The sequence below is a fragment of the Solanum pennellii genome, chromosome 1 (genome assembly GCF_001406875.1).
Source record: "Solanum pennellii chromosome 1, SPENNV200".
In the NCBI taxonomy this organism is placed as follows: domain Eukaryota; kingdom Viridiplantae; phylum Streptophyta; class Magnoliopsida; order Solanales; family Solanaceae; genus Solanum; species Solanum pennellii.
This window is the reverse complement of record NC_028637.1, coordinates 103,650,741-103,720,157: the sequence shown is the minus strand read 5'-3', so window position 1 is coordinate 103,720,157 and position 69,417 is coordinate 103,650,741. Positions and strand designations below refer to the sequence as shown.

At 33.1% G+C, this 69,417-nt stretch overlaps 11 protein-coding genes across 25 annotated transcripts in view; 7 read left to right on the top strand and 4 right to left on the bottom strand.

Moving 5' to 3' along the window:
• Window positions 1-413, top strand: part of LOC107003753 (GTP-binding nuclear protein Ran2) — a 3,491-nt gene extending 3,078 nt beyond the window's left edge. Inside the window, exon 8 of the mRNA XM_015202043.2 lies at window positions 80-413. Coding sequence (XP_015057529.1) covers window positions 80-149 — 70 coding nt within the window. The 3' untranslated portion in view covers window positions 150-413. The remainder of the gene's footprint in view (window positions 1-79) is intronic.
• Window positions 414-5,838: 5,425 nt separating this feature from the next.
• LOC107007974 (tubby-like F-box protein 8) lies at window positions 5,839-10,367 on the top strand. Its single transcript, XM_015206839.2, has 6 exons — window positions 5,839-6,308; window positions 6,721-6,769; window positions 7,584-8,051; window positions 8,246-8,333; window positions 8,786-8,918; window positions 9,383-10,367. The coding sequence occupies exons 3-6, from the start codon at window positions 7,704-7,706 to the stop codon at window positions 10,095-10,097; spliced, it is 1,284 nt and encodes a 427-aa protein (XP_015062325.1). The 5' UTR covers window positions 5,839-6,308; window positions 6,721-6,769; window positions 7,584-7,703; the 3' UTR covers window positions 10,098-10,367.
• A 1,812-nt stretch (window positions 10,368-12,179) lies between these two features.
• LOC107009161 lies at window positions 12,180-14,805 on the top strand. Of its 2 annotated transcripts, XR_003579295.1 has the most exons (3): window positions 12,180-12,349; window positions 12,726-14,081; window positions 14,421-14,805. XR_003579295.1 is itself a non-coding variant. In XM_015208475.2 (2 exons), exon 2 carries the CDS (start codon window positions 12,786-12,788, stop codon window positions 13,959-13,961), a length of 1,176 nt encoding a protein of 391 aa, XP_015063961.1. In that variant the 5' UTR covers window positions 12,180-12,349; window positions 12,726-12,785; the 3' UTR covers window positions 13,962-14,329. The 2 variants fall into 2 exon arrangements, 1 of the variants encoding a protein (XP_015063961.1); XM_015208475.2 differs by lacking the exon at window positions 14,421-14,805 and having other exon boundaries at window positions 12,726-14,329.
• Window positions 14,806-16,005: 1,200 nt separating this feature from the next.
• LOC107009566 (bZIP transcription factor 12-like) lies at window positions 16,006-19,646 on the bottom strand. The gene is made up of 4 exons (XM_015208911.2): window positions 18,751-19,646; window positions 18,567-18,638; window positions 18,156-18,185; window positions 16,006-16,480 (listed from the first exon to the last, which is right to left on the bottom strand). Exons 1-4 carry the CDS (start codon window positions 19,465-19,467, stop codon window positions 16,400-16,402), a joined length of 900 nt encoding a protein of 299 aa, XP_015064397.1. The 5' UTR covers window positions 19,468-19,646; the 3' UTR covers window positions 16,006-16,399.
• Window positions 19,647-22,810: 3,164 nt separating this feature from the next.
• LOC107008189 (probable helicase MAGATAMA 3) lies at window positions 22,811-34,779 on the bottom strand. 3 transcript variants are annotated; one of them, XM_027918305.1, is made up of 21 exons: window positions 34,622-34,779; window positions 34,388-34,544; window positions 33,542-33,693; window positions 33,119-33,316; window positions 32,366-32,557; window positions 32,118-32,153; window positions 31,700-31,788; window positions 31,459-31,509; window positions 30,723-30,834; window positions 30,541-30,646; window positions 29,131-29,228; window positions 28,931-29,044; window positions 28,725-28,817; window positions 26,511-26,564; window positions 25,768-25,826; window positions 25,112-25,196; window positions 24,161-24,529; window positions 23,874-23,996; window positions 23,684-23,770; window positions 23,195-23,386; window positions 22,811-23,057 (listed from the first exon to the last, which is right to left on the bottom strand). In XM_027918305.1, exons 1-20 carry the CDS (start codon window positions 34,721-34,723, stop codon window positions 23,195-23,197), a joined length of 2,469 nt encoding a protein of 822 aa, XP_027774106.1. In that variant the 5' UTR covers window positions 34,724-34,779; the 3' UTR covers window positions 22,811-23,057. The 3 variants fall into 3 exon arrangements, with proteins under 3 accessions (XP_027774106.1, XP_027774105.1, XP_027774107.1); XM_027918304.1 differs by having other exon boundaries at window positions 22,811-23,052; XM_027918306.1 differs by having other exon boundaries at window positions 22,811-23,386; window positions 33,542-33,669.
• Window positions 34,780-36,008: 1,229 nt separating this feature from the next.
• LOC107008237 (pentatricopeptide repeat-containing protein At2g06000-like) lies at window positions 36,009-41,305 on the top strand. Of its 12 annotated transcripts, none has more exons than XM_027918301.1 (5): window positions 36,009-37,782; window positions 38,013-38,081; window positions 39,030-39,102; window positions 39,976-40,052; window positions 40,779-41,305. In XM_027918301.1, exons 1-2 carry the CDS (start codon window positions 36,280-36,282, stop codon window positions 38,040-38,042), a joined length of 1,533 nt encoding a protein of 510 aa, XP_027774102.1. In that variant the 5' UTR covers window positions 36,009-36,279; the 3' UTR covers window positions 38,043-38,081; window positions 39,030-39,102; window positions 39,976-40,052; window positions 40,779-41,305. The 12 variants fall into 12 exon arrangements, with proteins under 12 accessions (XP_027774102.1, XP_027774103.1, XP_015062709.1 ...); XM_015207223.2 differs by having other exon boundaries at window positions 36,010-37,782; window positions 39,012-39,102; XM_015207215.2 differs by having other exon boundaries at window positions 36,010-37,839.
• Window positions 41,306-42,443: 1,138 nt separating this feature from the next.
• On the top strand, window positions 42,444-44,483 carry LOC107029888. The gene is made up of 2 exons (XM_015231333.2): window positions 42,444-42,873; window positions 44,240-44,483. The coding sequence occupies exons 1-2, from the start codon at window positions 42,568-42,570 to the stop codon at window positions 44,285-44,287; spliced, it is 354 nt and encodes a 117-aa protein (XP_015086819.1). The 5' UTR covers window positions 42,444-42,567; the 3' UTR covers window positions 44,288-44,483.
• Window positions 44,484-49,379: 4,896 nt separating this feature from the next.
• Window positions 49,380-54,023, bottom strand: LOC107009544 (COP9 signalosome complex subunit 8). The gene is made up of 5 exons (XM_015208890.2): window positions 53,841-54,023; window positions 53,652-53,731; window positions 53,367-53,548; window positions 50,762-50,869; window positions 49,380-49,828 (listed from the first exon to the last, which is right to left on the bottom strand). Exons 1-5 carry the CDS (start codon window positions 53,922-53,924, stop codon window positions 49,689-49,691), a joined length of 594 nt encoding a protein of 197 aa, XP_015064376.1. The 5' UTR covers window positions 53,925-54,023; the 3' UTR covers window positions 49,380-49,688.
• A 4,083-nt stretch (window positions 54,024-58,106) lies between these two features.
• On the top strand, window positions 58,107-61,176 carry LOC107004056 (60S ribosomal protein L3). Its single transcript, XM_015202276.2, has 6 exons — window positions 58,107-58,195; window positions 58,445-58,546; window positions 59,313-59,423; window positions 59,563-59,867; window positions 60,217-60,626; window positions 60,726-61,176. Exons 2-6 carry the CDS (start codon window positions 58,462-58,464, stop codon window positions 60,982-60,984), a joined length of 1,170 nt encoding a protein of 389 aa, XP_015057762.1. The 5' UTR covers window positions 58,107-58,195; window positions 58,445-58,461; the 3' UTR covers window positions 60,985-61,176.
• A 1,235-nt stretch (window positions 61,177-62,411) lies between these two features.
• On the bottom strand, window positions 62,412-65,571 carry LOC107011293. The gene is made up of 2 exons (XM_015211108.2): window positions 64,705-65,571; window positions 62,412-62,785 (listed from the first exon to the last, which is right to left on the bottom strand). The coding sequence occupies exons 1-2, from the start codon at window positions 65,299-65,301 to the stop codon at window positions 62,699-62,701; spliced, it is 684 nt and encodes a 227-aa protein (XP_015066594.1). The 5' UTR covers window positions 65,302-65,571; the 3' UTR covers window positions 62,412-62,698.
• Window positions 65,572-67,828: 2,257 nt separating this feature from the next.
• The window catches only part of LOC107006072 (kinetochore protein NDC80 homolog), a 3,988-nt gene continuing 2,399 nt past the window's right edge, over window positions 67,829-69,417 (top strand). The window contains exon 1 of the mRNA XM_015204723.2: window positions 67,829-68,979. Coding sequence (XP_015060209.1) covers window positions 67,856-68,979 — 1,124 coding nt within the window. The 5' untranslated portion in view covers window positions 67,829-67,855. The remainder of the gene's footprint in view (window positions 68,980-69,417) is intronic.

Below are 69,417 nucleotides of genomic sequence, written 5' to 3'. Positions count from 1 at the left end.
ACAAGTATTAGGTTCCTTGTGCTTAACATTTTGTTTTCTTGTTGTACGGTTTTTAATTTTAACCACACTGTTTATTCAGGCACGAACAGGAGCTTCAAGCAGCCCTTAATCAGCCACTTCCAGATGATGATGATGAAGCATTTGAATAGATGGCATAGCTCAGAGCAGATCAGTTTCACTGTTGCACCTTTCCATATTCCTAGTCCTTAAATTTTCTCTATTTGGGCTTTTGTCTTTGTTGTTTGAGGATGTATTTGCTGCTTCCTTGTATTATTGATTGGTTATTAGATGTATTCGTCTGGGGCCATGAGGTTTTGTTTTGTTAGGTTAGATATTACCATCGCACATTGTCGAGGCTCTGTTTTGAGCTTGTTATAATATTACTTGGTCTCATATTCGACAGTATTTTCTCATGTTAGCACCTTCTGAAAGGAAAGGTGTGTGTGTGTGCGCGCGCGCACACAAGTAAGTATATACTCATTTTAAGCAGGTGAAATAGTGGCCACCGCAGTTTTAGCGTTATGTGCACAAGAGTTATAAAATAACTAGTTGTAGTTGATGTAGGTTGTTAATATGCTCTCAAAAAGATGACACTTCGTTGAGGTAGATCTTGGAGGGCATATGATGAGATTGTCAGTGCACCAGTTTTTTGATCGGGAATTCTTTTGTAGTTGGACATTGAAAAACTTATGTGGAAACTGACGACGATTGTAGGGAAAACAGGCAATGATGAAAAAGTGAACATTTTAGTCAAATTATCATTCTAATCTGTTAATTTTAAAAAGTATACTGTGCCAATCAAACATAAAGGGGAAGTGAAAATGGACTAGAGATCAACAAGTAGTTGAAAGAGAAGTAAAAGTATGGAATTTTTAATCTTGTAGACAAGTTTGTTGAAGGCAAAATTGCTAAATAGGAAAAGACAGAGAATAGATACAAGGTAAAACTCAAAAGAAGACCATATAAAATCTCCGTAAATTTTTCTAAATATATTAATTGTATTCTTTTGGTGGTTGACCCAAAAATGTCTCCACTTAATTTTGGAAATTTAACTTTAGACTTGTTTCTGTGGTATTGTTGCGCAGATGACAAAATTGACAGAAACCTGGAAAGTGCTAGCCAGCTACCAAGGACAACTATATCTATTTTCATATAATAAATCTTCATAATTTGGTAAATAAACTTTATAGTTAAGTGTATGTCTAATTTATTTCATTAATTGTCATAAATCATATGTACTGTACATCATGATGGTGAAAGAAACTATATATTGAAGTTATAATAGCAAGTGGAATTTATCATATTGATATGAACTCTAATCATTCTCTGTTACAGTTAATTTACCGACATATAAAATAACTACTGCATATATATATTTAGTGTAGTTTCACAAATAAGGAGAACAAGCTAGTTGTGCTCTATATTTTATTTTGATCTCCGTAACTAAAAATGATTAGGTTGGTCACGAGTTTGTCTCAAAATGCTGAAATGTCAGGTTTATCAGCCAATTTAATACTAATAATAGTACTTAGGTTGGAGTAATCATCTTTGTCTACTGTAAGAATATTGCAGGAGGCAAATTGCATGTGGTAAAACATGATTAATTATAAACAAGTACAATTACATATATCGATAGTTCAACACTTCAACTTAATCAAATTTACCATTACGATAAAAATCACAACTTACATTATCTTCTTACAGTAAATTCTGATTCGCACCGCACCACAGACATTAGTATCCAACTTTGTGTATGGTATTTAAGAATAATCCACTTTGAATTATTCGCTTTTCTATGCTATAAAATAAAATATAGTTATCATTTTACTAAGGAATCATTAGTAATTTCCTTATGATAGCCAAATATGTATAACATAGTTTCATCAGGGAAAAAACAAACATATCCAAAACAAATTTTTAAAAAGACATTATTTTATTTATGATGATGAAAGGCAAAGCATGCCTCTTCTTTTAAGTTTAGATAAAAGGCATTTTTCTTGTTACCTCTTATATTTTGTTCTCTTCTGTTCACTGTCACGCCCACCACCTTCTTACTATATTTTTCACCTTTTCTTTCTCCTCAATTATTGTTTGCAAAGTCAAAAGCCTAATGGCAACCTTCAATTCACCTCTTTAACCACGTTATTGTCAGTGACGGTGGAGTCAGAATTTTCACTAAAAAAATTTAAAATTTAAATAAGTAAATATATAAAATAATTTAAAAAAGTTCAACATCTTTTATATATACATAAAAATATAAATAATAGCACATATTAACAACGTGTTATGATATTCTTATATGTATATATTTAGTTAGAAAAATTGAATGAACAGCGTCATGTAACCCTTAGCCTAAGCCCCAATATGATTTATATATATATATATATATATATATCGCACATATTAGTAATTCACTATGTTTATACGTATGTATATGAAATACGGCGATTATAAGTTTTGTGTATATAAATAATTCACTGTGTATAAACATGCATATGAAACATGACGAATTAAAAAAAATAATATAGTGTATAATTATATAATCGGTGCAGATGAATCAATGACTTTTCAATTCTACCCCTATATGTGTGAGTGATCTATAAATTACACTTGCACAAGGTAAAAATGATGTTTGAAAAGGTGGGGCGTAATATGATGCATTCTATGTAGCACAGGTGAGATATAAGTCTTGAATTACGTTGCTTAAGTTTCATGAATCTGTCGAGAGACATTATATGTATATTCAATTTATAATTTCACTATTAGCTAAAAGTAAAATTTACAATGATTTTATAAACAAAATTGAACAAATAATCAATAATATAGAAGAAAAAAAATCTTAATATCTTTTAAATTTTCACAAGTCGATTTCATACCTTCTAATCTCCTTTTCATTTTTCTGATTTAAAAAAATAATAATTAATTTATACCAAACATGAGTAGGCAATAGTTGGTCAGTTTTAGGTGTCTATAGTTCCACGAAGTTTCTATAGATTGAAATATGACACTTATATTTCCTAAATTTCTTCTTGGATATTATCAAAAAGTCAAATTGAATTATTTTATATATATATATATATATATTGTTATGTTAAATCTAAAGTGTATTCATTAAAAAATAGAAAAAAGAGCCTCCACCGTTTAATTTTGAACTTGAACATGCATGTCAAAAAGAATAATGTAAATAAATAAAGTTAAATTCCAATTACAATCAAAATGTTTTGCTTCCCATTTTGTATGCTTCTCTATGAAAAAATCAACCACTTATTTCAATGTCTCATAATAAATATTTACATTAAAATCAACTTGGTAAAAAGTGCTATTGCCATTGACTTTTGATTCTTCTTTTCTTTTTTTTTCTCTTTTTGCCTTTTTAGCTTTGTCTATTCATTGCTGAGTAAAACTTTTTAAAAGAGGTTACTTTTATTGATGAAGATTATATTGGAAGAGCATTCAAATTTAGTTAACAGTAGCCAGGTAAAAGTAAACGAGAAAATGGTAAAAGTTAGTTAACACAATGAAAAAAAATATACTCCATGGATTGTTTGATTTGAAGAATAGTTATGAAATTAAGTATATTGAAATTTGTTACTATATCCTATTTAGTTATTTTAATATGATCTTTTATTAATTATTTGTTTTATTTATTAAAATAATTAAAAATTACATAAATTTCATAGTCTTAAGAGGTAATATAGCATCTTATTTTTATTCTTTTTCAAATTACAATCCCTTGAAATTTAAGAATTTTGAATATATCACTAAACGTCCCGATAGATCACGTCTCAATACATACCTTTGTTGATATAAGATATACCTGTCCTGATACAGTGTTTTTATTGATATGAGATACACTTGTCTCGATACATCATGTAAAAGTAATATATGTGAAAAATATGAGAGAAATTTTAGAAAAAAGAAAGATTTTTATAATTTTTTTAAATAATAGGAAAATTTAATGAATATGGTAGAAGATTTTTACAATTTTTTTAAATAATAGGAAAATTTAATGAATATGGTAGTGGCATACATTTCAAAAATAAACTATTTGTTTAGGAAAATAGTTTTTCCACTTTATTTTTTGTAATGTTAATGTTGTATAAAAGGATTTTGAGGGGCGTATTTTTATTATTTTATCTTTAGATTATTCTTCCACCCAAAGACATGAATAACCTATCACAATCTAATTATAAATTTTGTCAAAAGTTATTCTTTAACTTATTAACAAATAAAAAAGATCAAAGGTATTAAAAATTTATTTTTCCTAGTCCTATATTATTACAAAAAAGTATTTGGCCTACATTTTGATCTACTTAGACAAACATCACGTATTTTATTATTACTATTTATGGAGCATGTATATTATTTTTTTCATCCTTTTTATTTACTGGAGTAGTTAAAATGAGTCCGGAGCTTAAAGGGTGAAAAATATTGACAAATTTTAAAACGGTATATAAATTTTTTTAAAAACCAAAACGATAAAATCATTGACGAAGTAGCAATTTTGTCCGCAGAAAAAAGCAAAATCGCTGCTATCGCAACGATTTGTTAAATTTGATTCTTTTTTTATAAAAAAAAAAATTTAAACAAAATCGCTCCCAAAGGAGCGATTTTCAAAATTTTTTTTTTTTATAATTTTTTAAATATGTCGCTGCCTCAGCAGCGACTTCAGTTTAATTATTTTTTGCTTCTTTTTTTTTGAAAAAGAATTCAATTAAATCGCTATATCTTTTTTTTTATTTTCTTGATATTTTTTAAAAAAATTTAATTAAAAAAGATTTTAAAAAATTGATTTAAACCAATTTTTTTTTAAAAAAAGAAGCAAAAAATAATTTAAAAAAAAATCACTTTAAGTCGCTGCTGAGGCAGCGACATATGAAAAAAATTATTAAAAAATGTTTTTATTTTGATAAATCGCTCCTTTGGGAGCGATTTTATTTTAAAAAATCAAATTTAACAAATTAGCAGCGATTTTTATTTTTTCGCGAATAAAATCGCAACTTCGTGAGCGATTTTGCTAAAAAGAAATTTCATATACCGTTTCGGAATTTTTGTTAACATTTTTCACCCTTTAGCTCCGGACTCTAGTTAAAATGTTGAGTATCCTATTAAACCTTTTATTTTAACGAGCTATCTTTTTATTTATTTTTTAAATTTATTCAATCTGAGTAACGAGTAATTTAGTTATTTATTTAATGCTATATGCGTAACGTTTAGTATATGGCTAACACATTCAGTAATTTTTTAGCAATGCTACTATAAATGTAAAGTATTAATTCCGTACATACTAATGCAATTTCTACAATAAGAGATTTCATTTTTTTTTTCACATGAGAAATTGCTTCAGTATATAAAAAGAAGCATTTTTATATTATATATATACAAATAAAAAGAAAAGGTAAACAAACATCTACAAAAGAAAAGCAAAAAAAATTTCAAACGTAAAAATCGTTGCTTAGTAATATTTTACTATAACAAAATTAAGTTCTCTTTAAAATTGATTCTTTTGTGTTATATGACTTAGTTTTTTTTAAAAAAATGACCCATTTTGACTTATCATCATTTAAAAAAGATTTATTTTTCATCATGTGATTCAAAATTAAATTAATCTCAAATATATCAAAATATCTTTTAATTTTATAATCTTAGACATGCAAAAAAAAAATCTAAAATTAAATTATTATCAAAAAGAAAATGAGTTATTATTTTTAAAATAAATTTAAAATAGAAAATACTCATTCATTTTTTAGACGAAAAAAACTCAATTTTTTAAAAATCAAATATAATATAAAAACGTAGGAGTTTGAACACGAGTTTGTTGGAGCATAAAAGTGTAGTTTTCTTTTTTCCTTGTTAAAATAAGAGCAGAAGAATAAGTCAAAAACTCCATGTTCCCATGTCTCATATGTTGGTAGCTTCGTAGAGGCAGCCTCAGTTGGATACTGCTCACGTAGTGCCCAATTTACTATTTTTGTGTGTGTACCATTAAACTATTTTTCTTAGTGCTAATAAAAGTATATGCAACACCCCCTTTTTCAATTTTGTTTATCCCCTTTTCTTCTCTTACCTCTTTCTTCTTCACCAGTTCTTTTTCTCTCTCTCTGGTTTGTTGAACTGCATTTAATGTTGGGGTTTGAGTCCGGATGAGAAAGATAGAGACTTGTAGTAAATACTCATTCATAAAGATGATGATATTTCTGAAAAAAAATGTTTCTTGACTCTGACCCACTTTACCTTTCTTGATCTACTTATCTATGAAATTCTTGGTTACTTGATCAGGCTGTTCTTGTTCTAGTTCTTGTTTTAAGGTACAGATCTCTGATCTTTGAGCTCTGTTTGTTTATCTTTAGATCTTATGATGTTTGGTGTCTGTAGATTTGTTTCTTGGTTTTCTTTTTCCTTGTTAAATCATACTATGTATGTTTACTGTTTTGAAAATATGGAGATATTCTTGGGTTATCTAGTTTTTGGCTTTTATTTATTTTCCCGTGTTTTCTGGTGTGAAGATAAGTTACCCCTTTTGGTAAAAATCGTATCTTTTAAGGTTGTCATGTTCAGATTGAAGTTTTTTACCTTCCTTTTTTTTTCTGTTGGGTGGAGAGGGGTGGTTTGTTTTTTGATTTTATTTGATTTTAAGTGAGACAAAGTTTGTCTTTTGGGAATTTGGAGCTTTAATTTTTGGTTTGCTGAGAATTTTATCTTGTTGTCTTGGGTTTTCAGGATTCTAAAAGAAGTTATGGAGCTTTAATTGTCCTAGAGCACTATGCAGGTTTGTTATCTTCTGGACTCTTCATCTCTACCTCAACATGTATGTATAGTTTAAGTTGTAGGTTTTCATGTGAAATGAAGCATCTATGTTGGTTTGTAATTAGAAAAAGTTACAGGAAAAACACCTTTTCTTATTGGTCATAAGTAGATAAAGGGCAAAAAAAAGAGTAGATAAACGGCAGCCCGGTGCAGTAAAGCTTCTGCAAGAATGAAATTGTACTTGAAAGGCTATGAACATTTTTTCATAGACTCTGGTTGTTTCCATAGCTGGTTATGGAATTCGCATGATATGTTTAGTATAAAGCTTTGAGACAGAAATGAATTTGTAACTTCCTGACTTGAATCTAGTCATTGAGTTATAAACTAACAAAGAGTTGAATCTTCCTTTCTTGAACTGGAATCTGGTTTTGAACTGCTTGAGTGCTTTGTATACCTGTTGGTGACAATTTTGCGGCGTTAACTTTAATGAGTTTGCATCTTTTATGTGAGTAGCTTATTTCATTATTAATGATGTGATTCGACTGAAAGATTGATGAGATTGAAAGCAATTATATCTTTTATACTCATTTTCTTGCAACTAAGCTAGGACAACTGGCATGATGCAGCACCTTAAGAATCTAAAGAAGTTGCATATGTTAAAAGTCATGTGATTTACTTTACTTAGGTGCCCATGTGATGATGTCTCTTTATACTCTTTTCTTTTCCCTTTCCCTCTTTTTTTTCTTTTAATGCCTTTCTTGCTTTTTCGTCTTCGTTTCTCTTCAGAAATCTATTCTTGTTACTGAAATACGGCTTGTTTTCTTGTTCGTTTGCAGCTGTAACTATTTGTCAAGCTTTCTTTAGGATACTGGGAGCTTGTATGATATGAAAGAGTAAATAGGCCAGTAACATTTAATAGTGGTGCTTGGCCTTTGACCTTTCAGTTTCAAGTTCAGATGTCGTTCCGCAGTATAGTTCGTGATGTAAGAGATAGTATTGGTAGCTTATCAAGGCGAAGCTTTGATTTAAGGCTGTCTGGTCATTCTAGGGACAAATCACATGGTTCATTTTATGACTTAAGTGACCAGCCTCCCGTTATCCAAGATAGTTGTTGGGCCAATCTTCCTCCAGAGCTACTTTTTGATGTAGTTAGAAGGTTAGAGGAGAGTGAGAGCACATGGCCCGGTCGTAAGCATGTCGTAGCATGTGCTGCAGTCTGTAGGTCATGGAGGAGTATGTGCAAAGACATCGTTAGAAATCCGGAATTTTGTGGGAAGCTAACTTTTCCTGTTTCCCTAAAGCAGGTACTCACTTTAGCTTGAAGGAATATTTCTTGTGCTAACTTCTTTAAATTTTGAAGTTCAGAAGTATTTGGTTGCTGTGTGGTCTGTGGAATCAACCCAAGTGGCAGTTCTCTTGACCGTTAGAGTTGGATAGTTGTAGTAGAAGTTACGTGCTAGAGAAGTCTATTAACTAATCTTTTACATTCTCTTTACAGCCTGGGCCTCGTGATGGAACTATTCAGTGCTTCATCAAGCGGGATAAATCTAATTTGACTTACCATCTTTTCTTGTGTCTTAGTCCTGGTAAGCATTACATTGTAGGCTGATACTGGCTTGATGCTTAAATAATTTACATATATTTTATGCATCCCTTCATTGAAAAAATTCATTGATACTATTCTTGCACCCGATGCATAGAGAAGGTACTTGCTATTTAGAACAGGATGCAAACATTATCTTTGCTGTCTTTCCAATCTCCTGTCAGATCAAAACCACTGATCTGTTCCTTCCCCGTCTCTTCCCACTCAAACCCAAAGGCGAAAAGTGGAAACAAATCAAAATAATTTTGAAGTTTTCTCTAGTATGCAAATTGAGTTTATGATATCATAGAGACTTATATTTCCAGTTGTAATCTATGTCTAGAGATATTGGTTGAGATGCGTTACTGCTTTAGTTACTCTTGCTTCATTGCCTATGTGATTTCTATGTAGTAGCAGTTGTTCAGAGGTTATTGAGTATTTCAACTTTCTTTGTAGCATTGTTGGTTGAGAATGGGAAGTTCCTTCTCTCTGCAAAAAGAACCAGACGTACTACTTGCACAGAGTATGTTATCTCAATGGATGCAGAAAACATCTCTAGATCAAGCAACACATATATTGGAAAATTAAGGTAATTGCTCAAGCTATTCATTTTGTTTTCCAATATTTTTCTTGTTTTTACCTGGTCTTATTGAGACGTATCAGGAAATCTTAATTTAATGAAGAACAGAAACATGCATTTGATATATTCGTCATCCCTTCTCCTCTAAAATGGTTTCTCCATTGTTAGCTAATACCAATACTATAGCATGAGCAATTCCGTAGACTTGAGATTCGTCAGTAATTAGCAATGGTTTTCTATGAAAAATAAGTAGACATATAGTCTATTACGCATGGATAGATTACGCGACACTAGTTGTCCTAATATACGATGAAATGAAGTTCTCTGTGGTGGCATCATCTTATTATATGGCCTGGGCTATCAAAATCCCTTTGAAATTCTGTTGTTGAGGAATGTATCTTAAATAGTACTAGTACAGATGTAACTGATTCTCCTTTCATTATGGGATGATAAAATTTCACTGTCCATTGCAGATCAAATTTTCTAGGTACAAAATTCATTATATATGACACACAGCCTCCTCACACCGGTGCACATGTACCTCCCCCGGGGCGCACAAGCCGTAGATTCACTTCCAAGAAAGTCTCTCCTAAAGTCCCAACTGGAAGCTATATCATATCCCAGATCACATACGAGCTGAATGTGCTTGGAACACGGGGTCCACGGAGAATGCACTGCGTCATGCACTCAATTCCTGACTCAGCCCTTGAAGCCGGTGGCTCTGTGCCTGGCCAACCAGAGCTTCTCTCAAGGCCCCTTGAGGATTCGTTCCGCAGCATCTCTTTCTCAAAGTCTCTTGATCATTCCACTGAGTTCAGTAGTGCACGATTTTCTGATATTGCTGGAGGATCAACTAATGAGGAGGATGATAACAAGGGGAAACCACTGGTCCTAAAGAACAAGGCGCCACGATGGCATGAACAACTGCAATGCTGGTGTCTGAATTTCCGAGGACGAGTGACAGTTGCATCTGTCAAGAACTTCCAGTTGATTGCTGCCACTCAACAACCTGCCGCTGCACCAACAACATCTCAGCCAACAAGTCAATCAGATCATGACAAAATCATCTTGCAATTTGGGAAAGTAGGCAAAGATATGTTTACCATGGACTACCGGTATCCCCTATCTGCATTTCAGGCATTTGCCATCTGCTTGAGCAGCTTTGACACAAAATTGGCTTGTGAATAGAAGAGCTAAAACATTTTTACATTTAGGGTGCTATTAACTGTAATGCTTCTATTCTGGATTTGTTGTACTTCTTTCTTCTTTTCACCATTGAAAATGGAGATTGTCCCTAATATTACGCCATGGCGTAAAACCCTGCTTCCTGTGAAAAGTTGTAAGAGAAATCTATTTCTGATCACTGCCATTTACAAGAATTTCCACCAGAAAATGAGAGGACGCTAGATATTTATGCGAATGTAATAAGAGCATCTATCGATAAAACGATTTGATTCGTGACTTGAAAGTTGTTCAAGAGCAAGGATATTTGTATACATTAAACTCGTATAAAATTGATCAAATAAATATACAAATTTTCCCTGGCATAATGCAACATTAATTCAAGTTTATCTCCTTTTTGAAATTTAATTTCACTTAATATAACTGGTTGAAATGATATGGTTATCTGAGTCTAAATCAATTACTTTGACCAGTCAACTATAAATATTTTACTTCTAAGTCATTTACTAAAAAATATAACATTTCACTTCAAGTCAAATTAAGTTGAAAGTATTTTAAAAGTTGTACATATAAAATCCAAAATAAATCACTTTCAACTACTTTTCATAAATTTATTGCAACACGCTAAAGAAATTATTGTTCATTATTACACTTAAAAACTTTATCATCTCACAGAAAACTTATGTATATTATTGTTGAAGAATTGGTTTAATTTGTCAAAGTTATCAAACATAAACAATGATTATGGCTTTGCGAGTGTACTAAAGTCCAATCTTGGCACGTTATATAATTTTTTTGGGCACAAATAGCATGTCTAAAATAAAGAATTCGATTCAAACCAGTCTGAGTATTATCTGGAAAGAAAAATCCAATAAAATAGATATGTCTAGGAAGATGTGGAATATATTGTTATTTTAAAGTTCATTAATTTGATAAATTGCATTTAGATTTTTAAAATCACTCAAAAGAAAAACAACATAAGAAAATAAAACTGGTCACAATTGTGTGTTTGAGCATATGATAATGGTAATGTGATTAGTATCTAGACAAACTTATGACACATCTAATATTTCAATAAATATTTGTCACCTTTTGTGAATTTAGATTTTCGTAATTTCATCTGTTATTAATAATTTTTCCACGTGTAATCAAATACAAAAGATGCCAAATGAATGTATGGAGGAAGCAAACAATTGTCAACGAGATAGATTAGTTATGGCTACTATCGGTAGATGCCTCGGATTTTGAAGTTTATTGGTTCATTTTATCAATTACGAATTTATAAATAGGTTAAATTATTATTGAATTATTAAGATATTAATTTACTAATTATTAATGAAGATTTAATTAATAAGATTTGACATAAAACAAAATCGTTGAAAGACAGTAAAAAATAAGGTGACAAATCAAGTGAACCATACATTCAAACACATGAGTTAACAAATTATATTTTGCTCAAAAAGCAAAAAACTAGCACATTGCAGCATAACGTATTAAAGTCAATTTGATTAATTTTCAAAGTTAAATTAGATCACATCAATTCGATATTTTAAACAAAAAGAATTACATATTCTAAAACTATATAAAAGTACTATAAATTGCAATTTTTTCCATATTAATATGATGAAAAAAATACATCTGAAAATATTAGGCAAACTTTTTATAGTTTGACTATAAAAATAAAGACTATGACATATCAGTCGGAGGAAATAATTTATAGTAATTTACTATCAAATTGTCGATTAACTTTAAAGAAACACATTTCAAACTTTTAATAAAAAATTTAAAGTCATCAATAATCTACAACAAATAAATCGACATTATTTTTTCAATTTTGAACCGCTCTAATTATAACTTGGGAGAACCATATAAAATAGCATATAAGAACAAAGAGTATAGTATATAAAAGAGAATAAAGTATAAATACCTTTAGCACCATAAGAAAAAGTACAAATAGAAAAGTTTGAGGGGAATAAATAGAATAAGTTCAAATATGGAGGACCATTAATGCAAAAACCTGAAAAACATTCTGGTTCGTAAATCAAGAAATGGTGCTTTACCTCTTAAAAAGAAAAAGGAAAAAAACTTGTCTTACCATATTTATTACTGTAATATATTTTCAGTTGCTTCTTAAATACGTCTCGATTTGCAACCCAATATTTTGTGTCACCAGCAAAGGCAGGGGGCCTTCATGTCCTTCTCTAGGGTTCAATATATGTTCCATTCTTCCTCTTTCTTCCTCAACTAGCTCTTTTCAGGTATTCTTCTTGCTTTTTATTAACTCAAAGTTACAATCTTTTTATTTGTTTCATAAAGATCTAGTTTTTGGGAATTGAATTTTGATTTGGGGTTCGTTTTTTGAGTTTGAAATACCATGTTTTTGAGGTTTATGTTGATTTTGTCTCAATGAATTTGAAGTGGGTTTTGGTTTTTGTTTGGAATTGTAACCGTTAAAACCCTTAAAAGGGTCTGTTATGATATAAGCTTTAAGCTGAATTATGGTATGTAGTGTTGTTTTTGTTTGTGTTTCCTTTTGGAATTATGTAGGATTTCTATATTGGGTTTTAAAAATGATGGGTTTCTTTTTTTTCTCCATTGTCACCTGATTTTACTTTTTCTTGTTTGGTGTTGCAGTCTGTCTTAATCTTATAAAAAAAGGAGAGAGATTGAGGAGGTTTTGTTTAGCGGGTGAAAATGCCTTCTTCAGATAGTCGTGGTTCTTCGATGCCATTTGCCTCATTCCGTCGTTCAATTATGAGTATAAGAAGTGAACAGGTTCATTCCGTGGAATTGAATCATGATTCTACTGTTCAGGAGATTGAGCAGGGAGTATTTCAGAATCTAGTGGCTACTCGATTTCAGGAACTGTCCGTTGCTTCTGGTGATGAATTCCTTTCCATTGCATGGGTTCGAAAGTTATTAGATGTGTTTAACAGTTGTCAGGAAGAGTTCAGAATCGTGTTGAGCAACAATAAGGAACTCCTCATGAAATCGCCTCAATATAAGCTTTTGTCTGACTACTTTGATAGAACTATAAAAGCACTTGATATTTGCAATGCTGCCCGTGATGGAACTGGGAAGATTCGACTCTGGCAGAAGCATTTGGAAATTGTGGTTTCTTCATTGGATTCTCGACAAAAGACGATTGGCGATGGTCAGCTCCGTCGGACTAGAAAAAGTCTGATGGATTTGGCTCTTGTGATGCTAGAAGAGAAAGAAACTGGAACAGTTCTTTCCCAGAGGAACCGTTCTTTTGGACGCCATAATAAAACCAAGGATCACCAGCGTCGTCCTTCTGGGCACTCAAGGTCTCTATCTTGGAGTGTATCTCAATCTTGGTCAGCATCTAAACAGCTCCAATCAATTGCAAGCCACTTGGTTCCTCCCCGTGGACATGAAATAGCTGCAACAAATGGAATAGCAAACCTTGTCTTCACAATGAACTTTGTTCTCCTGTTTGTACTGTGGGCTCTTGTTGCTGCAGTCCCTTGTCAAGATCGAAGCCTCCAAATTCATTTTTCTATCCCAAGGCAGTTCTCATGGAGCAATGCCCTTTGGTTGCTTCATGGTAGGATAATGGATGAAGCTAAGAAGCCAGAGCGCCGTAATTCAAATGGATTGTTGAAAGAAATATATAAGTTAGAAAAATGTGTCCATCACTTGACTGACTTGATAGACTCTGCTCAATTACCATTGACCAAGGATCTGATGGAAGAAATAGAAAAGGGTGGAGAAGATTTATCAGCTGTCTCTGAAGTTCTCAAGACTGGCCTTACTCCACTAGAACGCAATTTAAAGGAAGTATTCAGAAAAATTATGAGTTGCCGGGCAGAGGGTCTTGAACTCCTGGGAAGTGCAAATCAGCCGTAGAATATATGTCGTCTTCAAGTTCTAACAAAATGAAAAAAACATATATACATTCCTATTTTGGTTTTGCTGGTATTAAAGAAGTAAAAAAGGAAACAAATGTAGCAACTGTGGTTTTAGCAGGTAACTGTTTGTATGCATTACTATACCTTATGTAAAACTAGTTTTCCATTTTCATGTTCTGGATTGTGATGGTTTCGAAATTTTTTTCATTTTTTTCCTTTTTATGGGAGGGGGGTTGGAGAAGGTGTTCGTCTTGATTATACTTTTACTTGAATGCAGCTATTGATTTGTTGTATCTCCTTGGTGATATGCATATTAACTGATGAATACATGACCATTGTTGTATTGTCAATGATGTTGAAATTTGAGGAGCTTCTGATAAGAGTTGACAGTTCTAAGTTCATATACTTTGTATTTACCATATGCAGAGATTATCTAACAGTAATTTTGACCTTGCAGAGACTTCAGCATCTTTTAGATGCATAAGCCATAATGTTAGGAAAAATTAGCTCATTCACAGGTGCACTGAATTCCCAAAATGGAAGGACAACCTTCTTTGAATTGCATGGACAAGTGCAAGATTTTATCTTATTCAACCACATGATTCTTCGCATCTTAGTTTTTTTCTACACCATTTCTTAACAGCTGCAATCAAGTGATAGATATACTCCTCCTGAAGCTTATATTAAGCATGCATCATTCAATGTGATTGTGGTTGATTTCCTTTGTCGCTCTGGCTATAGTCGACCCGCAATTGTAACAACAGCATTCAGTCATACTGATATAGTATGTTTTTGATAGTCACTTGGTTTACTGGATTTATGCATTTTTGCAATTCCCATTCTATGTTTTGGCTTAGAATAAATTAAGCAACTGCCTCTGCAACTTGAAATTCTTGTCCCATGTTACATTATCTGCAGGTTGAGCTACCCTTATCTAGGACATTTAAGACAGCAGCTCCTGAGTGTTTCCTGTTACTTTAATAGTGAAATATACCTCATCTCAATTTAATGTTGAAGTTGATTACTTTATTTTATTCTCCTTCATTTGTTTTTGGTTCAAACTTTTTTATGTTTATTAGATACAAACAATTATTTTTTGTCAGCCTCACATGTTTGCAGCATGCGGTCATCCCTTTTGTCAATAAGATGGGCTGCACATTAAATTTGAGCAGTTATTGTTGGTCCCTCCTTAACTTGCTATCTATGAGTGGGGATTAGAATTCCATGTGGAGAACAGCCTGTATCAGGGCACATGACAATTGTAGTAAGATTAAAATGAGTTCTAAAGTAGGTTTATAAATATTCTTTAGTAAACTTCTCGTTTGAGTTGAAGGTCCATTGGTTTATAAACATGTTTGTTTTACATGTTGCCCTTCCTACATTGGAATTACACGGAATATGTTATTGGTCTTCGTTCTGTATTGTGATTCTAGAAGTACAATGAAACCAAAACAAGAAATGATGTTTGGCGTTGCGTGTTTGTTTTACATTCAAAATTAGTGATGGATATTTAAGAGAGCATAAGAAATATTAAATACACTTGTTAACAGTCAATTGTAAATCTTATGGTTGGAATTTTCCGCATTCTGATTTCTGATGTGACATTTGTTAAACATGATGCAATTTGTCTTACAACTGTTTTGGAGCTTGCTGATTATGGAACCCACCATACTATTTTGTTGGCTAAGGTGTTCAATTATGTGCCACTTTGACAATATATATATAATTTCTCATTTAATATGATATCAGAATAAAGCTTATCTTCGAGATATTGCCTCACCAACAAAAATGTTGAAAATAACTTGCTACCAAATGTCATGGCCCATTACTCATTACTTTTGAATCGACTGAATCACTCTTTTAGCTTAGTCTATGAAATTGGTGAATCGTGGGAACTAGTTAGTTACATCATGCATGGGGTCAGTTTCCACAGTAGGGATAATAATCCGGTGGCTAAGATTTTAACCCGCCCTACTCTGCCATGTTCTTCTCTACCATGTTCAGCATTTTACTGTGGATTAATCCAGATACTAACTCAAGACTTGGAACATAAACACTAGTATAAATAAAGAACACCTCTTATTGTAAAACATACACTACTACTGTAACATTAGTTGGTAGTATAGACATATAACCCTTCCCTGCAACCAGCATGATATGCCTGCGGAAGCTAAAACTACAGTATATTCTCTCCTACTACAGAAAGCTTACAAGCCTCTTACTTATACTACATTACCATAATTCATGATAGAACTTTGCAGCTTTTCTCAGCTTCAGTCTGGAAGTGCTCTCTTTAACGTTTCTGTTATCTAATATGTTAAAACTACAAACTATATACGGTCCCAATTCCTTTTGGTAACCACAACAACCTCTTCCTTCTCTTAGTTCTCAGCAGCTCCAACAGAAGCACCATGACTAAGGAGATATGAAGACAACCTACCAGCTCATAGATCGAACTCTTCGCAGAACTCTTGGTGGTCTTCGCTTCTCTACAACTGGTATCAGGTTCTCCATGATCTGCACGGAAATTAATACGAAAAATGAGTATTGAACTGTGAACAGCCACAATCCAACTGAAAGCAACCTCCCAACACATCTTATTCAGACTGCAAACATAAAGTTCACATACAGATCTCATTTTAAAACTAGGCTAAAAAGTAATACCGGTCTTTAGAATTTGATATGTACGACCACACAAAATAGTGGACAATAGGGGGGTAATTTGGATCTTTTGAAACCCCGCCACTTCCTTTTCCCCAAAAGACCTGGGAGTAGTTAACTACACATAAATAAAATAAATGATCAATATCGTGAAATTTTTAATCTTCCATTGTACTCCTCCAGCTCTTTCAGTCTTCTCCGATGATCCATTTTTGTTTCGTTATATCTCCCTTTACTCACACTTTATACCTAGTTAGATTAAAAGGACAACTACTTAAATGTTTTCTAATTTTAAGGGGGGAAACAACAGCTTAAGATGTTACCAGTAACAAGTTCCATTGAAATAACAAGAGTAGAACATCGCAAAGCCAATGATAAATACTAGGACGACTATCAGAATCAGATTCAGGTTCATGCAGGAAGACTTATGTCAAAAACAGATTCAGGTTCAATGTAGGATCACCCAAACACCCGATAGATTGAAAATGTAGAACAGCTTCTCTTTAATTGGTCCAACATACCCTATCCCATCCCTCCATTCAAAAAATACAGAGTTGCTTCACGAAAGAGGATGGGAAGAAAAGAGAGCCTTGATCCTAGTTTAAGGAAATAAAATGACTGTTTTAGAAAAGGAGGAAGAAAAAAGAAAATAGCAAAGATAATTGATCCAAGTTTAGGAAGATTCGAGGTATTCTTAAAAAAGAGGAGAAAAGAAAGACTCTGTCTTAGGTTAAGTGCCAATAGAAAGAAAGTAACCTTCTGATCGCAGAATTACTACCACTGAGTTTGATATCTTTAATCTCATTGGCAAGTAGCACATACACTATCAAAAGGCAGAGTTGTAGTAAAAAATCTCAACCTCCCTGACCCTTACACTGACATTAACACAGCATAAGATTGATGTTTTGAAGAGGAAGAACCAATCTCTTTTGCCGTGTTTTCTGTAGGAACTTTTTGAATTCTGGGTTGCTTTTTTTTTTGGAGCCAAATGCAACAAGGGTAGCAATTTTAGAGAAGTGCTTTTATACCGATTGTCTAGAGTTGGAGAATTGCAGATCTATAAGTAAGCAGGTGAATCATTTGGCAGTGTTGCATAAAGGACGACCACGTGAAGAACTAATTGCTTTAAACTGCTCGACCCATTCCTGAATCCTCACACAAAATAGTAAGATAGGGGTTCAATTTGCTCATTTAATTGGTTGAATTCCTTTCCGTGTCCACAAGAGAATCGAGTAGCAACAAGCAATAATGTCACAAGAAATGAACAAGTTAAATTTTATATACGAGGTGGAAAACAACAAAGCTCAGCTCCTACAGAGAAACAGAAAATAGTACCAAGATTACTGCAAGCAACACGAAACAGTAAGAGTAGAAGCATGTCTAAGTTTATTAGACAATAGAACAAGCACAAGAATATAGAATTAATTGAGTAAGACATAAGAAAATATATACCAAGAATTTCATTTCTAATGCATCCTCAATTTTAATTACTGAAGTGGCATATTATAGCGCCAAGGAGCGAAATTCATACCTGCTTAAGTCTCTCCTTATTCTTTTCCTCCTGCATTAGGCCAAAAGAATTGGTTGTTTTAGAAATTTCTCGGGACATACTATCCTACAGGAAACTTAATTCTACATGTTCCAAGAAGTACAAGAAATCAGATCAGAACTATTAATAAGCCAAATCACAGTTCTTAAAAATACAATGAACAGAAAGAAAGCATGCTTTTATTACCAAGAAAATGGAAATTTCAGATGAGTGAGGCTACAGAACAAGCTAAAAACTTTTGTGTAAAAGACTGATTCAGTTTTTGTAAATCAAAGTAATAATACGAGACAAATTCACTTCGATAAACGAGTTCAAATCACAAAGAACCAAACTTTCGATCAGCTTGAATGTTAAACAAGATCAATCACACTTTGGAAGAGAACTTAAACTAACCTCTTCTCTCAACAACCTTGCATTTTCCTCCTCCAATTGTGTAACCAAAGACTCCAATTCCACAGTATAAGCCTGAATTTTCATTAATAACATTCATGCATGTCTCAATTTTCGCCCCAAAAACGAACAAAATCCATGATCCACATGATTAGAAAATTTAATTAAATGAAATCAATAAAGACACCTGTTTTCGCTCTCTAGACCTGGCAGCAGACTCTCTGTTCTTGATCATCCGTCGCTGTTTCTGCTGTGTAGCCCTATCAGCCGGCAACTCCTCCACAGTTGACCTTCTCTTCCCTCTTCCACTCCCACTTCCACTCCCTGTAATAGCCACCACCCCATTTCCAAATCCCATGTGGGGTTGGGGTTCCATACCATACCCTCCTGGTCCATTCTGCATGGCCACCGGAAACTGACAATTCCCAGTACCCATCATGTTATCCACCACAAACCCTCTGGCAGACGGAGCCCCCGTGGCTGGAGGCGGCGGCGGAGGTGGTGGAGGAGCGATCACCGGAACTCTAACATCCTCCTCTGTAACCGCCCCAGCTTTGGTCAAAAAATCCTCCAGAGTCATCTCCGGCTCCCTACTCCCTCCCCCTCCTCCTGCTACAATTTCCCTCCACACCTCATCAACAGTCTTAGTAGGCCCCACATCCCCAACACCACCACCACCACCTGCGGCGGTAGCAGAAGGTGTATGGACTGCGGCGGTTGCAGAGACAGAACAAGCAAAAGGGTCGGAATCAGAGTAAATGTTCTTCAGAATTTCATCCATGTTCATAGAATCGAAGTTTCTAGAAGGATGAGAGTGATTTAAAGAAGAAGATGGGTTTTGGGGATGTAATGAACGATCCGAATTAGGCGTTGTTGATGCTGACGGCATCACCTTTGACGCCATAGTTGCCGACTTCGTAGGGATCTCGTTTCTCCCTTTCCTTTTCTTACTCTAAAAATACACAAATTGCTCCTTATAATTTCACAAACTTTGGATCTTTTCCCTGTTTCTCTATTCTTCTTCTTCTTCTCCAGAGGCGACAAACTCCAAACTATTTTGTCAAATTGAAGTTATTATACTACACCAATAAATAAATAAATATATTTTCTCCATTTTATTTTAGCGGACGCTACGATAAAAATAATATATTTTTCTTAAATACGGTACCAAATTTTTTTAAAAAAGCACAACTGGAGTAGTTAAAATTTCCTTCAATCGGCGGTTCCCAATTCAGGAAGAAAAAATAAGTTTCATCTTTCAGTATTATATTTTATTTAATTTTATGAGATAAAAAAATTAGTTATATAAATAACAATTTTAAAATACTTAATAGATGAAAGTCAAAAAAAATAATATACAGACCTATTAAGCTTTTATTATAAATAGACGATAAGTATATTAAAATATTTAAAAAGGAAATAAGTCTCTATTACTATAATCGCCTACAAAGAAAATGGGAAGCGTTGAAATGTTAACTTGTTATAGTAGGAGTAATATTTTTTTTACTTTACATTGCAAAAAGAAAATAGGATTTTAGTACAAAAAACAAAAGGAATTAAATATTTTCTTATAATTAAGTCCTATAATAAAGAAAAAAGTTGTAGTATCATAACAAGTTGACTTTTTGATAAATAAATGAAGAAATTTACAGCCGGCAGGAACCGCTAAAAAATGCAGACTATCTACAAACTTAATAAAATGATTTAGAAGGGAAGAAATTGTAGAAACACATGTTGTTTCACGAAAAAAATAAATTAGAGAGCGATTTTTTCGGATCTTTTCAATGCGAATCTAATTTATATGTTAATAATTAAAATTAATATTGAAATAATTAAGTAGTTAAAATGCGATTTTACATTTTTATATACAATTTACGGAATAAATTTACCTAGTACATAAAGACAGCAATTTTGGCGAAGTTCAAAAAAAAATAAAAAATTGTTAATTCTCCGAAACAATCTTCCAGTAGATTCGTTTGTCTTTTCCGAAAGCAATATTCTTGGCACTATCCGACAAGAAATAACTTCTCGATAATCGGATCAATCCATTGTATGCGGAACTTCGTCAATTTAATTACTTTATTCGTGATCTGTTTGAATTGATACGAAATTTAAAAATATATTTAAATAAAATTATGTTAAATATATGATTTTTTTTTCAATTTTATAGTCTTAAACATGTTAGGAAAAAAACTAAAAGTAAAATGTTACTAAAAAGAAAAGATATCATTCTTTTTCAAATAACTAAAAAAAAAAATCTTTTTTAAACGAAATAATATCATTTTCACTAATTATTTAGTTAAAGAAAACATCTTTTAAATAAAAAATACCCTCCGTTCATTTTAAGTTATCATAGTTTTTTTTGAGAGCTAAACTATATAGTGTTTATTAAGATTTTAAGATTTTTATTTTATTGAGATATAAAAAAAAGTTACTAACTTATTATCTCTCCGTCTCATTTTATGTGGCATCATTTTCTATTTAATCAGTTTAAAAAAGAATGTCACATTTCTTTTTATGGTAATTATTTAAAGGTACAATTGTTCTTTTATCCTTGTTGGTCTCACTTAATTTTAAATAGTAGTCTAATATATTTATGAGGAGAGAAAAAAGTGAATTTACTTTTGAAAGACAATTTGATAAATAATTCAAAATCTTCATTTATTTCTTAAGTTCGAGGAAAAGATCAAAATAGTCCCTCTTCTTTGGGCTAAGGCTCAAAGTGATCATTGAGTTTCACATAGAGCACTAACAGTCCCTCTTGTTTGCAATATTGGTATATTTTTTATCCTCCTCCAAAATTTTACCTATTTTTTTTGCATTGATTTTATCCATAACTTATGTGTGGGATGTTCAATAGTCATTTATATATGTAGTAGAAATAACAACTCCATATCAAAGAATGTGAGAATAAAAATACTTTATTTTGTTTAGTAGAAATCGTATTGCAGGTAAAGTCGAGAGGTTCATCACGATAATTTCATGTGCAATAGTATAAATTTTTTCTTTTCTTGCAAATTCATATGTTTAAATGTTTTTAGTTTAGCTGCAGTATTATTTCTCGTGAACAGAAAAAAATATTTTTCTTATCATTTCTCTTAGATAAAGTTATTATTTCTATTAAATATATTAAAAGACGATTGGACATTCCTTATATATAAAATTTTGGATAAAAATAATATTAAAAAATAAGCAAAATTTTAGGAAAGGACCAAAAGTGCACTAATATTATAAATATGAGCGACTATTTGTGTCTCGTGTAAAAATTCAAGGATCACTTTGAGTCTCAACCCAAAGATGAGGGACTATTTTGAATATTTTCTCTCTTAAGTTCTGTATCGGATTAAATGATACCATATAAAATGAAACCAAGGGAGATCTTTTTATATAGTTTTTGGGTTTAGAATTTTTTAATACGTTATTTATTTATATTCTTTTACTATTCAATTAAATGCAATGATATCAGAGGGTTTTACGTGTCAGACTTGATTTCCTTGTTTTGTCTTTATATCTCTCTGTCCCCATTTCACTTCTTTGCTTTTTTTTTGCGCCCTCTATTTTTTATCTGATTTTTTAAAAGGCAAAAGCATTTTATTCAAACTTGCGTGCATGAACTAACCAAAGGTTTCTATTTTTGTTTAAGATTGATGATGTATAAAATGAATCTTTATTTTTTTTAATATAAGAAACAAGTTCTAACAACCTTGCTTTTTGCAAGTTGCGTTCAAGCCTCTTTCAATATCCGTGCGGTCATTTGATAGAGTATATAAATAGTATTCGTATTAGAAATATTTGCATCAAGTAATATACAAACTATCTCTCAAGCATCATTTAATTTTATGTATTAAAATAACATGCATTATATAAAAATATTTATTTACAAAATTTTTTCGAGGAGCAATGAAGTCTCTAATCGTGCTTAATACATGCATTAAAACCCCTTGAATTGCCAATACATAGGAATTCAATATTAATAATACACACATTAATACACATGAGCTAAAAATTGGTTAGACATGCCTACTTTTCAAGTTAAATTTTAAACTTTTGAGAGTATTTGACAAATTAAATAATAACTTAAACTAAATCAAAAAATGACATAAAATATCTTAATTCAAACAAGTGAGTATTTTTTCAAGTACATTAACCAAATTCATCATCAGAGAATTTCTAGGTTTAAAAACATCTATTTTATTTTATCTTAAAAAAGAATACATTTATAAGATAAAGTGATAAACTACTCAACATTGAAATCAAAATACAACCCAAATACATAACAGTGAAATGGATATAGAAAATTCGTATGACCAATCAAACAAGTGTGAGAATGAACCCAATTGATTGATTAAGAAAATGGATGATTATTTGATTTTAACCATTATGCCAAATCCTTTTGGACACCAAGTACAAGTAACCATTGATAAGATTAGTCTTACAAATCTTATATCAAGTTGTTCCAAGCTCCTAATAATCAATTGAAATTCAGTCCCTGCACTAGAATGATTTTGGACATCATTATGATACCTACAAAATTATGTTCTAGTATACATAGAGAGATTTCTGGAACAATCTTGTAAAAGGGAAATTCAAATTTGTCAAAATATGACGGGGAGAAAGAATTGTAGACGAACCTAGTCCTCATCGTAGCCCCCTTCTTCTCCGGCATAACCCCAGTCTTCCTGTGGAGCATGATCAGTTTCAGCAGCAATGGGCACATCAATGTCCATATCTTCTGGAGGAGCCTCATGTTTGTCATGCGCTACTTCCACTTTCATTAATTTGAGATTCTCCTGACTGAAGAATTCAGCATAGGGCTTGGAGACCTAAAAGGAAGGACAAATAAACTGGAAACTTAATAAACTGCGCACAATGCTGGAGAGTTCAGCAAAGGGAAAGAAAACTTAAAATGCGGTACCATTAAGCAAACATTGTTTTGGAGTGTAATGAAGGAAGCAAAAGAAAATAAGACGGCCCAAGAATAAGGTAAATTTTTTTTTCCTAAGTCTACTGCACAATGCCAACAGAATTCTATTTCTTTCTTTGCTCCTAAGGAACTGGGTGTTCTTTCTGTACCTTGTCCCTTGGGATGGAAAACACATAATTATGCCTTCAGTTTTTACCTTGTGGAGCGCATTCCTCTTCTCCGCGCTCTCAACTAAATTTTGCCAACGTGCGTCCTTTCTTAACGTGGATGCAGAACCAACAACCTAAAATCAAAATGAAGAACATTGTTTACAGAACATTACCTGTCTTACAAAAAATTAGGATTGAGCACTAGAAATTTATCATTTTCGTTTGCTAAATGAATACCAGGACAGAAGACCGTGCTCTGGTTATGCCAACATTCATTCGCCGATAATCAGCAACAAAACCAATGCCTTTATCTTTGCTTGCTCGAACACATGAAAATATTGCAACGTCCTTCTCACGTCCCTGTAACAAAGTGAAATTATTCACTCTACCAAATACAGAGAAGAAGGTGAATTGAACTTCCAATCAAGTATGATGGCCTTCACAGAACCAAAAGCCTGAATCTCATTTAGCACCATTCAGAGCTAAATGATACAGGAAATCTGTCGAAAAAATCAAAGGATTACCTGGAAACCGTCAACAGTATTGATATCAACTACTTTGTCAGACTCCACCCCAAAGGTTTCTCGGAACTTTTGACGCAAGAGTTTGACTTGATATCTATATGGTGATATAATAGCTAACCGGGAACTTGACTTAAGCTCTGGATAACCAGAGACCAGTTTGTGATACATCGCAAGCACAAATTCAACCTCATCAACATTTTGCCAAGAACCACTTCCAGATGGCTGGGACTCCTTCCCGTCGTGAATGTCAAAAAAGCAAAAAGGTCCAAAGCAACGGTATTCGTGCCAAGAGCGCTTTGTCTGCACTTCAACATCAGGCCCATCTTCAAGAGCCTCCTCGTAAAATTCTCTGGAAGGGAAGTTCCTAATCTGTAATTTGATACAACTAAATTAATATATTCCCAAGACACAGGACATTTTGAACTTCCTTTCATGGGACTAAACTCAACATTGCATTTGGCGTTACAAATATATTTGCCTTTACTTTGTTGGCTGTTCCAAATTGTGCGAAGAGTCTGCATCTATACAATTTATCGGTGGATTTCTGAAGCCTCACTTTCTCTCATTTTCAAATATTATAATCTCCAGACAAAAAGCAATAAGGGTGCATGATTCATAGGTTAAACATTTGATCTTCTTTGAGCTATCAATAAAAGCTCTGTATTTCTCATGCTTCAGGATATGATGCAAGCACAATGCAACAGTAAACAAAATCAGCATCCCTGATGAATGTAATTCTATAAGAGACCAAGTCTCTAAAACTATTTTCTAGTCAAATGGGCATAGGTCAATGACAACAGTATTATTTTGCTGTTAGTAATTGGAACAAAGGCCTAACAGTTTCTAGAGCTTATGGAAACATGTCTGGACGTTGAGTAAATGGGATTAATGTCTCAGCAGTTGCATAAAATGTGCCAGTTCATAATGCCATAAAAGAGAATGCTCGCAAACCTCTGGATGCATGCGATATTGAGTCTTCAGCATCTGTACTGGATATCCCGCCCTCTGAAGTCTCTCAAATAAGCTGGTGCAGTATCTGTCAATCCCATACCCAAGGAGGAAAGATGAAATTAGAGAAACAGGAATTAGGATTTCCAAGAACTTATCTGGTAACTTGGGAACAGTTGGATTTTTTCTAGAAAATGAAAACAAAGTTATCTCCATTTTCATTTCTAAAAACACTTTTAATATCATATTTGTCATACTGAGAGTCTAGACCTAAAAATCATAACAAGTTCTATAGTAAAATCATATTTATTTTTTGAAGAGTGTTTGGAATGATTAAAAGAAAAGACAGTTAGAAATAGGAAACCAAGCAGGAAACGAATGGTAGCACTGGAGCAGAGCTAGTGAGGTAGAGATATGAAACAGAGGGGATTGGCAGGTTAAAGGATGGGGGGATCCCTGGTGGATAGATAAGCCTGGAGAGTCAAAGGAGCTGAATGAATTTTTTATGGTCCATTATAACATCTCTTCTTTAGACAAGATTGCAGCAGAGAGTTACAAGAGCCAGTGTACTTGTTTCTCAAAAGTTTTAAGAGGCAAAATACTTCTGTTTCATGATCTTTTATTTACAGTAAGTAGATGCAGTCATGCAGTTGCTTTACCCAAATTTTCCAGCAATAGGTGAGATCACAGTGGCTGGTAGTTGAACTGGATCACCGACCTGTAAATTATGGGAAAGATAAAAAAAAGTTCAAAATGTCTCCTGATAAGATACAGTTTCATATCAAAGGAGAAAAAGAATAATGCTGCTCTCAAAATTCTCTTCAGCATAGAGCACATCTGACAACACAGAACAGTATCATTGTATCAGAAGTGCTCATATGTAGCAAGGGAACTTTGTCAGGTAAACAGTTCTGTTTTTTGATAAACAAAAATAGTTACTAATGTATAATAGAACTTAATAGTTTCGAATACTCATCTTCTCTGATGTCTAGGCAACAGTCAAAATATTTTATCTTCTATAGACACCATTTCTTGTTGCTTTTTGTAGTTTTTACTCACCCAACAAGTGAACATGTTCAAATACTATTCAAATGTTATCAGTAGTGTGGAGATCAGGTTCACTCATTAAATAAATGAAGAGGATAAAATACAGGAAATATGAGTTCTTAGCTATCATGACACAGAAAGTAGACAACATGTTGGGGAATCCCACAAACAAGAAGTCAATAAAAAGGGTGTCAGACTAATACCATTCATGTCAAAACCATGGATTTAATTTTAATTCCAGAAGACAAGAACAGTCCATCACGGAAGTATACTATAATCTCCCAAACTCAAGGAATACTATAAAATTAGTAAAAAGTATTGAGGTAACAATATGCATATTTGTATTCATCCATACCAGGAATACTTGTTTGCATCCATTGGACAATGGGAGAAGTGTCGATGGTTCCACCTGTTTAATAATGACGTTAAGCATTGCTCTACACAAATCAGCCAGCCATTATGAGAAAAATCCAGAAGCTCAATAAATCAGAAGGCTGTGATTGGTCCAAAGGGCAGCAGGTCCCAGACGGATTTCTTGGTTAAAAAAAAAAATCCAGCTAGTTCACATACAACAGTACAAGGCAGCTTAACAAATAGTATTACTAGAAGATATTTCATAACTTACATGTATAGTCAGGAACATGATTATCAAGGAGATGGAGCATTAGCATTGACTTATATATTAGTATGTTAAGGGATATTAGTATTACTCTTATTGTTTCTTGTACTTCGATTATCGAAGTATTTTGTTGTAGTTACTGCTCCTTTTTTCGTACTGCTTCGGCATGCTCTCTATAATGTTCTGTCATGTCTTCTCTACTCAATCATTTCTTTTTCGATCAGCTTTGGATTGCTTTTCCTTGAGCCGAGGGTCTATCAGAAACAAATGAGATAGAGGTAAGGACTATGCATACACTCTACCTCCCAGACGCCATTCGCGGGAATACACTAGGTATGTGTTGGTGGTGTTATATTAGTAGAATTATTTGTGTACGGTCTTCTACATTATTGACAAAAAATCACACCAAAAATATAAGATAGAATTACCAAATTTGAAATTTTGGAACTTCTCAGACCCACTAGTGGGATTACACCGGTATATTGTTGAAATTTTGAAACTTACTAGTCGTATATGAATTAGCAATATTACAGATCTATTTCTGTTCGGGTACGGTCCAGAAAGCGAATTTTGCAATGGTCATTATGTTCTCTATTCAGCGGGAATTTTGTAATGGTTATTGTGCTCTCTATTCAACGGGAATTTTGTAATGGTCATTGCATTCTCTGTTTGACTGCCTTTAACCCCATGTGGTTTACAGTATACAGGTTACCTCCTGGTAGTATGAATAGAAGTACAGCACCTCCCTACTTTTTACAAACCTGTCATTTTACTGACTGCTGTAACTCCCTGTAAAAGTGCCTTCGATATGACCAAAGCAAGTAACAATGGTTGGTTTTAACCACATTTTCCCCCTAAAGTAGAATAGTAAATCTCTATTTTTTTCCTCAGAAAGTGCAATATTTCCACTACATAAGGTATGGACCACTTGAGCAAGTTCCATTTAAATTATATCTTAGATTCCTAAGGCAAGAACTGTTGATGTCTTCTCCATAAGATAAGGACCAGAAAACCAAATTCCTCGGTTAACATGAACTGCACTTTTCTCATTCCAGACCATTTAAGCATATTCGTATGAAGTTAGGTATGACTCAATGGACTCATACATAAGATTAGGACCAAATGCATACACTGTAGGATTATTTTTCAATAATTTGCAATTTGGTACTAGTATGTTTTGCTTGTGAACTGACACTTCTAATGTTTTATATTGTTCAGGGAAAAGGGTCAAATATATCTCTAAACTATTCAAAATGGGTCCGTTATGTTTTTGGCTCAAAAATGTCCTCTTACTAGCAAAATAGCTCAAACAATATCCTTTTTTCTTACTGTCGCTCCAAAACAAGAAAAAATGGCCCAATTTAGCTCAAGTCTTCACAATTAAGAGCACTTGTCCAGAACTTTAGATGGAGTGAAAAAAATGTCTTATTTTGCATAGTTATAGGGTAAAAATTAGACCGTTTTTCTTGTTTTGGAGCGACCGTTAGAAAGAAGGGTACTTTTGATCTATTTTGCTAGCTGGAGGGCGTTTCTAAGCCAAAAAACGTAACAGAGAGTAAAACTAACCCATTTTGACTAGTTCTGGGGTATATTGGTCCCCAACCAGAGCTGCTGAAGTCAGTTTCATCATCTCCATTAAGTTTTACTAAAAGACAGTATATTTTAGAACTAAAACTTTCTCCAGGAGGGAATGGGCTTCGAAGATAACACCGGTGTGGGAATAAACTTTAAAATGCAAAAAGGTAAAGTAAATGAATATTCAAAGCATTACTAGCTAAGTGTACCCAATGAAGAGGAACAACAAATGACAATGACAGGTAGCAAAAACAATAAGGACCGAGTTGTTCAGCTGATATTACCATATATTGGCATGTAATAGTCATTAGATTTTCTTTTTATAAGGATAATCATTAGATTCTATCCAGGATTATAGAGAACACAGAAACTTACAGCTTGAGCAGCTTCATCTATTATAACAACGTCAAAACCACGATTCAATTTAGTGAAAACAGGAGAAGCACTAAAGCTAAGAGTGGAGAACACCTGCACATCATAATAGGTTAGTCATTGGCTGGCTTTAGGTAGTTATAAAAAGAAGGTCCAACTGACATTGTGTGGACTTTTGTTAGCCATAGAAAAAGGTCCAACTGGCATACAATTACAGCCTCATCCAGAATAGAAGCACGAATGCTGTCTTTATCTTTCCCAGGCCCTCCTTGCTTCTGCCTATCACCAATTTGTGAGTCCATGCCGGACAGTCTTTGTTCTACCTACATACACATAAACCTACCAGGTGAACACCTGCAATTGGCACTGGAATCTCTAGAATAATGAGAGACAAGTGCAAGGTACAGACCAGGTAATCCATGGAGACTGCCTGCACTGAATGATGAGCTTTAAGACCGATTCGTACTATTTTAGGACTGTATGCACGGTCATTTTCATCCCGGATACCTGAAATCAATAATCCTTTTTATAAGGACCTGAAAGTGATAGTCATAAATTCAATTTTGCAGCAGAAGACATTCCGAGCACAAGATTGTTTGTGATTTCCTTTCATAAGACGATAAAATGTGGGCATCGAGCTTTACTGCTGATTACATAAGCTAATTAAACAAATACATACATGCAGAAGTAAAATCTATTGAGAAGAGACAGAGCATCTCATTTTTTCCTATAGTTCATATCATATCTCTCAATAAAAAAAATTATGTTATCTTTTCCAAGTCACCTTTAAAGTTGGAACAAAAACCATCGTAGGTAAAGAATTCCTTTTTGTGAGTCTTCCAATCCTGCAAGATCATAGGCTATGATTGTTAGATGATAAGTGATACTACAGAGGGTTTTGTTTGTGTTGCTGATTTCTTCCAAACCCTTGTGATGATTCTCTAATGCTCAAGTGTTTGCTTCGGCGGGCTGCAATTTCATCACTTTGTTGCAACTTTGAGTCTTAGAAAAGCTGTAGATTCTCTTTCAGATTTTCCCACATTTAAGCTTATTACCTTAAAGTGCAAGCTTATTCTACATTATATTATGATATCCTAGAAACAACCTCCATTAGCTCAAACTACAGTATATTGCTACTACAGGAATGATCTGCCCAGCACTTTGCTCAAAACTTCTGTCTAAACGCCTATGCTTCCTCTGCCAATATTTGCATGCTGCTTGGACTACAGTTCTCGTACCCATCACACATCATAACTTATGAAAAGGGACCAGGGCATAAATCTGACATCTAATTTTTTACCTGAGAAGGCTATTGCTAGCACAGGATAAGAAGTCGCTATATTTTTTCCTGTGTTATAATTTAAAAAGAGAAGATGAGGAAAAGGTAAATTTGACTTCAATTCTTTACTTAGATTAACATTGCATTTGGGTGATACAGCCTAGTGTAAAGAGTTCTTACAGGTTTACTGATGACTGCATTCCCTTGAGTAACCCCTAATGTAAGGCTGGTTAAGCAAATTTAAGTATACCGACATTTCTCATAGCACTCATCGACTTAGTTATCACATTGTTGTATGTTATATCTATTTCATTCACAAGTGAACAGATACAAAAAGCTTCAAAGTGACTGATATAAGATCAGTGAACAGATCTTCTTCAGGCAATTTTCAGAATAATAGAAATTTCATGTTGTAAAAGCACAAAAAGTGCAGAGAAGTGTCCTATAATTTTGTAATTCAACAATCAGGTAATGATATTCATCATAGCAACACCACCACAACTTGTGTGAGAAGAAATTCGTACATAAAAAAGAGCGTACCAGTGTTTAGAATCCGCAATACAATCTCGTCGAGCGCAGAATTTGATGGAGCACAAACTAGAACACGAACACGATACTTCCGACTGGAATTGACCACTTCTGGTTTCTAGAAAAATAGTTTAGTGTAAGAGGGCACAAATTTAAATTTCTCATATCATTACGATGTACAACATCAAACATACCAAGTCATTGCCAGATGTAGGAAAAAACCCATCATCCCCATCTATTGGCATTTCTTGATCTAGAGGATTAGTCCCACCTAACCATGGAGATGCTTTTGCCCAGTGTTTGTATCTGCAAAGTTCAAACAGTCTTAAAGAGATCTGGAAAAGGAACCCTTATCACAATTCTTAACTTTGAATTTATTCATATTATACATGTATCTCGAAGAAGCATTGGTAAAATAGGGGAGACAAGTTGTCAACAGCCCACAAATACACCTATAAACTGTATAGATCACTCAGCCAATAAAACTTTTTTGAGGATATCACTCAGCCAATAAAATTCAAAAGAATACACCCTCTTCCGCCCAGGTTCTCCATCCATCCAGAAAGAAAGGAGATGTTGGATCTTCACAATAATCAGTTAACAAGTGTATATATAATTAGCTTCATCTCCACAGTCAAAGGATCTTGCTTCTAGATATGGTGCCACAACTTGATAAACAAAATGATGCACACAATGGTTTCTACTGTGTCATTTTAATATGCTTGAGGATTACAGAGTTAATGAAGATTTTATCACCCGATTTTCCACTTAATCCTTTCATCATGTAGAGCTTAAAAGACTGCATATACACATGTATGGCTGGTAAATATACGTAGATACATCAAGACAATGTTCATTTTTAGATAAGTAAATCAATCAGCCCGTATTTATAAATATAAACAGGAGTTCACGTATGTTCTGTAGACATACTTGTCTGACATGGATAATTCTGGTCCACGTTTTACACTGCTCAACTTCACCCTGCACAAATTCAGTAGATAAAAGAGAATGGGTTATCCTTTCCATTAGGTAAACTTTGTATTATATACAGATAAACTGAATAAAGGTGAGCCCTTAATGTTTCTCGTCGAAGGCAATATGTCATAGCAACAACCAGACTTCTTTTTCTAATATAAATACATCCTAGTGATAAAAAAAATAAGTGGCATACCTGTTGGAGTGTACTCTAGAAGGAGTTGCATGCAAAATGGCACTGAGAATCCCAAGTATGGTTTGTGTTTTTCCAGTCCCTGGTGGACCCTAAAGTAATGAACTTTGTTAAATACTTAACTTTATTAAAGTTCCGACTATTTGGTTAAGAAGCATCAATGAGACTAGATTAACTTGAATACCAACCACTGCCTTTTTAAGTTTTATACACTAATCTCTTTTTGTGGTAATTTTGATACATTAAAGTATTCTTCATGGAGTAAATAAAAACAAATAATTGAGCACGGAGCAGCTCCACTCGTCATGGCTTTTCGAGATGCATACGTACATAAATCACAAAATACTACACTTGAAAGAGCATTATTAAGAAAAGGCCTATTTCGTTTATACAGCCTAGAAAATAAATGGATAAGTCAAACCTGTATCAACACAAAAGTTTTCCGTGAAAGCCCTGCCTGCAAAGAGAAATGTTGAATGAGAAAAATGTATGCTAAGTTTTACATGACTGAGAACTATTAATAGGTCATCAAGGGGTACAGAAGCACTGAGTTGGTATAGACAGCATATATACATTTATATATGTGTGCGCACACGCGCTTATGTAAAAAAATAATATATTAGAAAAGTGCTTACTGCATATTATGATAAAGTTGTTTTAGAAACTCACATTAATAGCATCAAGCTGAGACTTGTTGTGATTGCTTTCAAGAAATTCCTTCAAGGGTCTAGATATTTTCCAGGCTTGATCTTCTGTAGAACGATTGCTATCAGCTGCTGATAGTATCAAATCCTTAAATGGGAGGGAGCTTACTGACCGCAGAGCAACATATTCACGGGCTATCGTTGATAAACTGCATATCTGCAAATTGAAGCACACATGTAAAAAAGATAAATCACTTCAGAAGAGTATACAATACTTTATTTTCTTCTTTAAAAGCAGTACCAATTTCAACTTTGTAGGAACTGGTACTTTTTGTTTACTTGGTGATATTAAAACTGAAGCAGACAAATGAATTAGCATGTCTCAACAACTACGCTGCACATCATCTGAATATGCTGTGCTTGCTTTAAACATGCGTGATGCGGGGAACTGATTCATCTTCACCATGACTAACTTAACATGATTGAACTAACATAAATAAACATAGAGCATATCTACTGCGACTTAACACAGTTTTCGTACATAAAGAACCAAAATCAGGCATAGCATTAATTCCTTCAGTATCCTTTTGAATTTGATTTAGCTCAATTTTTTAAGTTTGATCTACACAGGCTCAACATCTCCTTTTTCAGACTGGAGCTTCATCCAGAAAGTATAATAAACTCAGCCCAAGTGTTACATATTAACCACATATAAGAAAAGACGTAAGGTAGAATCACAAAGAAATTTGACAAGAATTTAGAAGTTATGTCGGGGTACCTTGAGAACATGCAAAAGCTTCGCATTTTCTGTAACAAGAGGACGCATACTCAAAAGCCTAGAGCAAGCTTCAATTTCCTGTGTATTCAATTGTTTGACCTCTCCGCTAAGGTGCATCCGAAGTCTTATTTTGTCTGGTCGACGATCCTCAACCAACGCAAACGCATATGCAGTTGGGAGTCTCTTACCATCTCCAAACTGCAAACATTTCGCCACAAGCACCCAAATATTGAAGAAAATTTTTTATTTTAGACAATCAAAATACCTCATAAAGAAAACAACAATGTACGATGATCACATTATAATGCTTGTATTTAAAATTAAGTAGCATGGCATGGGGACACAATTTTTTCAACACGTATTTCGGACTCATTAAAAGTGAACAACTGAAAAGCACAAAGAAAGTTTACAGAAATAGAGTACCTCCTTATTTGAAAGTAACAACAGATCATTCTGTTGTATTGATTCAGCATCACTGCATGAAATCATTGGAAAGTGAAATCCGTCAATCTCACTGCACCCTACTGTTACTGCCTTCATCCAAAGTGTCTCTACAATTCCCAAGCACAAATATGCTAAGCACATGAATGCAGAAGTCAACCAAATAAAATGATAAAATGGATTTTGAAGATACACCTATATAAGCTTTTATGTATATGAAACTGCAATTTATGTGATAAATTGTGAAAATATTAGTCATTCTCTAGTTTTAAAGGCAAAAGAGTAATTATAATAGTATTAGTAGTTCTTGAGTCCATATAGTTGTAATGGAAATCCAATAACACTTGCATAAGTTCATGTCAACAAGTGCACAGAATCATCCTTCCTTTCATCTACTAACACCTCTATAAGGCTGCCCAACAATGAACACAACAAGAAAAACTACTACTGTGCTTCAACCCGAAATTAGTTCAAAATCTTCAAATTTTTTAACAGATAGTTCTTGTCGGTCTTGAATTTTTTTGAGATTACGGCGTTGTTGTTTTCTTAGTATGGTTCTTTTCATGAAAATCCACATACACATCAACTTCGTCTTAATTGTCCATATCCAAACCCAAAATAAACTCAAAAACACGAAAAAAAAGAATATAATACTATTCAGTATAAGGGGAAGAGGAAGGTAAAAGAAAACTAAGGAGTGGGGAAGAAAGAGCAAAATCTTGGGGCAAGAATCACTTAAATGTGTTCTTCTTTTTCTTTTTGGTAAAATCCTAAACACATTAACAATATGGGGTTAGATAACCAATAACAAGAACAAAGAAGAAGTACCTTCTTCATCATCTTTTTTCCCTTGTATTATTTGAGCTTTAACTTCTTCAAATAAAAGAGGTTCGAATGTTGCAAGATAATCTTGAACATCTTTATACGAATTCTTTGCTTTTTTCAGAACAAGAGCGTTGTCATCATCCCATTTACCCTTCTTCCGCTAAACATAAAGAAAGATATTAAAACCTACATTGAAATACAAAACAAGAAATTGCAAAAAAAATTAGTAAAAATTACATCGGATTCTTTGATGAGACGAAGGTAATCCCAACTGAGAACAATTTTATAAAAGCGTAAACTTAACGCTTCTTCCTCTAACTTGTTCTTGTCGACCGCCATTTGAGAAGGGCAACTCCCCTTCTTCTGGGTTTTAGGGAAAACAGAAGCACTACAGGGTTTTTAAGGAAGAAAGGGGTATTTATATAATTTTCATTTTTCTTTTGTGGTGATATTTTTAATTAATGAAATTTTTTGTACAAATAATTTTATAAAAAAAATGTATTTATTTTCTAAATTTTACATTATAATTAAATGATGCCAACTAAAGTTGATTGAAGTGGGTTAATATGTTCTTCCAATAATTTATTAAAAGGAAGTGTGAATACAAGTTTAATAAGTTCGTCCGATATCGAGAATTGATTATTATGTTATGGGTTAATTTTTCTTATGACGTAAAAAGTCAAAGTTCATTATCAAAGTCAATTGAGCGAACACACGTTATTAAATAAAATATTTTTATATATATAGTATGATTATTATTTCAATTTTTATAACATATGTTAAACTTAATTTAAAAGAATTGCACTATTTTACGCAATATATGAACTAATAATCTTCAAGCTAATATTTTTAATACGAAAATAAAGCAATTCAATAGACCTTCTATTGTTAATTATAACATTACATAATCTATGCACTGTTAATTTTTAAAAGATACATTACAACCATATACTAATATTAATTTTTTGATTACACAATAGATGCATAAAATAAACGAAAATACCCTAATTATATTGTTGGTAGAATATATATAACAATAACATATTGAATATAATTTTACAAAATGAGATGTGAAACTGTATATATGTACCTCAGAGATAGGACAATAGTCTCCAATATCCTCATGTCAAGATAAAAATAGCCCAAAAAAAAGTAGTAAAAATAACAAAAACAAAGATCACAAGCAAAAGTTAAATAAAAATGTTCGAATCATAATAATAAATGCATTGAACATATTATCAAACAAACATAATTTAGTGTAAAATTGTTATAGTTTGGAAATATTATCAAGAGATAATGAGATATTTGATCTCTCTTTTTTATGGAGCTAGACTTCGAACAAAAAATTATTTTCACTTTAAATTACTCATATTTTAAAAAAATAATTCTAATTTTGTTTTGTAGCCAAACACAACTTAATTTCCAAAAACAAAAAATATTATATTTTCCACTATAAAAATATATATTTTTTCTTTAAAATACTCATGGCAAACATCCATTGGTTTAGTTTAGTAGTTCATCACATTTAAAAAAAAAATTATATTTACATTTTACAAGAAAAAATATAAAGATGTGAAAATCTATTTAAATTGTAGTACGTGAGACATCGAAAACTATTTTTTAGGGAATTTTAAAAAAAAAGAAAAAAGAAAGAGGAGAGTAGAATGGGAAAATAAAGAAGTAGGGATCAGGGATTGTCACACTCCGTTTAACATTTAACATTAGCCTGCGTTTATCATTGACGCCACTGAGTCTTTTTTCCGGCCGCCGTCTCCTCCTCCAAAACCCTAAACCTCAATATATATTATCACCTCCGGTACCGGAAATGGTATGACTAAAAAACGGGTTCTAAATCTAAGATCGATTCAAATCACTACTATCGGCGACTGGAGATAATGCCCTTGTGGGTTCAACGGGCGTCCAATATCTTCCTCATTGCTCGATTTCATGGTCTCACTTCTTCAAAATCTATCCCATCATACGGACCTGGACCTGGACCTGAAGCGGTTTGGTTTACAAAAGTTGTATGTCTCCTCTGTTTTCACCATTCTCAATCGCTTGATGTATTCGGTTCTGATTATTTTCGTCAAAATTTGGACCCACATATTGCTTTCACCGTTATTCACCATATTAATACCAATTTGAATAACCCGAGATTGGCATTTCGTTTTTTACAGTGTACTAGGATCAATCTGAATCTTGTTCATTGTATTGGGAGTTTTAATTTGCTTTTGAGGTCACTTTCTCAGATGGGATTTCACGATTCCGCTATGTTAGTGTTTAAGTATATGAAAGCTGATGGGTATTTACTAGAAAATTCGATTTTGGAAAGTGTTGTATTAGCACTTGCAAATGCGGGCAAGTTTGAGATTGCCAAAGAAATTTTGATTTCACAAGCTGAGTTAGGTAGGGAGGAAGGTAGTATTGTTAGGCCTTTTGTACATAATAGTCTTTTGAGTTTGTTAATGAAACGAAGTAGGGTAGATGAAGCTGTTGATTTTTTCAAACATCATATTTTGAGGTCAGATAGATTGTTCCCAGATACCTGCACTTTTAACACTGTGATTCGTGGGCTTTGTCGAGTTGGAGGAGTTGACAAGGCATTTGAGTTTTTCAATGACATGGGAAGTTTTGGTTGTTCCCCTGATACTGTTACTTATAACACTCTTATAAATGGGTTGTGTGCTGTTGGTCAAGTAAACAGAGCGCAAGGTCTGTTAGGAAATCTTCAGTTACAAGATGGACTGTCACCTGATGTTGTGACATATACTTCTCTTATCTCTGGTTACTGCAAGTTGGGCAGGATGGATGAGGCTATAAATCTGATGGATGAAATGATTTCTTATGGTATTAGTCCAAATCTAGTTACTTTTAACATTCTTATTAATGGTTTTGGCAAGATAGGAGACATGTTTTCTGCTATAAAAATGTATGGAAAGATGTGTGCTGTTGGTTACCCTCCGGATGTTGTTACCTTCACTTCTCTCGTTGACGGTTATTGTCGGACTGGAGAAGTGGATCAGGGCTTAAAGCTATGGGATGACATGAACAGTAGAAATTTGTCTCCAAACTTGTATACGTATTCTGTTCTTATCAGTGCTTTGAGCAAGGAGAATAGATTAAATGAAGCTCGGGAATTATTGAGGCAATTGAAATCGAGGGATGATATTGTCCCCCAACCATTTCTATACAACCCTGTGCTTGATGGGTTTTGCAAGGCTGGTAATTTGAGCGAAGCAAATGTCATTGCTGCAGAAATGGAGAGCAAAGGGTGCTGCCATGATAAAATCACCTTCACCATTCTCATTCTTGGGCATTGCATGAAAGGAAGAATGCTTGAAGCTTTGGCCATTTTTGATAAGATGCTGTCTTTGGGTTGTGTCCCAGATGATATCACAGTAAGTTGCTTGACATCATGCCTTCTAAAAGCTGGGATGGTAAAGGAAGCTTATAAAGTAAGGCTCATTCCATCAAAAGACTTGAATCCTGATTTATCACCTTCAAAGCAATTTGTACCATTCCGGACAAGTTTGGATATCCCAGTGGCTGTTTAATTTAAAAAAATTACCTAGTTCCGTTGGCACTGCTTTAGCGACATGTGAATCGTTGTTCCCTTTAATTGCTTCAGGACTTGAGAAGATTGCTTCAGCATATTTAAATCAAGCTCAAGCATCATGGTCATCGTCGTTTCTGTAAGGTGAGAAGCTCCAAACAACTACCCAATCTGGTAGTTTTGTTAGCCTGTTTTGATAAGTTCACAAATGTGTCATTTGTGGAATTAACAGGAAGGAACCCTTTAGTTTACAAACTTATGAGACCTGCATTTCTAAGATCTTTAGTTCAATTCATCATTAGCATGAGAAGCATTACATGTGTCCCTCTAATTTCTTCAGGTTATAAGCTCCCTCATTTTGAGAAAAGAAAACTGGCCATAAAAACAAACAAAAGAAAGAAAACAAGAAGATGCCTTCTGCTTACCTTTTCATGAGTTTACCCCAGGTTATCTTGTGTTAAGCTTTATTATGTCATCTGATAGTCTGATAGGGTTCCATCATTTTGACAGGATTTTGATGGATAACTATCAGAAACTTAAGGATTGTTCATGGAACTATTGCCTTCTCTTTTTTTAAAAAAGGAAGCAGTCCATGAAAATCAGCTAAGCTACATGGAATAGTGTAATAACGGGAGGCTGGTGGGAAAGATTTGAAGAGTTTTTTGAGTGAGAAGAACTGAAATGGGAAATTAAATATACAATGAAAAACAATGTTTATTGTTGAAAGTCTTGTGAGAAACTTTTATACTACGTTGTCATTTTTGTACATAAGCTGCTAAGAACGTGCATGTTTTGTATGAAGAACAATGTTTATTTGTTGAAAGTCTTGTGAGAAACTTTTATACTACTTTGTCATTTTGGTACATTGTTATCAGTGATGTGAAGGAATGTGGTCTGCAGATTATAGGGCTTTCTTGAGAAGGCTCTTTGAAGCTGCTAAGGGCGTGCATGTTTTGTTCATCTTCAAGTTTTTACAGAATTTCAGCTAAAAAGTTTTTCTTGTTTGTTTGATTTTCAACTGTAACATGTGAGTATTGACTTTGTTCTTCTGTTTCTCAATTTGACTGTGTCCAGCAACCTTTTTGGTGACAGCTGCTAGGAGTTGTCCCTCACATCGAGCGCATATTGGCATCTTTTATAATATCGGTTGACGTCCTCGATGTAGGTAAGCTTAACCTTTGAAGTACTACTGACCATAGCATCTACTTGATTTACTCCACCATTAAGCAGTCAGCTGATATTCCAAAATGAATGAGAACTGTCTAAAATTACTTGTGTTTTTTAAAATTCACATTTGCCAACTTTTATAGAGTTCAAATGCACTTGCGCTCTTTCTTCATCATTTCCCTTTTTACTATTATGGTAATATGTCATGTGTCACTCCCATTACTTTCTAGGGCCGGTGGCCTTTTCTCTCTTTCCTAAGTAGCAACAGCAATAGGTTACCATCTTATAAGGTTGATCATATGATCTTTAATTGGTCATAGTTAACAGCAAATTAATTTGCTGTCTCAAAGGTCATTTAAGCCCTCCTTCCATATTATGTCAGTCAAGTATCAGCTGAAAGATGCATTTCAATTTGTGTTTAAATGTCTGCTTCTTGTGAGTTATTACCTGTCAGCTATCCCAGCCATGTAATCTAGAGTAAATGGTTACACTAACTATGTAAATGGTGATTATTTTGTATTTCATCACACTTCTCTTTATTGTTTTTGTCTTTATATCAGTGTTGGCCTCTTCACCTTGTCGTTCTCATTCTGGAAGTTGCATCATCTGCAGATCTGTGTTTAAATTATTCAACCTTTCTAACTTGACTCCTCTGTAACTTGGATGCTAGAGCCTGCTTGTTTCGTTCTTCAAACTTTGCACTTGTCAATTTGTTGGAATATAGTTGGTCACTCTTTTCCTGAATAAATGTTGTTGCTTCCTGAATTTTCATGCCGGCACCACTCTATATTTCCTCCATTTATTTAGAAGCGTGGTGTTCTGCTGTGCCTGTGGTCTTGCTTATCTTCCTGTTCTTATCTGTTTCTTTCAGGTTGTCTTTTCTGGGTTTAGACAAGATCTTCAAAAGTTGACAGGTCTCAGATTATTCTCCTCACAAGCTGGGGCGATGTAAGTACCTTTTATAGATGTTTGATTGTTTTTTCTCCCCACAAATGATTTGGAAGAAGTTTCTCCGCATGTGGGAATGCCAATCAAATGTTCTCACCGTGGAAAATTGTAATAATAAATGGAAAAAGTCCTTTCTGAAGATCTGTATTGGGATATTTGCCCATAACTTTTATGATCAACCAGTTGAAACTAATTATGGGAGATGCAGGCAAATAGAAAAATAATTGGTTTCAACTGGTTGAACAAAAAAGTAGTGTATTTGTTTATCCCAAGTGTTAATGTTGATGAGTGTTTGTCGCACAAAGTTCTCAATCAATAAGGGTTTTGAAGTCCCCAAAAACAAAATTGAACGAGTCTTACACAACCTTTGGTATTTTTTGACTTAAACAACTAAGCCCTAGTCCCAAACAAGTTGTTTGGCTATATGTATCCTCAATAACTATGTCTCACCATCTAAATTCATCTCAGTCAACCTTAATAATCTGCAATAATGCTATGCCCACCTGCTGAATACAATGCCTTCTGATGGACGTAAATAGTTGCCATACAGAAGTTTGTCTGATTATGAAATGACAGATCGATTTTGTGTGCATTCCCTTGTTTACATACTGAATTTCTGTTCTTGGGTTTTTGTGGGGCATAATGCCGTGTTACCATTAATGTTGTATAAAGTATGGTACTTGCATCTTATCAAATGCCTAACAAGACTATTTTCGAACCCTGCAGGTGGAGACACGATGACTGGGGTCGAGGAAGGAAGTGTGCTATCCTCAGCCCCGATGCCAAGTGATACAGAGTGAACATCCCAAGGGCAGACATCTCATTAACACCCAACCAAGACACGTATCCTTCAGGTGGATACGCAAGTTGTCTGGGTTGAGGAGGAAACTTGGCTATGCTCATCCCTGAAGCTTTGCATATTCATTGATTAATTTCACTGTTGAGATTCAAGGGACAGAATGCGTATATGATCAACGGGCTAGACAAGAAAATTAACCTTCATCCGCCTCTTGTGTACATTGATGTGATGAGAGTTCTATGTAAGTAACAATCTTGTTACCGCTGGATATTGAAATCAGGCCATATGCATGTCCATTTGAGACGTAGTGCACAAGTGCTGTTGTGATCTTTACATTTCCATATTTATAACGAAGATCAGTATCACTCTTCCCAAGCAATATGCTCGTTTGATCTGTCTTTATAAGTTTATTACCACTTAAAACATATACAAAGGCTACAAGGTGTCAAATTTTCTTGCCCCTCTGAACGTTTATCATTTATATTGGGCTTCTTTCAACATTTGTATCTACCTTTCTCGTAAAGAGAACAGAACTTCCTCCCGCGTGGAACTTTCTTTATTTGCTACTCCTGCTCGTTAAGTAGGCGCTTTATGCTCTGATCTTCCGGTTAAAGTCAAACTCCGGGTTTAATGTCACAGTTTGATGATTATAATTTCGTAAGTTCGATGTTTCACTTACACAGAAAATTCTACCATCTTCCCATTTCTCTCACTATTTATGGACCAGCCTAGCCCAAGTCCTCCCTCACTAAAGAAGGAAACGAAAACATTTTGTTTCACATGTTCAATTGGTAGAAGCCAGCCTACTGCCTATCTCCAATATTAATGCTTCTAAATTTGGAGGACATGTACAAAACAATATTAAATGATTTTTTTTCATTTATCTAACTTTAATAGATTAAAGTACTTAGTATTTATACCGTGGAAGGTAATAAATATCCAATATAATAAGCACAAATTAACTCAAACGCCTTCGTATTAAAAAAAAAAAAGACTTAGTAATGTTTACACACAAACACTCATGTGACGTAAAAGAAAACCATTAATGTGATGTGATTTCTAAAGTCTGATAAGTTGGCACTATTAATACCCTATGAACAAATCCAAACAAAATCCATTTGTCTGTTACACGTTGTTTTAGGTGACATATACCTCCTGAGTTGCCTAAATAGAGTTGTGACGTTGTTTGCTTTGCCAAATAGTGGGAACTACTTTACCTTGCAAACCAATTGCACCTTGCTTAAGTTTTTTTATTACACATTATACGATTGACACTAATGACTTACAAGTATAAAATTAAATTCTTCTGTCAAATATTCCTTTATTTTGATTTGATTATCTGATTTCAATTTTATGCGAATTTAAAAAAGTAAAAGAAAACACGTAATAAAGTTTTCCACCTTGGTTTTGGATCATTCAAACTCTTGCTTTTGTTCAAATAGCTTATGGTTTAAACTTTACGTAGAGCAAAAGGTATGACCAGATCATACCAAAAAAAAAAAGACCAAAGGAATTGCGTAAATTACAATCCTGTCCCTAAAAAAAATCTCTGAAACTAGCAATTATTTAATTAATTAAACAAGCCTTAAATAAATATGCTTACTTCAAAGATATTTTCGTCATTACTCACCTCAGCTGAAGAATTACAAATAGCTCCCCACAAAAGTTCCTTCCCTTTCAATTTCCCCGCAAAACCAAACACCGACCTGCCATAAAATGAAGAAATCAACGGTGAAAAATAGAGGAATTCAAACGGAACCGGAAAAACTGACGGAGCCGGAGATGAACGCGGCGTTGCAGCTTATTCAGCTTAGCGGCGATTCCGATAGCAGCCGTGAAATTTACCATAACGCCGGCGACAGTTCAAGAGTAGTGATCGTAGAAAGGGAGCACGGAGAAGAAGAAAGCGTCGGCGATACGGCGGACGTATCATCGTCAGCAGCCGTGAATATGGAAGAGATTTTCGACGAAGCTTCTCCTCCTAAGAAAAGGAAGTTCCGATCCGTCGCTGCACTTTATCAGGTTACAAAACCTTTGATCCTTAAGAATAAACATCGCAAGTTTAAATCCTGATACCCAAAAAAAACTTATATGTAAATTATTTTGTGTATATATATATCCATCGAACGACATCAATAAACATTATTGTAGATAATTTTGGTGTAGTATATCGAGTTATTTATCGCTTTAACTGAAAATATCAGTAGATCGGTTGATTGATTACTTAGACTTTTATCTCGTTGTCGATAAGAGTTTGATTCCAATTTGTAATTCCTTTTTTCCTCCTGTCACCAATTTTTACTTTTTGCTTAATTTTAAAAATTATCCTTTATCTAATTAACTGATTGTTCATGTTCATGATCATGATATGTGCATTTGTTTGATTGGGTGGATTGGGGTTACTCAATGGGGGAGATTCTCGAGTGTTCTAGAATAATCTTGTTAAACCTTGCAGATTGAATTCAACTTTCTGACATTAGCAAATTAATAAAATCAAAATAGTGGAAGTTAATTTGAGTATCACATGTTATTGATTATCTAAATTCGTTTAATTTTATGATTATTACTTGTTCTACATGAATTAAAAGCCAATCAAAAGGCATTTAAATTTGGACGTAATGTTGATTATCAAGAAATTGATCCGACAATTACATCAAGTTAGATTATTTTTTATTTTTTTAAAAAAAAAACTCTTTTTGAGAGTTTAATCAACAACGCATGAATCGGTATCACAGCTCATTTCCCCCTCAATTTATGTCTGCTTGAACTTTTAAAAACTTAACAACAATAACATATTACGTAAAATATGAAATCTGGAAAAGAGATTTACCTTTAAAAACTCAAGCTTATATGTGCTAATATGATGATCGTTTCCCCTTCTTGTAGTGAAGAAAAAGAGAGAAAGAGATCATTTGGGTATTGATGAAATATTTTTGTTTGAAGTAGAAAGACGATACTCAAAATTAATCACGAGTATTTCAAGTTTAAATCTTGTTTTGGGTACAAAATTGCATTAGTCAAGGTGTAATTTATCTTCTATTGTGAATTTTTTCGGTACAAATTTAAACATAGTTAAATTTTTATGAGTATGAGACATCGAACGAAAAATTAGAAAAATAAAATATTGTAACCTTTAACTAATTGAATGGAGCCTTAGTTTATATATATGGTAAGGCGGCACGGACGGTCCGCACCCCCTTGCCGTTATGGGGACTCAGTCTATTATTTAGTCCTTTTTTTTCCTTGAATGGCCTCCTCACATGTGGCTGAAGTTATTGTAGAAGAATCCTGCTTTTATTATAACTATAAACAAAAGAATTTTTTGGGACTTCATAAATTCTTAATTGTTATCTTTTAAATGTACATTAGATAAATTTGTGATTTGCAGACAATACAGGCAAAGTGGGATGCAACAACCTCGACTAAAAAGCATTGATAAGAGTTCAAATCGATCTTGTGACTTCTCACGTAAGAAATGTAAAAGGAAAAAATAATTAACTAGTGGATTGTTTTTGTACCCAAGCAGAGACTTTAAGTATGTGAGAGGTACATATAGCCTTTAATTAGAATATACATAAAATATATTGAGATATTATGGATAGTAATAGAGTATTTACGATAGTGAATGTTGATATAGCTAGTCGTGGATTAATGCGTTGTTTTTGTTTATTGAAATACTTAACAAATAAAGCAAAAATGATAGTGACTACACATACAATAAATCTCAATGAGATTGATGATGTATAATTATTGTTATTGTTTATTTGTTGCTATTAAAACTGAAGAAGTACAGACATATATATATTATAATTTTAGCGTGCATGCACGTACTATTGTCTAAGTTACCAGTACGTTAATTTCTGCAACATCTGATCATATTTTTAATGATAATAATGTAAACCAAGGGTCAAAACTTTTGAAAAGAATTTAAAAAGATAAAACTAATCATATTACATAAGGAATATTGAGAAGTATAAATGTATATGTTTTACATTCATATCAAATCAATAAATATGGATTTTTTTCAAAATTTATGAGAAGGCCATATAAAAGAAAATATTTGTTATATTCACTAGAAAATTCATATTGAAGTTTAATTTGCACGATTAATTTTTTTTTTTTTAATTATATATGAGAACCTTTTTCAAAAGGCATGGGAAAATTTTATACCGTGTTTTTTTCATGGTACAAACTATGCATGATTTATAAACATGGCCAAAGATGTGGCAACTGTATTTGAACATGGAGCCAATAGGACTTAAATATAACAAATAACAAACTTTAGGGGTAGTTTCGTAATTAATTCCATCGTCAATGGCGAAAAACAACAGAATGCAGCCGGAGATGAAGACGGCGTTGCAGCTTTTTCAATTCAGCGGCGGAGACGACGGAGACGACAACTCAAATAATCAAGTTAATTTTACCAATTACTTTTTGTTCCTTAATGGCTTGAACAATAAGTATTGTATAGTTTTTAATATCATCGGAAGTTGTGAATTTTAGAAATTATTATAAATATATTCGATTTTGAATTAGAGACGTTAAAAATAATAAATCATAATCGACGTACTCCTTCCTTCTGGATGTGTGGTTTGTGGTTCAATGGAGAACCTGCGTGTATATTTTCCCTCGTCTGATCAATTCCATTATTTCACATATAATAATTTTGTTGAAGCTTGCCGTTTATACATATTAGTTTAATATTATCAAAATATATATTCATGAGTTTAATATGTTATTGATCGATGATTATGGGTCCTCGAAGAATTTTTATGTACGTATAATAGTTACGATATTGATATGTGTGTGAATTATATATATACAATGTTAATAGGATAATGACGCTGGGATATTGAAGCAAAGAGTATAAAATTTTGTTCCATCAGTGACCATGCGCTACATTTTGATTCTTTTATGACAGTGCATGACGTTTATTATGATAGATCATCTCGTGTGTATCTCGATTATTTTTATATTGCATTTTATTAGTTAATTTCATGCATTTACGAAGTATGATTTATTTACTTTTTACGAATAAACAAGATCAGACTGCATTGAAAATTAGTAACCAAATGACTAAGGTTCATTTATTTATCTTAATAAGTATAATACTTATATACTATGGTAAATATTTCTGGATGCGTAAAATTTGATTGAAGAGTCGCATATAAGTATTTTGAATAAGTTTCTAGTAATATAGTCTTTTATTTGACAAACAAAGTAAAAAAAATAAAATGTTAACAGCTTTTTTGATTTACAGTTCATCAAGTTGCTTTTTTTGTTTTTGAAGTGTATTGATAGGCTCTCACCAGTTGAAGATGAATTTAATTGGAGTTTTCTCACGAAAAAAAATTCTGATACGAATATATCAATCAAAAAAGATTCAAGCAATAGAAAGAACAAAAACAAATGTTGAAATGTAAGTATATTTTGGTATAATATAAAATGTTTTCCATGATATATGATTATTCTTAATTAATTACTTTATAATCTCATGTTTAATTTATGCGGTCTATTATTGACTCTTCTTTAAGAATAATAATGTGGTGTTCATTATATTCATATCTAGTTTAGTTTGTTTTGACATGATTAATATTAGATTAAAGTATTATCCAGAGGTGAATTCAGATGGAGAAATAGTGGATAAAATGGTATAAATTTAGCAGTTAGTAGTACTATTTTTTAGATGATAGAACTATTTCATTTTTAGCTATAAGATTTGGATTTGAGTTTAAATATAATTTTTTTTCTATTGAAAGTACTTAGAATAAACTTTATAATGTGCGATTTAAATTTATCAAAATTTGAATTAGTGAATTCTAAACAGACGTTCTTCACTTTCACGTTTCTATATCTTAATTCTTTTATTATTTGATATTCTATGATCTTGTAATGACGTTTGAAGTAGGGTTTCTCAATATTCTACTTCTTTCAACTATTTTTCAAAAAAAAAATTAAGACCATCAATATTTTAATGGTGTTTTCTCAGTAATAATAATAATAATAATATACTGTCATTATTTTATAAGGATGGTGATATTGTTTTTGAAAGACATCTTTGGCTCAAATACGATAAATTTAAATTTAAAAAAAAAGGAAACAACGAATCAAAATCTAATAATTAGAATTCGAAATTAATATAATAAAATAATGTGATAATCAAAATAATCAAAAAATTATTAAGTATTAGTACTACTTATTTTCTTTTGTGGAATTTATTCGTTCTACTCTATGTGGTGTCAATCACAACTTCATTTCCAATTTTTTTAATTAAAATACAATTGGATAAGCCATTTAGGGGCACTTCATAAATCAAAAAGTTTCACCCTCAGATTAATTCATCTTCAATTTCTCTCTTTTCATTCTTCATTATTAACATAACTCATGTGTTTGTTTATTTTTATCCTAGTTCTATAGTATTTTTGAAATCAAGAGTGTATTTTTATTTTCTGGGTATATATAGTAAATGCAGCTCAAATTGAATATTTAAGTTCTGCAGAAAATAAATATTTGAGTGAATGCATGTTCTCCTTCCTAGAATGTACTTTCTCAGTTGTTAAAATGAAAAAATAATTAAGAACGACTAAAAAAAAAAGTGAACAAGTACGTAGTAGTGTTGTAACAATTTTCTAAAAAAGAAATATCTAAATATAAATATGTGAACTTATACTTGAAGTATATATAATGCGAAGTGTGATTATTATCAGGTGCACCTCTTTTAAGAAATTTAAATCAAACGTCTCTAACTAAGTAGTTATTGGTAGCACTCTTGACGTTCTTATTAATATTTTGTTTTTGCTATAATCTTTCAAAAAAATTAAGTCTGTCGCAGTAGAAATTCCTATACTTGTAGTACTGTAATTTATTTATTTATTGCACCTAATGTGTATATTAAAACTAGTAGTACTAGATGATATTATAGCATACAATCAAGATGAAGTTCAATCGATTTCAATACCTTTAGTAGGAAATATAGCTATATATATAGAAATTACTACTATTTGAATAGATTAAAAAAATAATATTGAACCTATAATTTTAAAAGTTTAAAAGATTCAGTGATAAAGAAAAATCTAAAGATCAAGTCGGTCAAATTCATATATTCATATGTCCACTATTTCGTAATAATTTACACCTCTCCTTTTGAAATCCTGCATATGCCTCTGCTTCTCTTTGTGGTTTAGTAGACTTAGAAGACATGTACCTAAGCGACTTCTTACCTTTCGTGTTCTCATTTATTTTCTGCAGATTTTTCTGGCATATGACGACTCCTAATGGAGAAAAGAACTGTTTACTTCTTGATGTACTTAGTAACCTTATACTTTTGTGTTTGCCTTTACGAGATGCTGTGAGGACAAGTATCTTATCGAAGAATTGGAGATATAATTGGTGTAGACTTTGGGAAACAACGGGCCCCTACAGTTCGATTCACTAACGTTTTCTATCACCTTTTGGCCCTTCATTGCTTGAGCATTTGGTGTTGGATCACTCTGATAATGCAAACTACATTGAAATCAATGCTCCAAAGTTGAGGTCATTTCTCTTTCACGGGCAATATACATTTTTATACATCTAAAATGTGTCCCTCTTTTAGCAAAAGATTCACATGAGTCTATAGAATCCTCTGTTAAGGCACGAAACTATGATCTTGTGGCGTTTTTCAAGTCTATTCCACTGGGATTACAGTAATTTCCGGGTAACTCTTGCTTCGTGTCTTCATTTTGATGCATTTTCATTGATGTGCCAATCTGTATGGGCTTTAAATTAAACCAACCTGTTCTTTTGACGTTTTCTTCCTGCCTAGTTTATGTTTGCAGTACCAGGTGAAGTACCAACTAAGCTTCCCTCCGCTCTTAAATGCCTTAAACGTCGTTACCTATCTGAGCTTTGCTTCGATGAACTAGTCGAGGTTGCATGGGCTCTTTGCTTACTAAGAAGCTCCCCGTATTTAGAGGAACTTGAAATCAAGTTATATACATGTTTGTACACTTCCTTATTTTCTTACTCACTAGATCTTCAGTTTTAACTTCATCAGGGACCTGGTGATCTTTCTGGTGAATTGCTAGATTGGGTTCCTTGGGACACTGTTGATGAAATTATTGCAAGCTTCCCAGATGTGACGTATAATTACCTCAGGGCAGTTAACATTACAGGTGTAATGGGAGCAGGGGTTGACATGCAGCTTATCAAGGTTTTATTGGCCAGTGCTGCTGAGGATGGTGATCGACCCCAATGTGGAGGGAGATGATTCACTCGAAATACTCACGAAGATAACAAAATTTCAGCGGGCATCACCGCAAACAGAAGTTATATATATAATGTGAGTGCGTATCCTGGTTACAAGCCTGCTTGATGTTCACGAGTTGTTGATCACACCATAATTTTTGGCTAAAATCTTTTGAAAGCTTAAGTGTATATAGAAACACATGTTTTTGCCGTATTATGTAATGCTGTGTTTTGCCTTTGCCATTAGATGGTGAGAAAACTCAGTTTGGGAACTGGGATGTGTATTTATATGCATAACAGACTTGTTCAAAGGAATGAATGGAACCTGAAGCTCTTCCATGCAAAATGTTCAAAATACATCCACCGGAACAGGGAACGGAATGGAGAATCTTAATAGAAAAAATGAAACATAAAATAAAAGAAGATCGTTCAACATTGTTCGATATCTACTAATGCCCCTTAACAAAGAAATTTTCTCAAAAACTGTACTCTTCTCGACTTTCATGGTAGTAAATCCATGCTTTTAGATCTGTTGCTATAAAATTTAGCAAGCTAATTTCTTCAATCATTTTGAGTAAGAAAAGCACCTAATGGCAGAGCCAGCACACAGTTTAGTGCTCCAGATGGAAGACATATTCAGTCAAGCGCTGTAATTTACTGGGGTCTAACTTCTGTTCTGTTAGGACTGCTTGTTTCTTCACAGTAAGCATTTGAGATGCCGAATCCAAAGCCCAACCCTGTTGCAACACATCTGAAAGGGAGACGACAAACTTATTGTTACCAAACAGTGAAAACTTATGAACACATGGTGGTTGGGATGCAGTGACAAATGGATAAGCATTTGAAAGAATTCACTGTATGTGCTTCTTAGCATTTGTATGTGAACCTATTTTATTAGTTAACCGCTTCAAACAAATCGATCTGATATTAGAATTATCTTATATACCCTTTCAAACTCAATAATCACCTTCAATCCACCAAAGCGATTGCTATTAAAGTTGAGCTACATGAAAGTTGGAAGTACTATTAATTCACTTCACTGCCGGAAAATCGAAGACAATGTTACTTTTGATAAGATTAGCTTTTTCCAGATTACAGTTTAGACAAGTGTATGACTCCAAAACTAATCAGTTCACTTGTTCTCTATCAGAAAGTTCAAATTGATCATTAATGGAAGTGCCAACCAAGATTAGATAGCCTCATTAGGATAATTAAGATTAATGGAAAGTTGACCTTGGAAAAATTAGGACTTTATTTTCATAAGTGGAAAAATTAGGACAATTTATTAGCCTAATTGCTGAATTGATGGGCATCCCAGATGTATCGGTTAATCCTAGCAGAGGAACTAAAGGAGATGTTAAGAAACTCCCCCCGCCAGGGGTGTGAAATTGATAAAGGAACAACTACCAAGACATCAAAGAGTAGAGTTTGAGATATTAGAGAGCCTTTTCAGAAGGTTTAGAAAGTAACATTTTAGCATGACTTTTAAAGGTGAAAGGTGAAAGGATACCTAGCCAATCAAGTCCAAATTATGGTCTGCTAGACAATGAAGAGAATGGAGATGATTCTCCTTGCAGACACAACAAGGATTCCTTTTGATAGACACTAGTTCATTTAGTCCTCTTATTTACACAAAAAAGAACTCTACGACTACAAGCATGCACGCTGTAGGATAAGAACTTACAGTTTGTAGCATCATTTTCATTCATTCCCAGGAAGTGAGCTGAGTCTTGTGTGCTAATGGTTGAATAAGCAGAAAGAAGGAGCTCGAACATCCTTTTTCTGTATAATTCTGCAGAAGGATGACGTGAAAATGATATGAAAATCAAATATACAGCAAAATAAGTACCCACATGTATATCTATGAGTCCTGTATAGAAAAACCACAAAGAAAGCAATGGGGCACAAGAACTTCTTCAAGTTTATGTTTACATTATATGGCTCCCTTCACAGATTTGCGTAAAAGCTTTTCTTAAAAAAATTGCTAGCAACTATTCGGACATTTCCCCAGCAATGTGGTCTAATATTTAGACATATAACCAACTTAAATTAAGGATATATGTAACCACCACACCCTACAATAATGTGCTAACAATCATTTTGTTTTCTTACAAATACAGCCCCAATTAATATGGCAGAAGAAAAAAATAATCTGGTGAAGTATAGTTGCGCACCCTGTATAGAAAAACCACAAAGAAAACAATGGGGCACAAGAACTTCAAGTTTATGTTTACATTATATGGCTCCCTTCACAGATTTGTGTAAAAGCTTTTCTTAAAAAATTGCTAGCAACTATTCAGACATTTCCCCAGCAATGTGGTCTAATATTTAGACAAACAACCAACTTAAATTAAGGATATATGTAACCACCACCCCCTACAATAATGTGCTAACAATCATGTTATTTTCTTACAAATACAGCCCGAATTAATATGGCAGAACAAAATAATAATGTGGTGAAGTATAGTTTCACCTGACGTCACAAAAATATTATGCTGCATGAATTACAAAACACAAAAATAGTACTAAAATAATTTACTTCTAACCACAACAGAAGATCCTAGAGTCGGAACTAAGCATGCTGAAAATTCTTTTGCGCTCCTCTCCATCAGCATGGTCTGAAAACAACTTCAGTTATGCTTCTTTGTCAACCACAGGTCCACAACCAATCATCCAGACAGAACAATTCAACATAGATTGAGTAATCACTTAATCCTTTTGGTATATGTCTACATCAGTTTATCACTTAATCCTTGACCTCTCACCAAAGTGTAGTAGTATAGTTTTGTTTTTTATATAGGTGGGATGAAAGCAATATGATGGAATTAGTATTACTGTGTGTCTTATTAGTAGAAAGTTACGTGCCAAATTATCCTTTATATGTGGAAAGATATTTTTCCTCAATAGCTATCTTCCAAGTATATAATAAATTCAACGAATCTGGAGAGTTACCCAATAATTAAAACAACCCAGGACTCCAACTAACTCACCATCAGTAAATGGTGTACAAAGAAAGAGTATACAGTCCTTGTTTTAGTAAATAAAACGCCTTGTCAAAGTTGCGCATGCGGAAAACAAAGAACCGATTAAGCTCGTCCAACTCATATAAAGAGTAATTGACAAAAAATGAACACACAGCAAAATCAACAACGAAGAAAAATAGGATGGGGAGACATAATTGGAGCATTATCCACAATTATCTAGGTCAATAAGTACATACATATCAAGATTCAAGCATGCAGATGATACTGCCAACCAACAATCCAACAATCATGACATCAACCAGGAACGAAATTGACACGTTGTGATTGGGAAAGGCATCACCATTATGATCTCCCTTTCAGGGGATCACGCCAGTAAATACATCCTAAGTAAACCCATACTAAATAATTGCTTATACTGACTATTTCATACCAAACAGCCAATGGCCTTGCTAACAGAACATATCATTTTCAAATTTTTTGATGTTGTACCAAGATGTATTGACCTGTAGAGAACAATTCTTCCAGCCCACTTAAGATGATTACCTGAAAGTGGCCACTAGACTTCAAGATAAGATCAGAGAACATCATTGTAGTCTCAAGCCATTATCAAACTCCAATAGCTAATCTTGGACTGCAGCCCAACTTTGTGATTTGTGCAGATTCATAGATTCTACTAATTCACAACATTGGCAATTTTGTTGTTAATCCTTACATTTACTTGATCCACATTCAATCTTAACCCAGAAGAGAGGCTAGACTCCTTTGGCACAGTGGCACTTCTTATAAGTCACAATTCTTAGTTGTAGCAGCAAAACCTTCTATGCTTTTGACAGGCACAGAAAAGAATTTTAATTCCTTCCAAATGCCAACTAAAGTATAAATTTACTAGTCACTAGATAGAACCTTCGAAATATAATATCAACACCTTTATTTTTTGACAATGGTAACAAATCTCAACACTCTCTTTAACTTCTCCCTTTTTATTTCAAAACGAGAGGTGACACTCTTCTTGCACCACTATAACTTAGAGATGCTATGTCTTAGTTGTTCACATATTCAACGTTTTACCTACTCAATGGGTTCTTTCATCTTCATTATTCAGAACCCTATAATCCTATGGATTGGACAAGCAAAAACAAATCTTGGGCTGTTGCTAGGACTTATACAGTACATTATGTAAAGCTTCTAACCAGAACTGATTAGACGACTAGAATTAAATGAAGCCAATCGAATTTTAAACAAAAAAGGATGATCAACTAAGTCTCTACCATTTGTTCTATGGAGAATAAAGATACACAAACTTGCCTGCAAAGGAAGCCACAAAGGGCTGAATCTCAGGACTCCAGCTGAATCCACGAATAGCCTCATGTACACCGACATAGTCCCTTGTCCAAAGTTTCTGCCCAATCCTCCAAACAGCCACCACCTCTGGTCGGGCTTCTTTTATAGCTGCAGGTATCTTCTTCCACAGAAATCGCGCACTATTACTGCAAAAGTAAAACAATAACAATGTAATTCTAAATCAATTCCCTAACATCATCCAACTTAAAACCCTAAAATTCCAAAGTAAAGTTGCAAATAAGAGATTACATGTCATTGCTGTAAATATGACCTAGAAGGTGAATCGCGTACGGCCATTCATCTTGAAATTCGATGCCCTCAGCGGCACCCTATGAATACAAATAAAGCGAATAGAAACATTAGGTTTCACTCTTAAATCGACTGAAATAACTACACTAGAAAGACAATAAATAGAGAGAAAAAATAGGGAGAAATTGCCTGGAGCATGAGATCATCACAAATATCAGCAATCTTGTCGTAGAAGCTGGACGCCAAGGCTTCGTTGAGTTGAGAAGTATCCATTGAAGCGCACTGTTGTTTTCGTCGTCGATTCTCCTTCTACTCCGTCACCGACTCTCCGCTGGGTGATCAGAATTACAATGTATTAAATAGTTTCGGCTTTTGGTTATTGGGCCTTTGGGCTACTTAAAGGTGATTTTCATATCCGGATACTAAATAACAAAAATACTAACATTTTTCACAACACATGTTTCTTGTTTATATGATTGTAACCAAAAATAAATAAAATTACCATTGAAGTTGTTTCGTATTTTCATAAAGACAATTTATCTTTGAAAGTGTCTCGACACTCCATAAAACTTTTCAATATCTTTGTAAATGGACCATTTTGACTTATTCCCTCGTCTCGATTATCGTGTGTGATGCTCACCTTTTTCAACCCGTTTAGCCCGATCAAGTTCTTTACTAAAGTAGAAAAATATTTTTTTCGTTGGTTATTTCTCAGCTTTTCAAATTTTTTTGTTTCTCTTTCAAGGAACTCAAGAGCAAGAGGAAGGACAGAGCTCAGGCAGCATATGAGAGAGGAGAAAGCAGTTGGAAAAACTTAGAGTTAAAGCAGAGAAAGCTGTCGAGGAGAAGCTTGGACCTCTACTCGCCATCATTTCTCCAATCAAGTATTGAATTGGCACATTGTTTTTTCGAAATACAATTTTGTTGAAGATTGATAAATAATCTTAATCTCGACCTTTTTTTTAGTTACATTGTCCTCCTGAGTGATGTATTTTCAGTTAAACATTGTCTGAGAAAACTCTCAGACTTTTATTCTTCATTGATTTTAGTAATGAAATTGAATCTGATGCTTTTAGTGATACACCCAAAAAAATCATTTTATTGGAAATTTAAAGAGAAAGAATTCCTATATTATTGCTTTTGGAGAAGATGATGTATTTGTCAAAGAGAGAGTACTTGAGATCTTGCTTTGGAGAAAAAAAATGAAATCATAAAGAGAGGCTATCAATGGCTATTTTGAGTTTAAATTTGGGGAAGATGATGTAAACTAATTAATAATTAATAATAAAGAAATAAAGCAACACGTGTCACTTTTAAGCTGGTTAATGGCAGTGAAAGCACTGTAGCACGCACTTCATGTGCGTGGTCACAACCCAGACAAGGTAATGGGTCAAAATGACTCATTTACAAAGATATTAAAAAGTTTTGTGGGGAGATAAGATACTTTCAAAGTTCAGGTGTCTTTATAAAAATATGGGACAACTTCAGTGGTAACTTTATGTATTTTTTCCATGATTGTATTATAATTTCCACGTAGAAGGCACTATAAATTAATATATATATTAAAAGGTTAATATTGCACGAGCTATATTGTAAATCACATACCTCGTATGCCAGGAGGGATAATATGTGTTTCTTTTAAATAACACACAAAAACTTACACACAAATCTTATCATCATCCCATATTATCTATCAAATTTCTTTATCTTCGCAATAATAATAAAACATATGTCTCAAAGGGCGTCACTAAGTTTTTAAACATTATAACAAATTATGAAAAGAATATAATTTAATTTATATCGTATAATTTAGGTTCTACGAAATTTTATAATGGTTGAGATAAAAGTATTAAAATTTATATTGAATAAATTAGTAAAACATCATATTTAAGAACAAAAACTAAAATTAACACCAAAATAAGGACAACACTACATAATATTGAAGTATATAGTTGGGACAATTACTTCGTAAAATGTTTGACAACGTACTTTTATTTGGACATTACAATTTAACTTTGTAATTAATTTTAGTATATCAGATTAAGAAACATGATATGAATTAAATTTTGGTTCAATAATAAAGTAAAATTCAGTATGAGTATACTATTTTCTAAATATGAATTTATGCTGAGTATGTTTTTTCCAGATATAAATGGTTTAAAGGTGAATAAGAGTAATGATAACTAATTATTTTACTGATAGAACTTAAAAGTGACAAGTTACAACTGATGTAAATGGTTTAAAGGTTGGAAGGATAATAATAATATCAATTATCAAAGAAATGGTGACAAATATTTAATGATGGATATTTTTGTTATAGAATATAAATTTGTGCATTAATTTTTATATTTAAAAAATGCAAAATCATGACATAAAATCTTCAAATCAAGGTTTTTGGAGAATTTCAATATTCTTCTCATGATTTCCAAATATTAATTTCATATCTTGATTTCAAATACAAGAAATGAAATTATATGTCCAAAACACCTAATTATTGTTAGTTTATCGTACAACGAAAAAGTAAAGAAAAAGAAATAATTTTGTTGAAATAACATTTACGTTATTAATAAAGCTTAATTAATTATATTATTCTCACCGGTTACTGGAGTAGGTTGAGTATCACGAAGTTACTAGTTTAAATCTTAACAAATAATTTTTTATCCTTTCATTTATAATGGAGTCACATGATACTTGTTGTTGATGGAAGATAACAAATATTTCATAAAATTTATCGTAGACCATGATTATAAAAAACAATAGTAATGAATATAATACTTACTTTGGTATGAATCTAGGTTATTACATTATGGCAATATATAGTAGTAGATACTAGTTGTTTAAATTTGAGAAAATGGTCAAATGCCTCCTTAAGCTGTGATCGGATTCTCAACTATATACTTATCCTTCACGGGAGTTTTATCACCCCTAAACTGTTTAAAACTAAAATTATTACCATCCGACATGCTTACATGACAAAGCGAGTGTATTGCACTCTCCTTGAGAGAGAAAAGATAAAAAATTTCCGTAATTCTTTTCCCCCTTTTTTTTATTTGTTTATAGTTCTAATTTGTTTTCTTCTTCATACCTACTAGAAGTACATCATTAGTGGCAACCACGAAATTTCGTCGTCACTCATCATCTCGTCATTACTAATTTTAGCGTCAAAAAACATTCTTCAACTTATTTAACAATTAATAATTTACCTACAAATCAAAAAATGCAACCCAGTTCTTCATCTTCTTTAGAACAATTTCTATAAAATTTGATGTCAAATCACCTCAACTCTTCTTCAAATCACTACAAATTCTAGATATAAAATTTTCTCACCGTTTCAATTATTTTGGTATGTTACCCATAAAATGGAGATGTTTGTGGCAAGTCGAATTAATAACTCAAGCTTTTGAACTAACTTTAATGGTGCTTTAAGTTGTGCTGCACAACTTCAACCTTGAACTTCAATTTTCAGCCACACAAAATTCTTCAAACCATCAACAAATCACTTGCTTCCAATTAAAGAATATAGATTCAGAAAAATCATATTGAAACTTACCCATTTTCATGAAAATCCGACGTTCTTAGAACTAAAAGTTGCAGCTATGAAATAAGTTAACCAGTGTTTTTAGCTTCAAACAACAAACAATCAACATTATAATCAACAAAATTCAAATAAGAAGATCAAAAGACACATATCTATAAATTTTGACCTTTTAACCTTCAACAAAGTTTTTAAATGACGAATCAATAAGGAAAAATAAAATAAAATGTTTTTAATAAAATTTTCACCAATCAAACGCGTGCATTTCACGTATCAACATAAATATGGTTGTAACTTTTTAGGAATGTAATTGTTTTTATTTTTAACAGTTCAAGGGGATAATATGATCCGGTGAAATTCAAGTGTAGTTAAAATTTGAGTATAGGTTAAGGGGCATTTGATCATTTTATCTTTAAATTTAGAACCAGTTTTAGCCATAAAAGAATTCGTAATTTGCAAAACATAATTATTGTTATCAAAGTGAAAATATATTGGAATTTGATTTGTTTGTTCGTGAATATTAATTGAAATTGATTTTAAACTTTTATTGATTATCGAAGAAATAAAAGTCACATTTTTTATGATGAAACATGATTTTCGATATTCAATTCTTCTAAAAAGCAAAAGTTATTTATGATTAAACATCATGAAATACGTATATTATTACGTAAAAATAAAAAAAATATTATCTACATATTGGATCTGTGTAGACACAAACTCTGATATTGAGTATTTCGCTGTTATGTTAGAAAGTAAATAAGTACTTCTTGTATATCAATTTATGTGACACGTTTTATTTATCTAGAGTCAAATAATTTTTTCTCAAAATTTTTAAAATAAAATAAAGTAATTGGAGCTGGGCCGGGGAAAACCCACCTAAAAGAAACTGGGCCAAATATCCCTAAATCCAGCCCATTCAACTTCGCTACTTATATAAACCTAAATGTTTCACTAGGGTTTTTCACTTTGAGCGAGTCCCCCATAGTTCCTCAGTAGCCGTCCCTTGCAGGTATTTTCTCCCTTAATCTTCCTGTTTTTATGCATGCTCATTTCTTTTTATCAACTAAAAAGTACGTAAATCTGTAATGGTTTTTTCAAATTTTCAATAATCCATACTCTTTTTCAGAATGAATTTGTTTTTGCATTACTAAATAATTGTAGAAAATCACAGCTGTTTGACTATTTTTAGTTGCGTTTGTTATTTATTTGTGTGTTTACTGGTGTTGTGAGCTAATTGATATGTGTTCATTGGTTACAGGTTGAAGGAGGAGAAGGATGTCTCACAGGAAGTTTGAGCACCCAAGACACGGTTCTTTGGGATTTCTCCCCAGGAAGCGTGCTGCCAGACACAGGGGAAAGGGTATGTCTACATTTCCTTTTCGTATTGTGAATGGATTTTTGTTATAAAATGTTTATTTTGGCATTGACAAATTAATTACTGAAAGATTTACTTTTGTTTAATGATGATGTGAGTATTGCAATAAGCTAATCATCCTTGATAGGTTCAAAGTATAATAATGTCATACATGTTCCATTTGTGCATTAGTTATCCTTCATTAGTTCTCAAAATTAATAAAATGATTCTTTTGCAACCATATGCTACTAAAGTTATTATTAAATCATATCTTTTATCTTGTAGAATTATAGAAAATAGTTGTATTTTGATGTATTAATGAGCATCCGTTGTTCGTCATTATTCTGTTTGTAGATTAGTTATCCTTGATTAATTATCAAGATAAGTAATATGAATTTTTGCAACCAAATGCTAAGAAAAATATCATTGTATTTACTGTTTATTTTTTTCTTCAAAAATGCTGAAAATTTGTAACTTTCGATTTATTAATGAGGTACACTATTTTATTACTATGAAATAATTGTTTTGGACTCCTGTCAAATTTCTTCTTAGTCACATACCTTGTTTATGCTATTCCTTTCTATATTCTCTAAACCTTATTCTAGAAAATGATTTTTAGTAAAGCTAGTTGAAACTTTTTCCACTTATGATACAATGAAATCACATTCTATAGCACACCAAAAAAAACACTTTTGATTTTGTTTAAGCTGCTCATTTCAACACATTTTTTTTATTATGGATGTTCATTTTAATTTTTTTAATACTATTGCAGTGAAGGCATTCCCAAAGGATGACCCAAGCAAGCCTTGCAAGCTAACTGCCTTCTTGGGATACAAGGCTGGAATGACTCACATTGTCAGAGAAGTTGAAAAGCCTGGATCAAGTAAACCATCCGTTTTCACCTGTTTATCTTTTCATTTAGTCCATATGTTTCTAGATCTTTATTCTAGTATTAGGCAATCAATATCATGTCTTTGCTTAATTATTTTTGGTATTAATTCACATTCATCTGGTGGTTACAGAACTCCACAAGAAAGAGACATGTGAAGCTGTTACCATTGTCGAAACACCTCCTATGGTGATTGTTGGTGTTGTCGGGTATGTGAAGACCCCTCGTGGTCTTCGTTGCCTGAACACAGTCTGGGCTCAACATCTCAGTGAAGACATTAAGAGGAGGTTCTACAAGAACTGGTGCAAATCCAAGAAGAAGGCCTTCCTGAAGTACTCTAAGAAATATGAAACTGATGAAGGGAAAAAGGATATCCAGGCACAGCTGGAGAAATTGAAGAAGTATGCTTGTGTCATCCGTGTGTTGGCTCACACTCAGGTACTGTTACACCCATCTCATGTTTAACAATTGATAGTTCTTTGGGCGTACCTATGAACTAGTTTATTTTTGGTGTGCTCACTTACTGCCTTAAGTATGCGTGTTTTCTAATTTGACTTTAATTATAAATCACGCACATCTTATATAAATCAGATTTCCAAAGCTGCTCTATATTGGTTCAGTAGATAATATGGTTTTATCTCTTAACTTGGTTATATCTGCAGTCATTTTTTGGTTATACCTCTTTCATAGTCCTGATTAATGATTTTGAGTATTTTCAATGTCTCTTTGTAAACAAAGATGATACAAGAATCAATCTAATGTTTTCTTTCCTTTAAATAAATTACAGATAAGGAAGATGAAGGGTTTGAAACAGAAGAAAGCCCATTTGATGGAGATCCAGGTTAATGGAGGATCAATTGCTCAGAAGGTTGACTTCGCATATGGTTTCTTTGAGAAGCAGGTTCCAGTTGATGCTGTTTTCCAGAAGGATGAGATGATTGACATCATTGGTGTCACCAAGGGTAAGGGTTATGAAGGTGTTGTTACTCGTTGGGGTGTGACACGTCTTCCTCGCAAAACCCACAGGGGTCTACGTAAGGTTGCTTGTATTGGTGCCTGGCATCCTGCTAGAGTTTCATTCACAGTGGCTCGTGCTGGTCAAAATGGATACCATCACCGTACTGAGATGAACAAGAAGGTTTACAAGCTCGGCAAGGTTGGACAGGAATCCCACACTGCCCTAACTGAGTTTGACAGGTCCGTACTTTTCCTTTCTTTACCCTTCATGTAGCTGGTTCATAAGTTGGTGCTCGTTTATCAATTTGTAGTTTCTTAGATTTTCTTTCTTGTTAACAGGACTGAGAAAGACATTACACCTATTGGTGGATTTCCCCATTATGGTGTGGTGAAGGAGGATTACCTGTTGATCAAGGGATGCTGTGTTGGTACTAAGAAGAGGGTTGTAACTCTGCGTCAATCCCTTCTCAACCAGACTTCTCGTGTTGCTCTTGAGGAGATTAAGCTGAAGTTCATTGACACATCCTCCAAGTTTGGACATGGTCGCTTCCAGACCACCCAAGAGAAGCAGAAATTCTATGGACGCCTGAAGGCTTGAATGTTTCAGCATCCACTTTGTTTGGGTTAAACCATAAGTTTTAAACAATTTATTACTGCTACTAGTGTTTTTATTTTTGTGAGGTTTTTCTGGAGACAATTTTTGACATTTTAAAGCTTTTTGTTGCATTAAGGATTCTAGTTGAGAACTTCTATATAATGCAAAAGTTTTGTTGCTTTGTTCAAAATCCAATTTTGTTGTTCGTAGCCCTTTGTAAGGGCAGGGAAACAATATTATCACGTTGAGCTGATCAGTCTTTCATTATTTGCCTTAGTTCAAGTGATAATGAATCATTAGATGGCTTTTTAAACTTTATGTTAGTTGTTTTAGGCACGTACGAAAAATCATTCCATGAATTTAATATTAATTTTTATAAAATATATCTCTATTTTAATCCTAGTTGTGTCTGTATGAAAAGCCCAAAATTTTGTCATAATATTATCATCCCGGAATGACGATTGTCATTATAATTTTGGTTAAACATTTTTTAGTCTCACTTAAATCTGGATATACTTTGAAATTTTTCTTGAGATGTATTACAAAGTTAGGTACCTTATTGGAGTCTGGTGTTGAGGGGGCAATAAAATTGATCAAAATTTATAAAAAATGCGAATTAATTTGAGGATGTAACCAAGTGGATCAAAACGTTGCCTGTTTGCCTTTTTGGAAATTTTGATCAATTTTGTTGCCTTTTGGCTCCAAGCTCCATATTTTTTACTAGCACACATTTTTGGATATTACATTAACCACTATCACCACTACTACTTCCTCTACTTTTTACCTACAATCTACAACCATCCTTCGTCACAATCACCATTGTTTGTTGTCACCAATATTTATGATCATTATCATTAACCACAACTAAACATCAATAACATTCCTCTATTACACCAATTGCCACTATCGACAAACACGGTTGTCATCACTATTATCAATAACTAAAGATATTACTCCAATCATCATCGTCTGTCAACACCATTTCCAAATCGACACACAATCACTATCGGTTGTCATCACTACCAAAAAAAATTTTAATTCAAACATTTTAATTTTTAATTTAGATAAAATAATTTTAATAATAATAATAATTATTATTATTATTATATTAAAGCTTATTTTATTCATTTTCCCAAAGCACGCAATTACATTTGATTTGAGGGAGACACACAGCTCAAGTCTTTCTACAGTAGTTGTAATTATTTATTATTCAAGTCTTAATGAAAATAACTGGCAACTAATCACTTATATAGTCTTCCTACCGTAAAGATTTCCTCAATTATAGCTATAATACAGCAATTATTCGATTTGAATATTTCACTAATTAGGGTAAAAAGCTGCAAAAAAAGAAAAAGATGCATGAGATGCAAGAATTCAGAATTCATTTGATAAAGTCACAGAATCAGATTCTCCCTTTAGAGCTCGAAAGATAAATAAACTAAAAATATAAAACCAGAAAATGACATTGAGGAGTGGCATAACAATATATTGTTCAAAACTTTACAACGTGGAACAAAACTTTTTCCAAAAAAAAGAAATATAAAGAAGAAAATTCAGTTAATAATTAAATGCCTTTTTTTTTTTCACTACAATTAGTAGGCTCAATAGAATCTTGCTTTTACTAAAATAAGTTTCCAAATGTTACTTTTGCAATTTGCTTTTTTCTATCTTTGTTTAACCAAGTCCAACAAATGTGGTTACTTGTGGGTTAACAGTGTCATACACTTAGACCATCAAATCCACATTGCTTATATGTGAGAGCCTGTTTCCTTGGACTAATCACTATTGCACAATCCACTGATACCTGTTCAACACCATTCATCATCATGTACTGTTAAATTCACACACACTGCTGCAAGCATAACGAAATACTTGTATAGTTAAAAGTTAATGATACCGTTCTTTATAGGATAACAATCGACAATCATATTGGCTTGGTTCTAGACCAGCCATAAAACAAAGGAAGGAGGGCCGCTTCTGGCTATGGAGCCAAGTATACATAGAAAACCACACCTAGGATTTTTGAACCCCCTTTGCGACCACATCAGAATCTCCATTCAACAACGGTTTCCACCCTACAACGCATTATGGTTTTCTGGCAAAGAGAATTCAATTGAAACTTCGCCACCACCTAGCTACACCCCTAGTTCTCAACCTATAGTGCACATTGTATTATTTAAAAGATTTTCTCAAGTCAGTAAATGCGAAATACCCACTGGCTAATTCTTTGTGCTAGTGGAGAGAGTTTGTATGACATGAATTTGTTACTAACTATGACATTGTAAATCGTGCACTGGACTTGACCACTAGGATTATGCATCTGATGAAAAGAGTTGCTTATAGTAAAGTTCCTTTTTGGAGTGGGAGAATTAGATTATTGAAGATCAGTGGTAAAATGTGACTGGAATGTCAAGGGAACTCCCCCTCCACCACAGTCAACTAGGGATACAGGACTAATTAGCACAAAGGATGAAGTGAAAAACAACTAGCTCAAGGATTAAGATATCTAACTGCATGAGACTAATCACTAGTCATAACTCACTGGAAAGAGTTTTTATAATCAGGAGCCGTTGGCTTTCTTATTCTTACCTATTTCGTAGTATGTTCACTAGGAAACTTGTACCAGAGACAAAGTTACATGTAATGAACTTACTTAATCCACTTAGTATAAGGAGAAGTTCTAGTGTAATGACAAAGGTGACTTAAAAATATTGGTTTAGGCTGCAGAATCAAAACCTTGTTAAATTTCCTACCTTTGTCCCCTCCTCAGAACTCCAAGAATTGAGTGTTAGTTTAACTAAAAGCAGTACAGAGTTCAGAAAGGAGCTTACGCAAGAAAGAGTCTATAAAGCAAGATATTGGTTGTTCAAACCACAGGCTTGAGGGACTTGTGACATAGGTTATTGGCACGAGCTTAGCACCAAAACTAAGCCTAGTATTTAGAAGGGTGTGCCTATTATTCACGAGTTTCAAAGGCTACGGTTGATCCTAAAGTTCTGCTCCATGTGGGAAAAAAATCGAAACAATGGCTAGTCTAAAATTGAATATTCCGAAGAAATGTCGGTAGTCAAGAAAATCAACAAAAAGGGAAAAGAGCAAAGTCTCTGTCAATATAAGGAGGTGTTTATGTACCAGGCTCTAATAGTAGGTGGAGAAATTGTACTGTCTCAACTCCTAAAGTATTGAACAGCTCTAATGAATCCAAAAAACTACGACAATATCCCTAATCAATGCAGAATATAGTACTCAACGTTAAGAGTATGATCAGCGTATATTCTACCCTTTTCATATTATAATTATATGATTACACTGAATAAGTTGTTGTTAGCGAGCAAAATTTCAAATCAGTTTTCTACTATGTGAGAAAATGAAGAAACAAAAACATAAAAAATGGCAGTTTGTGTAGACAATAATGACCTAATAACTTGGACATGACAGGCAAAAATGGGTCCCTCTACCTATCACCATTATTTGTTTGTATTACTATCCAGACAAAAGCTTAGAGCAAACCATCCACCGCTAATTAATTATCCCTCCAATTTATACAAAATGTTTTCTAGCCTTTTTTTATCTTCCATAAGGTCATGTCATTTATATATTCATAGTATAAAAATTTATTTATTAAGTAATTAAATTATTATAGCAATTTAATACCCGTTCAAACCAACTACGGATTCACAAACCAAATACAAAGTGCAATAAAGTAGAATGGATAATACTAACCTCTACACCAGGTGAAGTAAAACCAAGGATTCGAATCTTAGCTCCGACATCACCCAATACCCGTAACTCGACCCGGTCGTTCAAGGCGGCGTCACGAATCAAATCTGCTGCGTCAGCTTGGAGCAAGTTAACCCGATCCACAACGATGGTAGTTTCAACCCGCTTAACACTATGAGCTGGCTGGTAGAACGCGGGTACGGAGCCCCGACCCAGAGGAATCCCACGGTACATGATCGTGAACCGGGACTCACCGTACTTGATCCCGACTTTATTATCATTGAAAGCAGTGAAAACCATACGAATATTGAGTGAAACAGAGGCGGAGGAAGTTGCAATCGCAGCTGGATTAGGTGTAATTCCGACGTATTGAACACCCACTTGTTGAAGATCGAACTGGGGTTTTTTAGGCTTGACGGCAAGTACAATAACAAGTATAACAGCTAGAATGAGGAGAAGTAAGAAGGAAAAGAGTAGAAATAGGCAACAACAACAACCTTTAAATGAAGCTTTAGATGATGAAGAAGAAGTAGGATGAGGGTAATATTGAGGATGATGGTGGGTGCCATTAATACCATTTTGAGTTAATCTTGAGGTCATATTGTTTTTTGTTGTTGAAGATGAAGAAAGAATTAGAATAAGATTGAAGGAATAATTTGTACTGTATTAAGACCCACCACTCTCTTCTCTCTAATCCCTTTTTCAACTTTGCTTTGCTTTAGGAGAGAGTGAAGATGGAGGGAGGGACAATAGTGTGTGTGTGTGTGTGTTTGCTTGGAATTGAAAAAAGGTGGCATCAAAGTGGGGCAATTTTTTGACTTTGCATTCTTGCCATTATTGTTTTTGGTTCTTCTTTCTCTTTCCCCTTTGTTCTTTACTAATTGTATTACTTATTAAAACTTTTTAAAATCTTTTATTTATTTGGAAATTTGAAAGAAATTATAGGTTAGATTTCTTTCTATTTATTCTAATTTTAATGGACATGGTTAATTACCCTAATATGATAGTTATTGTTAGTGGAAGGTAATATTATTTTATGAAATTATTTGAGGTGGATGAAGATTAATATGAATATCATAGTTGTTAAAAAAAGAGAGGAGAAATAACGATTAGAAAATATTGATTTTGAATCATGAAAAAAGTTAATTAATATTTATATTAAGATATACTGTAGTAGTTATTTTTATAGTTTCAACTATAAATAAGTTATTAATACTTGTATTAAAAATAACTTGATTACTGTCAGATTTTTTACGAATGCGACTGGTACTAGAATTTTATGTAATATTATATTGTTCATGACGGTTTGTTAGAAAATAAGATTACTTTCAGGCTATTTTAAATATCTTCATTTTTATATTTATGTCTTTTAGTATACTCACATATTCGTTTCCATATTTTTATTTTCGTTACTCCATCTTTCAACATGCGAGTTTTTGACTAGCTAATATTTTGTTTTTTACATCAAAATCGTTCTCTAACATAACTATCATTTTGTAAGACTTATTTTTAAAAATTTTGGTGGTATATATCTTCTTATCACACAAAACTCTACAGAGCATTTTATCTCTTTTTTTATTTTTTTAAATAGTGTATAATCTCAAATTTGAACATTTACCCAGCTTATTTCATGTCTAGTTTAAATTACTAGTTAATTCTAAAATATCTTATATACTAATAATAATGAAACTAAATTTAAAAGTGGCAGATTCAACTCAAATTCATTTAACTCACCCACTTGAGATAACTTATAAACTAAAATGGTGAACACTTGAAAAAGTGTTTATTAATGTAAAAGTAAATAGACGTTTAACTAATATTGAAATCTTCTCTCTTGTGATTAATTAAGAGAAGCTTTATTAATGAAAAGTTAATCACGTTATTGGAAAGGGAGTGATCTACGAGATGATAAAGTGGCACATCATACTATATATTTATTTATATATAGAGAGAATACGAAGTGTTATAAATAATCTAAGTTTAATTGATTTATTAAAATGGAATAGAAGAAGGAAATTTTAGGTAAACTTTTTTTTCTTTGCCAACATGACCCTTCTACCTCCGTCTGTTCAACGATAATTATTTATTATAGACTTCAGATAAATATTTAAAAGTAATAAATAATTGATAACATTTTATCAAATTTTATTAAATATTTTTTCATTTCAATTAATTAAATTATTGAGATATTTCATACATTTAAGAAAAAAATTATAATTTAAATTAAACATAACTTTCCATTTTTACCCTTATTAATTATTGTTAAAATTATAATTAAAATAATTAAATATTAATTAATAACTAATTTGAATACTAACTAATGAAGGATACAATTGAAAGAACATTATAAAAATAGTCTTGAAAATTGAATAATTAACTTAATTTGTAAAATGAAAAATGTCTTAACAATTCAATTAATTTGAAATAAAGAGAGTATAAGCACATAAAAACATTAAAAAAAAGTATTTAATAATAAAAATATAATAAATACAAAATAATAAATTATTCATTAATTTTATAAATCAAATAAGTATCATTTAAATTAAATTAAGCAAAGGGTAACATGCAATACCTTTTTAGGTAAATAAACTACTCCTTCAACTTTGACGAAAATCAATATGTTGAGTTGACAAATTTAAAGGATTGAAATTTATTGGCTAAATATATAAATAGATTTTTAAATTTATTAAGTTTTTTTTTAAAATATTTTAATTATGTTATTTTTTTATTAAATAATTCATAATTTGTTTCTTTAAAACACTGCTGGTTGATTTTGATCGGGTTTTTTTTAATCGTAAATGCTTTCAATTGTGTTCGAATTGTAATAATTTTGATTGAAGGAGTGAATATAAACCGTGTTAATCTCATTTATTTTCTAATATATTTAAATAACTTAAGTAAAATACAATTATTCTCAAATATTTTCACTATCGATTGAACTAATGAGTTGTGAAACATATCGTGTATCATTACATAACAAAAAAAAATCCAACAAGATACTTATGTATTTGGCCAAATTTATAAACAGCATAATTAAAAACAATTAAAACCGAAATTCTAATTGAAATGCCGCCATTACTCATTTTCCAATTTCAAAGCAGAAACACAAATACCTTTCACTAGCCACCGAGATCAAGCAGCAGTTTACTCAACAATGAGAGGCGCCGGACGCCGTCGTACCAATTCTGCAGTGCCGGATCGCCGTCATCCACCTCCGACTCCGATAAACGACCCAAGGCAATTTATCTCCACCGGCGGGCGTGATTCCGACGCAAGCTTCGCCAGTAGCCGGCCTTCATCTGCCGGTGTAAACGCTCGGTCCTCCGCTATCCCCATCTCTGACCGCTCCTATCAACTCTCTGCTCTGCGTACAATCAATGCTTACCTTTCCTCCCACTCTCTCCCTTTTACTCTCAAACATCCTCTCCCTTCTGCAAAAGATATCACCGAAACCCTAAAATTCATTCTCTCTCGTTTCGGATTTTCCTTAGCAGAGTCGCATAAACTCGAAGATAATCTCCAAAACCTTCTGAAATCCCTAAATTGCCCCGTGAAATTGAACAAATCTGCATTACGCGCCCCTGGGACGCCTCATTCCTGGCCTAGTCTACTTGCAGCAATTCACTGGCTTGTTCAGCTATGTAAATTTGATGATTACCGGTTGAGTTCGGCTCAACCACTAGCTCCGGATAATAAGGAATTGAGCTATACTATAGAGAGTTATTTGCATTACTTTAGGGGGAAAGATGATCAAGTAGATGAATTGGATCGTCAATTTATGCAAGAGTTGGAACAACATAAGGAGCGGTTGGTTGAGAATGTGAATGTCTTGGAGGAGAATGTGAAGGCTCAAGAGGAAAAGTTGGAAGAAATGAAGACAGGACCATCGGAAAGAGAGACGTTGGAGAAGGAGAAGAGTGCGTTGGAGGAAGATGTAAAGAAGTTTCAGGCTATCATTGAACAGTTAGAAGGGCATATAGTGAAAATGGATAAGATGGTGGAAGAGAAAGAAAAAGGGTTAGAGACTAAGGTTACAGAGAAAGAGAGCATTTGTGCAGAGAATGAGGAGTTGAAGAAGAGGGTGGAGGAACAAGGGATTAATTCCAGGGATGCAGATAGGATGAAGAGGGAGTTGCATGCTTTGGAAAGGGATATTGGGGATATTGAGAACCAGAGGATTGAATGGGAGGAGAAGGCTTGGGACCTCGACTCTGCAATTGGGAACATGTACAAGAAGCTTGAGGAGCTAATGATCGAGTGCAACCAATCTATCAGGAGGTTGTCATTCCCTCTCCTGTTATTTATGTTGTTTGAAATAAGAGTATCTTACTTCCCATTTAACAGCATGAGATTCAATATTTTTCGTAATATAAGTGTTTGTTGTTCTATGAACATGGATATATTGCATTGCTGTGCTATTTTAGTTGGACTAAAGCTATAATAATATGACGACTAAGATAAGATTGGAAGGACATTCTATTGTTTTCCCTCAATTGATTGTTTCTATCAACATTCACTTAAGTAGAAGTGGTCGTTACAACATGATACTGTTAGATTGCTTCTACAATGGGTTCTCGGCAGATAATTTAGGTGACAGATTAATGGGAATGCAATTTGCTGGAAGTTATATGAAAACTGACTTCCTATCTGTGCTTCTCAGAGTTTAATTGATTCACTAACTTCCTAAAACATGCCTTTCTTTCTCGGCAGATATTT

Coding starts and splice junctions, on each gene's coding strand:
- LOC107007974 (XM_015206839.2), top strand. CDS start 7,704: ATGTCGTTCCGCAGTATAGTTCGTGATGTAAGAGATAGTATTGGTAGC. Junction 8,052..8,245: donor TTCCTGTTTCCCTAAAGCAG/GTACTCACTTTA, acceptor TTCTCTTTACAG/CCTGGGCCTCGTGATGGAAC. Junction 8,334..8,785: donor TTTCTTGTGTCTTAGTCCTG/GTAAGCATTACA, acceptor CTTTCTTTGTAG/CATTGTTGGTTGAGAATGGG.
- LOC107009161 (XM_015208475.2), top strand. CDS start 12,786: ATGCCTTCTTCAGATAGTCGTGGTTCTTCGATGCCATTTGCCTCATTC.
- LOC107009566 (XM_015208911.2), bottom strand. CDS start 19,467: ATGGCGTCAAAGGTGATGCCGTCAGCATCAACAACGCCTAATTCGGAT. Junction 18,639..18,750: donor GGTCTAGAGAGCGAAAACAG/GTGTCTTTATTG, acceptor ATGAAAATTCAG/GCTTATACTGTGGAATTGGA. Junction 18,186..18,566: donor CAAGGTTGTTGAGAGAAGAG/GTTAGTTTAAGT, acceptor GGCCTAATGCAG/GAGGAAAAGAATAAGGAGAG.
- LOC107008189 (XM_027918305.1), bottom strand. CDS start 34,723: ATGGCGGTCGACAAGAACAAGTTAGAGGAAGAAGCGTTAAGTTTACGC. Junction 31,510..31,699: donor TCTAGAGTACACTCCAACAG/GTATGCCACTTA, acceptor GAATTTGTGCAG/GGTGAAGTTGAGCAGTGTAA. Junction 25,197..25,767: donor CCTATTGCTGGAAAATTTGG/GTAAAGCAACTG, acceptor TGGGATTGACAG/ATACTGCACCAGCTTATTTG.
- LOC107008237 (XM_027918283.1), top strand. CDS start 36,280: ATGCCCTTGTGGGTTCAACGGGCGTCCAATATCTTCCTCATTGCTCGA.
- LOC107029888 (XM_015231333.2), top strand. CDS start 42,568: ATGAAGAAATCAACGGTGAAAAATAGAGGAATTCAAACGGAACCGGAA. Junction 42,874..44,239: donor CCGTCGCTGCACTTTATCAG/GTTACAAAACCT, acceptor TGTGATTTGCAG/ACAATACAGGCAAAGTGGGA.
- LOC107009544 (XM_015208890.2), bottom strand. CDS start 53,924: ATGGATACTTCTCAACTCAACGAAGCCTTGGCGTCCAGCTTCTACGAC. Junction 50,870..53,366: donor CTTTGTGGCTTCCTTTGCAG/GCAAGTTTGTGT, acceptor ATCCTTCTGCAG/AATTATACAGAAAAAGGATG. Junction 49,829..50,761: donor TGAAAATGATGCTACAAACT/GTAAGTTCTTAT, acceptor TCTCCCTTTCAG/ATGTGTTGCAACAGGGTTGG.
- LOC107004056 (XM_015202276.2), top strand. CDS start 58,462: ATGTCTCACAGGAAGTTTGAGCACCCAAGACACGGTTCTTTGGGATTT. Junction 59,424..59,562: donor AGTTGAAAAGCCTGGATCAA/GTAAACCATCCG, acceptor TGGTGGTTACAG/AACTCCACAAGAAAGAGACA. Junction 59,868..60,216: donor GTGTGTTGGCTCACACTCAG/GTACTGTTACAC, acceptor AATAAATTACAG/ATAAGGAAGATGAAGGGTTT.
- LOC107011293 (XM_015211108.2), bottom strand. CDS start 65,301: ATGACCTCAAGATTAACTCAAAATGGTATTAATGGCACCCACCATCAT. Junction 62,786..64,704: donor TTACTTCACCTGGTGTAGAG/GTTAGTATTATC, acceptor GGTGTTGAACAG/GTATCAGTGGATTGTGCAAT.